Source organism: Chanos chanos, chromosome 8 (genome assembly GCF_902362185.1).
Source record: "Chanos chanos chromosome 8, fChaCha1.1, whole genome shotgun sequence".
In the NCBI taxonomy this organism is placed as follows: domain Eukaryota; kingdom Metazoa; phylum Chordata; class Actinopteri; order Gonorynchiformes; family Chanidae; genus Chanos; species Chanos chanos.
In genome coordinates this window covers 31670386-31729515 of record NC_044502.1, presented here as the reverse complement: position 1 = coordinate 31729515, position 59130 = coordinate 31670386, and the positions used below count along the sequence as shown (strand labels likewise).

At 40.1% G+C, this 59130-nt stretch overlaps 4 protein-coding genes across 13 annotated transcripts in view; 3 read left to right on the top strand and 1 right to left on the bottom strand.

Moving 5' to 3' along the window:
* Nucleotides 1–1455: 1455 nt before the first annotated feature.
* slc35f2 (solute carrier family 35 member F2) lies at nt 1456–7763 on the bottom strand. The gene is made up of 9 exons (XM_030783096.1): nt 7730–7763; nt 6433–6553; nt 4043–4215; nt 3303–3430; nt 3034–3193; nt 2446–2602; nt 2254–2306; nt 1827–1981; nt 1456–1647 (listed from the first exon to the last, which is right to left on the bottom strand). Exons 1-9 carry the CDS (start codon nt 7761–7763, stop codon nt 1456–1458), a joined length of 1173 nt encoding a protein of 390 aa, XP_030638956.1.
* A 3069-nt stretch (nt 7764–10832) lies between these two features.
* Nucleotides 10833–37590, top strand: dixdc1b (DIX domain containing 1b). The gene is made up of 20 exons (XM_030782507.1): nt 10833–10892; nt 14757–14886; nt 15317–15442; nt 15595–15847; nt 18199–18315; nt 28297–28403; nt 28528–28646; nt 30076–30165; nt 30645–30698; nt 32271–32321; nt 32467–32571; nt 32679–32732; nt 33154–33247; nt 33751–33821; nt 33997–34059; nt 34249–34410; nt 34811–34877; nt 35199–35307; nt 37165–37273; nt 37507–37590. The coding sequence occupies exons 1-20, from the start codon at nt 10833–10835 to the stop codon at nt 37588–37590; spliced, it is 2025 nt and encodes a 674-aa protein (XP_030638367.1).
* Nucleotides 37591–41169: 3579 nt separating this feature from the next.
* dlat (dihydrolipoamide S-acetyltransferase (E2 component of pyruvate dehydrogenase complex)) lies at nt 41170–51108 on the top strand. Of its 10 annotated transcripts, none has more exons than XM_030781185.1 (14): nt 41170–41558; nt 42302–42370; nt 42595–42719; nt 43884–44037; nt 44598–44724; nt 45174–45349; nt 47115–47271; nt 47616–47677; nt 48094–48204; nt 48296–48403; nt 48645–48763; nt 49391–49553; nt 49936–50072; nt 50315–51108. In XM_030781185.1, the coding sequence occupies exons 1-14, from the start codon at nt 41289–41291 to the stop codon at nt 50442–50444; spliced, it is 1908 nt and encodes a 635-aa protein (XP_030637045.1). In that variant the 5' UTR covers nt 41170–41288; the 3' UTR covers nt 50445–51108. The 10 variants fall into 10 exon arrangements, with proteins under 10 accessions (XP_030637045.1, XP_030637043.1, XP_030637044.1 ...); XM_030781183.1 differs by having other exon boundaries at nt 42269–42370; nt 47616–47674; XM_030781184.1 differs by having other exon boundaries at nt 42269–42370; nt 49412–49553.
* A 3427-nt stretch (nt 51109–54535) lies between these two features.
* Nucleotides 54536–59130, top strand: part of ddx10 (DEAD (Asp-Glu-Ala-Asp) box polypeptide 10) — a 13109-nt gene continuing 8514 nt past the window's right edge. The window contains exons 1-10 of the mRNA XM_030781915.1: nt 54536–54733; nt 55093–55153; nt 55327–55457; nt 55779–55937; nt 56047–56167; nt 56449–56638; nt 56751–56877; nt 57031–57193; nt 57498–57582; nt 58883–58984. Of these exons, the coding sequence (XP_030637775.1) occupies nt 54536–54733; nt 55093–55153; nt 55327–55457; nt 55779–55937; nt 56047–56167; nt 56449–56638; nt 56751–56877; nt 57031–57193; nt 57498–57582; nt 58883–58984 (1337 nt within the window). The remainder of the gene's footprint in view (nt 54734–55092; nt 55154–55326; nt 55458–55778; nt 55938–56046; nt 56168–56448; nt 56639–56750; nt 56878–57030; nt 57194–57497; nt 57583–58882; nt 58985–59130) is intronic.

Genomic DNA, 59130 nt, shown 5'->3' with positions numbered 1-59130 from the left:
CTCCTAGAGGCCATTTTAAACTGAGATCCTTTAGCGGCAGTTTGTAACCCTGTTACCCTGGGGTTTTTTTTATTACTCGCACATCTCAATTCCCTTATTGTTCTCCCTGGTGTCTGTCTTCACTTCAATGAAGTGTAAAAAGTTGTTATTTCTGTGTGACCTGAAGCTTGGTAGTGTATTCATATAAAGGTCACGCATAAGGGATGAGCAGATCACATTTTTTATTAAAATTCTTCTGAATTTGACAAGAATAAAAATAGCAGGCATGAGGAATACAAAAAGACCCTTTCAAAAAGTTTACAGTGTAATTGTCAAGTTTTGGAAGCTACATGGTTTACATGAGATCTAAACTGTGTGAACTTGCCGGTTTTCAGACTAAGGTGTATTTTTATGCCCAAGTGCTAACTGACCAAAAAATATCAATATAAAAAATATGAAAAATGTACAAAGTTATTTTACATAAAAAACAAACAACATTAATAACATTGCATGGCTTCTTTGAATAAGGACTAATGTAGTCTTTTCAAGCTTTTCTGTAATAGGTTCAAATTTCTATGAAGTAACAATAATCTGTAGTATAGTGCCTTCCAAAATTATTTAAATATTTGATGAAAAAAAAGCATAAAGGCATTATAAAATGTACAACATTGTTGTACAGTACAGGAACACGACAACACAAATGGTGCAGGACAAACACTTGTAACAAGTCTCCCGTTTTTTTTCCTTCCACCAATAAGAACTGATTTCCCACAATCAATGCAAGAACATTTTTTTCTGGCTTAAGTCAAAAGAGACAGGGTCTCACATCCTCAGAGGTGTTTCACATTAGACTAGCTTTGAAAGCGTTGTGATACCTGTTGCTCTATATTAATTTGATGTCAGCATCTTCCAACATCAGCATAACATTCTCTCACACAGAGAGAGAAATACACCTATGCCGATAACATTCTCAGCAGCTGGCTGTGTTTCTGACCCTGTTTGTCTTTGTAACGTAACATTTATACACAGCACAGTGTCAAGGCACTTTAAAAGTGTTGTTTTAACAGAAGTTTAACAAAAACCCTGTAAATTTAAATCTCTGTGATTGCACACACACTGCGAACAGTGAGCAGTGAATTTGTCTCTGCATTTAACCCATCCAACACACCAGTAGTGAACACACAACAGACGCAGGAGCAGTGGGCAGCATTCCTCTGCACCCAGGGAGCATTAAGGGCACACAGCTGTGGATGTTGGGCCTGGGAATCAAACCAGCAACCCTCCAGTCACAAGCCCAGTTCTCTAAACCTTCAGACCACGGCTGCCCTTTGGTATAACTACAAAAACTTTAATACATACAAACAAAAAAGTGTTTGGCTTTGTAAAATTCAAGACAAAGCCTATGCGTTCTACCGAGAGGTAACTCTTAGCCCCCATTTGTCTATGTATGTCATTTTGCACCAACTTTCTCTCCAGTTACACTTCATCCTGCTCCTGCTCTCTCTGCAAGTCCGTCGCCAGCTGTCCATCATGATCGTCCTCCGTGGGGACCTGATATTTTCTTTCATTGTTTGAGTTTGCTGGTTCAATAGTGGGCATCGACACGACATTAAACAGGATAAAGCCAATGGTGATCGTGATGAAAGACACAACGTACAATCCCGAGAACTGTAAAAAGAAAAGCAGAAAACCGTCTAAAGTTTTATCGGGAAATCAGACAGTACGGTGCCAGAAACGTATTTAAATTTGGAAAGTGCAACCATGCCGATACTGGCCGAAGATATGTTGAAACTAGCTCAAGTATGCTATCTTTTTTCTATTCATTTACAATCTCACTCTGAACCCACCTTGTAGTGAAAGAGGAAGATCCCACAGAAGAGACTGAAAAGGTCAGCTGTCAGCATAGACAGGTTGACTGCTGCAGCACTGGTCATTTTCACCACGACTGACATGAAAGTGTAAAGGCCATACATGCAAAGAGCGTATGCCCCAAAGAGCATGCCTAAAAAGAAAAAAAATGAAAATTATATACTAAAGCTAAACAAATGTTACACTGGTCATGTAGTAGCATGTTAGCATTTTGGATATACAAAAGTATCAGGACATGAACTTATGTCACACTATTCATGATTAATACATGCAGTACATTTCTATATCATATATATGGAGTGTATAGGGACAGCAGGAATGACTGCAGAGCAAAATGAATGCAGACATCAGTGGTGTCGTCAAAAGTTTCTCATTATGAAGGACAGGAATGTTCATTTCACTTACAAATTTTCCAGTTCCATTCAATGTCTGCCACAGCTTTAATTTCAAGCACAGCCCTTCAGAAAAAAAAAAAAATTCTTCAGAAATCATTTTACATCAATACAAGCTCTGGTTTCACCTCACTGCAATACCAGTTCTGACTCTACCTCAGTAGAATGTACAGTCAGAGGAGAAAAGTGGATGAAAGCGTCTTACATCTGAATGACGCTGATGAGTGTCCCAAAGAGTCCCATCATGCCCAGAAACTCCATCCTGCTGAGGTTCTTGACGGTGTACTCCTGGCAGACGTTCGACACGGCATACAGGGCAGCACTGATGAGCACCAACCCGTCCCCCAGCAACACGTCACTGTCTGCAAACGCAAACAGAGACTCAGCTAAAATGCACTTATTATCTCACTGGATGTATTGTCTACTGCAACGATTTATTTTATTGTATTACTGATACATTGATTAGCTGTATAATTTCGGAGACAGCAAGAAGTCACTTCAACGGAAATGTTCACAGAATTATCATCCTTGTGTTTTTACTTTAAACTAACACAGATGAGGATTGGATGCATTTTCTAGGTGATGGATGAGTTTAAAGATACAAACATTAGTAATCAAGTTACTGACCTTTGTATTCACATGCAATTATCCCAGGTAAGATATATATTATCGATAAACTTTCCTACACTAACACACATGATATATTACTGAAAGATCTCACAACCCAACATTATCTGTGCCTTGAATTGTCTACAGATGTTCTGACTGGCTACACTTAACACAGATTACTTACTGGAGCCTTGGTCTCTTCCAGCCTGTAGGTCAGCACCAACCATGGCCCCAACCCCCAGTAAGCAGATGACAACAGCCACAAAATGAACTAATCTGTACCGGGTCTTCAGGAACCACCAGGATAGCAGCATAAGAACTGGAATCACGAAACAATCCAGGAGCTAGAACACAAAAAGATGCAAAATGGGATATTTTTGCATTTAAATTCTATATTTTCTGATGCAAGTAACACAATAAAAATGGGACACTGAAAAAAAAAAAAAACTTTACCTGAATGCTTGTCAGCGTTGTAAACTGGTATGCTTTCACAACAGTGTAGTTTGCTTCAACATCAGTGAAAGCCATGAGCAAATACTTCCACCATTTCGATTTTAAAATCTTCCAGATATTTGCATCACCTATGATAGGAGAGTAAAACAATTAGTTAATTCCAGTTAATTAATTCAGTGTAGACTCCTGAAAAGTCACCTAGAGGCCAAATTCTACTTAAGTTTAAGAGACAATCTGCCTCTACACCGCAGTTACAACCTGGTTCAACCTGAGGAACCGGTCTCTTCTCTCTTTCCATGGTGTTTGATTTGTGACTACTGAACAAAACTGTCACAATCCAAACATGCCACGACTAAAAAATGGGTATAGATACATATGTAGTGCAAACAATATTGAGCAATGTTATGGAAATTACTATCACCTTGAAAATGAATCATCTAATCAATACACGAATTAACCATAGCCATCTCTACCGAACAGTTTAAATGAAAAGGGACCTAGTACAAGAGGCATAAACAATGTGAACATCTATTAAATAGGAAATCATATTTTCAATGAAGTAAACTGTACCCCAACAAGATGGATTGAACAAGTAGGAAATGGTGAGGCGAACAGATTTATTTTTCACATAAAATTGTAATTTGGTCTAAATGGTTCATTTATTTCTTATATATATATATATATATATATATATATACACACACACACACACACACACACATTAGGTGCTGCAGTCAAACCTTTTCTGAACATGAGGGCTGAGGTATAGGTGAGCAGCAGCAGAGTGTAGCTTAGGCAGCTCTGGAGCATGGGCGTCTCCACTCTAGCCTCAGCCAGATACTGACAGGTGATGGCTGTCCCACAGATCAGCAGGGACAGCCCCTGACCCATGGCCACTGTCTTGAAAAGACGCCTGTAACATAAAGAGCAAGGTCTACTAAGATCAAACTAAGGCGAGACTAGATATATACATGAAGAGTATTCTGGAATGGACTCCATTCTTATTTCAGTGTTTTTTCCCCCACAGCTGTTGCCTGTAGCGTGACTGGTCCGTGATGCAGTGAATGCTGGAAAATTCACATGCAAACTTTGTTATATTAGAAAAATTACAGTGTTTATTTTGGCGGATACTATATCTTGTTGTTCAACAAGCAGAACTATTTGTTTCCTTCATTTTATTCAGTGATTCAGTAGTTTCCAACTGGATTATTATTTATTTGATTAACTAATGGGTCACATGGTGGTTTTACTCTTCAGAGGTGTATTGCTGTGTCTTCAATGCTGATGAAGGCTTCAAAGCGGAAACGTTTGACTGTCTCTTTCAGGGCAAGCATAACTGCTTTCATCCACAGGTGCTAGCTACAATTTCTCATCACAGTGCAAAATTCCTCAGGTTTACAGGGTTTCTGACAGTATCTCACAGGGAGCATTACATTCAGAATTCATACCTCACAGTCTATAGACTAATTCAGAACTTCTCATTTATATCATGGGCTGCTTTGAACATATCTATCCAGTTAGACAACAGACAAACAGATACCTCAACGTAACTGAAATTAAAAAGTCTTATCTAATACCCTACAATTTACAGTCTGCTGTTGACTTAAAAAAAAACAAAAAACAGAAAGGGCAGGAATGTGGGTATATAATATGTTGTAGGAGAGGGCAAAATAAAGATTAATTGTGTTTTCTTACTGCAACAGGATTTATAATACATACAGTACCACAAACCACCAACACATTCTCTCTGCACTGGAAGTTAAGCTTCACACAGCTTATTCTTGTTCTTGGAAAACTGCAAATACACCTCTGTTACGCACGCTGTAACAGGACTGAGACCAAAGAGGGTCCTGTGACCACAACTCTGCTCCATTCCCACCATGATCACGTGCAAAACACACACAGCAAACGATCCGTAAAAGATCTCATAAAATGTCTGCCTACCAAGTCAAATGGCTTAGTGTGAGATCATCGAAAGGACACAAATACCATGCTCCCATGCCTATCTCAGCCGTAACAAAGTTTGGCACGGAGCAACAGAACACCTACTAGGGGGTCCACAGTGTGTGGTGAAGTAACATTTTGTTCCCAAAGCTTCACGCAAACTTTGTTCAGTACATTAAATTAACATAATTCTTTTATTTATCCATGAGACGATGTAAAAAGACATGCTTAACACAAGTGTCCCTATAATAAATATAACCAACATATTATAATCAAATCAATAAACATTCATGACATTTTCAAAAGTACGCTGAAACATATGAAAGAAACTTCTGAAACTTTTACGGAAGGCCAGTCTCAATCGGATCTCTCATTAATCCTGCACGAGGTCAGGTCTACGATAATCTGCTTCTAATATTACGAAAACATTCACTGCAACTGGACTCTGCTTTAACCTGCAACATGGAATCTTCCATTTCTGAAATGTTCAATCCAACAGGATTTCGTCTTCAGTTCAAGGTTAAACAGGCGAACAAGCGTCAGCAGGAGATGACCTCACAAAGATGATGTTTGTTGCAACTGATCCTTCTAAATATACAGAGCAAGTCTACATCTCTCTGGCTGATTTTTCCAAATAGCAAAAGGAATAATTCAAGTTCCTATAATGTCAAATGCAAGATAGAGGCCTGTGTTACCATGGCGATGATTCAGACGCCTCAATACAGTTAATGCATATCTGATCCTCTCTCCCTGACAAATACAAGGATACATGTTTCCTTGGCCAATCTTGTTACAACCACAATGCTGGTCGCAAGATGACAAACGTTCTCTAGTCACAGAAAGGCCAGACAACTGGGAAAGCTGATACAGAACTATGCGGTTGAGAGATACCCATTATCATTTGTTTGGGTGAGGTTTGAGGGAATCAGGATTTGTGTTTATTAAAAACTGTTCTACAATATAAAACTAATCACTACAGAGCACCAGTATTCAGGCTGACTCTGCTGAATCCAGAAGTGTTTTGAGAGCAAGAGCATATTTTCAACACTGTGGGTACTGTTGATAAGTTCATTTTCAAGGGCAGGCTGTGCTGTCCTGATTCCTTATACAAGCTTGAATAACAACAATCATAATCACCAAGGATGAAAGTATGATACGTTTTCTTGTCGGGGACAATTTTGCTCACCATGTTAGGACATCTTTTAGTCTGAAGTTATGTGGTTCACAAACAAAAGTCCTCCACTTCTGACACCCACAACCAGATGGTTCCTCAGCAGGCTCCCGTGCCACTTCTCTCTGACACAGCTCTACACATTTCAGAGAGAGCAAAAAAAACAGAAAACTTTTAATAAAAATCATTCTGGTGAATTATAAATGTTTATTTCAAAGACTATCCAGAGCTGAGAGAATTCCTGGGGATGCATGCACACACTGATCAAATGGAACAGATATAGACATGACACATTTTCCATCAGGTTAAAGAGCACAGGAAACATAGTCTGAAGTTTAGTCCATTTGTGAGGGAGACTCACTCTATTTTTGACCCTAACCCAAACCCCCATCGGTCCTTTGGTGAAACTGGAACCTTCATGCATACATAATAGTCCAGATATTGCTGACATTCTGGAAATGTCCCAGATAATCTGTAAAATGTATACGTAGGAACTGAGCTGATATTCACTGAATATCAGGAAAAAGCTGCCTACAAAGCATCCCTGAAGGACCGTATTTTCAGGTGTAATGTTAAAGGCATTATCTGTTGTGTTTATGTTACTGAAATGTTGTTCATATAAACTGAAAATGCATAATTGCTGCTACAGTTTCAACTGCACTGACACGGAATCATGTAACCTCATATTCCCCCCACCCCCACCCCCCAACTTTTAGAGCAGGTTCACCGCGGTTGTACCGGTGGTGAAAAAACTAAGGATGCAATACAACACCTGCATTAAGAAAAGCCTTTATAGCCATTACCTGAGAACTAAAATAGTAAAATGTGTGTCCGCTGTACCTAATAATCTGGACCCTGAGTTCATTTATTTATCTTTTTCTTTACTGCGCAACACAAACTGTGGAGGAAGACTTATGACAAATGTTTGATATTACCTTTTGTCACTCGCAGGTACAGAAACTATCCAGCCCTTGAAGAAGCTTTTTTTCCACATTCCTTTAATAAAGGTCATTATACTCAGAAACATTCTCGGGTTTTGAGGCCTTTTTCCCTTCTTTTTAGCTGGATACTTGACGAAACCTAAACGCAGGCTACATTTCGTGCAATCTTCACCCACAATTTGAAATACTCCTAATCTGTGTAGAATAAGTGGCATTTGATTTTCCTGATAACGGGGCATCATTTAATCGTACATTAAACACGACAGATTTTACAACCCTACATTCAAAATCAGAATACTATCGACAAATCCACAGCAAAAAAATGGAGAAATTATGTTGACTTACGCATCATGTCAGATCCGTCCACTTACTCTTGAAGTCTGCTTTCAAAGGACACGTGGTCATGTACACTCGGTTATGTCTGGCAGGTTCCGTTGACGTTATATGTAGTGATTAATTCAATTAGTGTGAGAGATAAATCCACTAACAATTAAGTAACCTTAGCTTTATAAACACTGTATTCTTTTAAATCCTTCCTGTGTCATGCTAAACCTTAGGTTTATAGTCCTCGGTGTAACACTGTCACATTAAATTAGTTATCTAAATTAGATGAACGAATTTACCTCAGTTTCGTGTAAACATATCCATACTTTAGGCTCAAAGTCTTGGGTTTAATTACTAAAAGTCACTCTACATTTACCACACTCATTATCTCAAGTTCGCTAACTGAGCCGGACGAACATGCTTTAACCGCATCCTGAATGCCCACCCCTGCTATTCAGCCAATTGGTTCAGAGAACAGGAACAGACGCAAGGGTGTTATCAACCAAACTATACAGTCCCCCATGCGGTGATCGCCGGTATGGCTGCAGCTGAGGCAGTTAGGTGTAGATCTCTGTTCTGCTTGTTGTACACTATGTTAATTAACAAAAAGACAAACGGAAATTCGAAACGCCTACATGCTGCCGATGATAAAAACAACATAGTGGTGACTGCATCACTCACTTCTCAAAAGCCGAGTACAGTTAAAATGACAGCAACAGAAAGAAAACTGACTATTAACCTTAGGTAGATATCAGATTTTTTGAATTACCGGCGATTCAGTCAAACAAGGACAGTTGCACGGTTCGTAATCTACTGTCTTTCTTGAGGGTTACGCATACTTTATGGGCTTTATGCCTACATGTATGCTTATGTACTTTTCAGGGTTGTTAGCTCCCACACTGAAAATCCTCCAGTGATGGAATACATCAAACGTACAAAAAGTCTGCTGTTTTACCTGTCACAGTTCTGAAAGAGTCAACAAACTGCACCTCTATAGTCTTTAATCTTAGAATCCATCCTTTTCATCGGAGGGATCCATATCAAAGGAGGATCGGATGTTGCTCAAACAGAGTTTTGCACAAATGTCGCTTTGGTAAAACTTTGGCACACTGAAGAAATGGCACACTGAAGTTGAATTGGATATTTGGGGGGGGGGGGGGGGGGGGGGGCTGTTTGTATTTGACAGAAGGGATGTATATGAAATATAAGTCCCAGATGCCAAATTTCATCAGTTTACATCAGTCGCTAATAGTAAAATGCATAGTCACATTTTACTTATCGCACTTTTTTGTGTTTTAAAGTATAAATTGACTGATGTAATATACATAATAGATAATCTGATTTTCTACAAAAACAAACAAGAACAGCCAAAAAAAAAAAAATCTCATAGTTCAGGCGCCAGTGATAGGTACCAACAACATTATTTACCTCATGTTGGTGTAAAAGGAATGTATTTCTTAATATAGGATATAAATACATTAATTCCCAATACTGATATATTCAATGTCAAAGAGCATAGGATTACAACACCATCACTGCTCCTCTGTGATGTATATATTTAAAATGGCAGTATTTTTGAATGAGGCATCGGTATTCGATACATAAAGGTTCATATACAAGCCTTTTTCTAAAAAAGGAAAAAAAAAAACATTTATTCTTATCTTCTGGTCCATTATTTAAAAAACACAAAATTAAAAAAGAGCAAGAGAGTGATTAAAAAGAAAATGGATGAAGCATCATACAGATGACCAGGGTCATGTTATAAAGGTCATAACTGTTATAATGGTGAAAAGGAATCAGCGTTTGAGAGCAGTGGATTACTGTGATATGTAACTATGGAATAAGCGGATTCACAGTGTGAATGTGTTTACCCTTTTTCTCTGTGCAATATAAATACTTTTCATTTCAGTGCTGGACTAACTCATTTTATGTTCATACAGACTAAACCAAAAACACAGTTTGACAGCAGAGGGTGCTGGTGCACTCTATAATGATACCCACAGTGACTGCTGCTTGAAACTACTCTTGCCTGAAACTATGAGTACATGTGTATGTTTTGGTACAAGTATGCTTACCCACAGAAATTTGATAATTGCCCAGTTATAACATTACAGTGTATAGCAATGTGATAAACTGATAAGTCTCCTCTCTGCTATCTCCTTATCAGCAGAAATGTTCATGTTCATTTGTCATGTACAAAATATGCCTATAAACTACTAGTTATTGCTCATCTTGGCCACACCATCTCTTCTCTTGCTGAAGACAAGAAAGCCTGATAACAACAAGGGCACAAACCATTCATTTGTCTGGGAGCATTAGTGATTTCCAATCACTACTATTGTACAGAAACAGCATGTTTGTAGTATATCAGGCTTACAGGAAGTCCTTAGCATAGAGGAAGGATGTGGTATGAAACCTTCTTTAGTTTACTCCAACTAACTGAAATGTCAGCTGTGCATAAATTAAAAATAAATAAATAAATAAAAAGTCAGACTCCGGTCTGGGTTCGGTAAGACTTTGGTTTTAGTAAAACCAAAAAACTTGGTAAAACCACTGTACTACTGAAAAACAGGTGCTCAGTAGACTAATCCAGTAGCCAGTTTGTTAGGATAATGCAATAAAGAGGCGGCAAGACATCGTTTTTCATCGTTTTCATTTTCTTTTTGAATTATCCTGAGATCTGCTTTGTTATTGAACTGTCCGAAAATGTCTGTCAATGTTAAAATCAGAAAGCTTTTTTTCTCTCGTCTATGAGTTGTTCAAAGCTGTCATGTCCACTCGACAGATATTTCATCAGATATTTGTATCACATGACTACAATATAGCAGAAAGACTTGACTATATGACAAAGAAACATAGGCTTCGGTGTTCTAATTAACCCTGCTCCGGTCATTTGTCTCCATAACGACGCTATAGTAACCATGGACAGCGCATGCGCATTGCATCTTCTCTAACCCAGTCCAGCTCGTATCCTGTTTCAAGTCTTTCATGCAAACGGGGCTTGCGTGTACGGCCATCACACTTATTGAAGTGTCCGTAACATTCTTTGTTTGGTATTTGCATATATGGTCGAGCCCGTTATTTTGATTTACGTTCTTTCACCGTCTCTGATCGCTTCCGCAGGACCGATCTGTATGAGAGGGCAGAAAAATGATCGCATCCTTGTCGAAAGGAAATCTACTTGACGTGCTACAAGAGAGCTTCAATGAGGTAACTAACACATGGGTTTATAATCTAAACTTCTACTTCCATTCCATTCGTCTTTTCTTTATCTCTACTTCTTCACATACACGTAGTTACCGTTATGCTTATGAGCCAACATAAACTACAACCGTGGTGTTAGAATACTTTAATAGGATGAACAGTTACGACGCCAAGAATAGACTACTCTTAAATCATATTATGCGCATCTTTACTGAAATGATTTTGTCACTTGTGTCCGTTCCTTAATTGTCAAAATTTTCGAGGAGCATAAGTTTAGCACAGATGTTTGTGTTCAGTCAGCACAAAGTATCATCAACTTTGTGACAGCAATGTTTAAATGTGAAGCAACATGCATGGGAAAGATAAAAGTCCTTAGTGTAAAAAATGCCTTGTCAAATATTATTGCAAAACTAACCGAAACCAACAGCGATGCAAACCCTGAACGGTGTAACGTACCTCCTCCAGACAGTAACAATCTCCGAGTTACTATATTTGTTCGGGATTGGTCTGTGCGCATAACAACAATGACCCCAGCTGAGAAATCAGCACAATCTGACAGCACAGTCTGAGACCCCTTCTTGAACCATCACGTTTTCCGGTGACTAAGAAGTCGAAGCGCTTAATATTGAACCCCACATAAGAACAGGCGAAGTTTGTTAGTGAAACTACATGTAGGTATGACAAGAAATACACTATGAAATGCCACACACACACATTTATATATATTCCAAGTGTTTCAGAGGCATTTACTTCCTGATGTAAATGTCATTATGTGCATTGTTTATAAACTATACTCTAAGCGCTGTGACCGAAGTAGTTTTGCTGTGATAAATGGAGCGTGTTGTTATATTTTCAACTAACATTTTTTAAATTCTGTTTGTATTCACATGGATAATTATGAAAGGCTTATTTAGATCAAATGAACTTATTTTGAAAGCCTGCATTCAAAAGGTTCCCTCATTTGTGTGTGCTTCCTTGAGAATTTTATATCATTTTCCTCAGAAGACTTGAGAAGGAAAGAACTGGCTGATTTAAGTATGGGTGTGAAATCCTGAGAAAAGACAAAAATGTTTCCTAAAAATTTCACAGTGTTCCAAACATTAAGGTTTTACAATTTCATTTAACACTTTAACACAGACTGTGCATCTGTACACAGCCTACAGAGGTCATACTTGGACAAATTCTCAAAAAAAATGAACTGAGTCAACCAGCTGAGTTAGTGATACTCCATCCCCTTCATTTAGATACCTGCACCCCACCCTCCCCACACGGTTTTCCACAGCCTGATCATTGCTTGTGATCCTCGGTGCTGTGGCCATATACACTTTGGAGGCATCTCAGATTCTCTGATAGCCTAGATGAAATAACCTGGAAAGTGATGCAGTTTGACACCGTTCAAACAATGATGAGCATGTTCAGACTGGTTGATATGGGAATAAACAGATTGCCTGTTTCAAACAGTGGGCTTCACAGGAGTAGCACCAGATACCTTGGTCTCATTCCACCACTGGCCATCAATGAAAGGTCCCTGTGTTAGGCTGCCTTCACATGGAAATACTGGGTCTTTTGGAGTTTGGATTGAGAAGATATTTCTCACGCACAGTAGTCTCCGGTTCTTCCTAAAATTGACAAACACGCTCTGCTTTATGAACACATTGTAAACCTCTACATGGGGATAATCGGAAGGCTAATTCAGTTACCTGATTGAGATTACTGAGTTTATAAATTAAAAGCTGCATTATGTGGGCAGACACTACTGTTGCATATGTATCCCTGTGAAACCTCTTTGCCCATGTCTGACACTGACTCAGTGTGGGAGCAGTATCTTTGTGCCTTTGTCAAACACACTGGCCTCGCTTAGTCATTCGTCTCTAAATATCTTTGTGTCTCACAGCAACTGTATTGGCAGTGTCATCTTAGTTCATTTGTTGTGAGGAGAGCGTCACCTTTTAAGTGCACTAGAGGCAGACCAGAACAAAGGCATGGAGAAAAAGCATCCGTCCATGCCACTTCAGATTTATGTATTTCATTTAGCTACATCTTTGTTCAAAGTCAAAGTGCTTAACCCAGGGGCGTAACTCAGTGGCAGGCTTCAGGTTGGAAGCACATTGGGACTGTACATCTCTAGGTACAGTCTGTCACTCCTAAATGCTTTACAAAAAAATGGAAGTCGGAACTGGGCTGGTTAAGCCCCCTGTTGTGACGAGCCAGTGAAAGTGCTAGTCAGTCTAATTTGCACGACTGAATCAGCTTGGTTTAGATCAGCCAAGAAGAATAGCGAGGGATTTGTCTTGTCACAGAGGATAAGTCTTGAGCTCTGAGCAGTAAAGTCCCTTTGGCAGTTTCAATTCCAACAGGCATGGGGTATCAAAGAACCGTTTTACACCTGATTTGCCAACATAATGCCAGCCAAAAAGGCTGGACTGGGCACTTTTATGTGACATATCCTTTGTAGCATTTAGTATGAAATTCTGCAAGTCTGTATCTGAAGTATCAGTGTACACTTGTTTAAGTTCAAAATCATGACAAACACTAGTTTTATGTACGTACTCCATATAAGAGCATGCACTGCATTATATCCCATCTGAGAGTTAAACTGTACTCTGAAATATAACACTACCCATTGAACTCTCTCTGAAGAGCAAATAATCACCATTTAAAAAACTGTTGCATCAGTTGTTCAGAAATGTCTTGAATTTGAAGAGACTGATGTTGCACAAGGTAAAATTTCAGAAAACGGTTCTCAGATTGTGTTGGTCTTCTTTTTTCCCTAGAATGACATTTGTGATGCGATTATTACAATTTCATTAACAGAAAGACAGATGGAAACAGACTTGCCTAAACACTCATTTGATGAGTAATCGGGCCCTTGGTGAATTAACATATAGATGGTCAGAACAACTTGAAGCAGGTGAAAAGTTCTGCAGCAGGTGTGTAGGAGACCATATAAAATAGTCATGTTGCTCTAGGTAAAACATCTGAATTTGACTTTGTCAAAGCCGCCACCCTCCAGCCATTCCGTCAAAGTATCCTAATACGAGGCTGTCCGATCTATCCTGAATTAAGACCAGATATGAAAAATTTGGATTCCAAATGCAGGCAGTCCATGAACTTTGAACTATCTTGTCAAAAGCCCAGGCTAATTCAAATAACAGCCAGATGCTAGCAGCGATATTCCTAAAGGCTGATTAGCTTTACATGGTATAATTAATACAATGTCAATAGTTTTATACACCGCAGCATTGAAACCACAAGGCATATTTTAATATTAGAACTTAAGTTATGGAACAAAATGTCAAGAGTGTGATTAAAGACACCGGTGATTCTTAGGTATCTGAGTTGAAGGTAATGACAGATATTAATGAGTTTAATGCTAACAAGGAATAAAACTTTATATGTTCCTCATTACAGGTAGATGGACATAATGTCAGCATCCTCACTGTTCTGAAAAGAAATTTTGAGTTATTGTAAGATCCACACACAGCAGTAGCCTTTATGACCAAAGTCAATTTTTTGCATCTCAGTAACAGGAATATGATTTATGGCCTTTTTAACCGGGAAAAAATAGCATCATGATACCTCACACTGGTTATAAATTGCCACACACATTCAACAATTTCTTTGATTTCATGTTTGAGTCCGGCACGTGATGTACTTCTGAAAACCTGTTGAGAGCCATTTGATCCCCATGGCATTTAATTAACTCACTGGTCCTAGCCTGACACCCCTGACTTAATTAGTAAAGATTAAGATAATTAACCTGCCAAGTGTTCTTCCTTGTTTCTCCTCCTTTCTGTGGATTCGGTGTCTAAAAGTTGGTTTCTGCTGTAGCTGCGTGGTCGGCTCATTCGAATTTTCCTCTTTTTACAGCAACAGCTGGCGGCATACGTGTCCTGGGTAAACACTCAGCTAAAGAAGAAGCCCAACATAAAACCTGTTAGTGACTTGCGGCAGGACCTGAGAGATGGCGTGGTCTTAGCACACCTTGTCGAAATCGTAGGTAAGACACTAATGGACCAGTGATGGGATGTGCAACTTTTTTGTTTTTATAGTCTGGAACTTTTTTAACTACTCTTGGTTACGCAATGTGTATCTGCCACAGGTTTGACCTTCTAGCAGGTACTTTCAGGAGAACTTCATGAGAATGTTTTTGTTTTTGTTTTTTTCATGCTATCCCTGCCATACCCTAGTAACCCTATCCGCCAAAGAGACTTAAATGCACTTTTTGCCATAATATGGGATCAAGTCAACAGGGAATTAGTCTCTTCAATTTCAAACAAATTAAACAATATAGTCTCCGTAGTTTATAAAGTACAGAGAAAAAGGTTTAGAATAGGCCTTTTAAATCTCCACTTAATCCTAGTTTGGTGTTTGTTTGCCTGGTCCAAGCTGAAATAGATCCCTCTAATTGACTTTAACTGTGTTGTTAGCTGGTGAGCTGCTAGAAGGTATTCATTATGCTCCACGGGACAGTCAGGAGAGGAGGGCGAACGTGGAGAAAGTTCTGCAGTTTGTCATGTCCAAACGCATACGTATGCCTCAAACATCTGCCAGGGGTAAGTGTCTCTGTGGTTATTCTCTAGTGCTACTCTGTCCGAACAGATAGAAACCTTTCCGCCTTACCCTTATTTATGCATTCTGTCTCTCTCTCTCTCTGTCTCTCCCCACCCCCCCCCCCCCCCCCCCCCCACCCCCCGCTCTCCTCTAGATATTGTGGATGGTAATCTCAAATCTGCTATGAGGCTCATTCTAGCTCTGGCAGCGCATTTTAAGCCATCTACCTCAGGTAATCACAGAGCAGTGGATGGTGTAGGGAGGAGCTGTGCAGGAGCAACAGCCAGTCACAGGCCTAACTCCACCATGGCCATGGCCCAGAATGCAGCAGCCGCACTGGCAGCTGCCCGACAAGACGCCTTTCACTCAGGCCGCACTGTTCACCAGCTCAGACAGGAGTGGAACAGGTAAGTCTCTCTCTCTCTTTCTCTCTCTCTCCCTCTCTCTTTCTCTGTCTCTGTCTCTGTTTCTCTCACACTCACACACACACACACACACACACACACAAACCATATTTCATACGCGACTAATCAGTTATGGATCATTTGTTTTTATTGCACAGTGCATTTCACATATGTAAAAAGTTTGTCAGGGTTCAGTCTCTCCGGATTATTAAATATGTTAGATAGTCTGGTAATGCGGCTCTTGGGTTTGGAGATTTTTTTTTTTTTTTGGTCGTAGATGAATTTACCAGAGCCTATTATATGGTGAAGATAGGTGAGGCTGAGTGGAGTTGCCAAGTCTGTGTTCAGAGGGCCACCAGACAGGCTTACCTTACTTCTCGACCAAAATGGGTTTTTCAGCGCACAGGTAGATTTGTTTTCCTGTGGAGAACACATCAAAGCCGGCTTTGAATTATTCAGTCAGTTTCCCTAGAAATTCAGCATGATTCTAATGGTCTCCTTCTCCTTTAGTTTATTCTAAAAATGCTAGGAATGGAGCATTCTTTCTTTTAAGTCTTTTCAGCCTCCTCTAGAGAATGCACAGTGCTGACATTAAGGTCAGACAATGTTGTTTCCACCCTCTTAAATCAACTGGAGAGGGAACAGATTCTGTTTTCTCATCATTTTTTTCATCTCTTCAAGCAAAAAACAAAGAAAACTAAGTAAAAGAGAGAAACAGAAAGAGCACAGGAGACAGAATGAGCAGAAAAGATAAAAACTGTTTTTTGACCTGGGGTTAAATTCTCTTTTTTTGATCATTCTTTTTTGATTCAGCTCTGAATCTACATTATGATCGCATCAAGTCTAAACTATTTACAGGCACACCAGCTGTGCTGTCACTCCAACATATCCTGCCTGATAGTTCTGTCAAGGGGCTTGGTTAGTAGATAATTACATGTGTCAGGTGTGGTGGAGTTATACACAAAATGTCAAGAGCAACTTAATTCTGTTAAAAAGTGGCACTTAATTCTACAGAAATCTGAACTTAACCATGTTTTGCCTGGTTGGGCCTTGATCCTGTAGCACATGTACATGTAAACAATGCTGAGCACACCGGCTTTAAAATGCAACAGATAGCTATTTAACTGGATAAAGAAGCTTAAGGGACACACTCTCTCATGCAGCTTAAAGAGGATTTGGCAGCAATAGGGCTTAGTTAAAAGGGTGCCCCCATGTGGCACAGATGATGTACTGCATATAATATTAAAAGAGATATGTGAAACTAGGCTGCAAAGCCAGTTTAAAAGTGTACAACTATGACTGAGGTTTTTTTCTCTCCTTTCTTCTCCCTGAACATAAATTAAGATGCACCAGTGTAACACTCAGATGTCAACATCTAACTTGCCCCCTCTGTGGTACTGTTCGAAATCCATAACAGATAGTGTCATAAATACCATATACCGTAATATGCCTGGAAACTTATGGCAACACCAGACTGATCAGTCAGCACTGAAGCTAAATTTTGTGTCCATCCATGGAAGCACATTTTCAGCACCTCCAAGGCACCAGTGCTGGGATAAGTCACATCAAAGGCATGGGCGACAGGGGGAGGGGCTACTTCCTCTCTTTCATCATTATATCATTACTGGGCTGCTTCATAGTTCACTGGGTTCACAGGGATTAGAGGAATTGTAGATTTTGTATAATTTTAAATTCATTCATTCTGCATATGGAGTTTGTGTATATGTATATTGTAATCAGTCATGTTTTATGTCTTTGATTTTTTTATAGTTTTGAATTACATAATATTTCCTTTGTGTATGCATGTTTATCTTTTTTCAAAGTTAAGTGACTTTAATGATTTCACACCCTTCGTCAGATTTTTACTACTGCTAAATTTAACTTGCATCTCTTTTGACATAATTTGTCCATTTTGACTGCTGTCACCAAATTGTTGGCAGTAATGTTATAATTACTATAATTATTATTATAATTGCTATAATTATTACAGATTAAAGTAATCACAAATTAATAAATGAACAATGTAGTAATTAGCTGATATCCCCTACACTATCTGGGTTTAAATAAGACCAGTTACCTGAGATCATTTTGAGTATCTTTCCTTCAGGGTGATGTAATGCAGTTCAGTGGTGTGGTTGTCTTTGCATAGGGCTGCACTCTGTTACATCATACAAGCACGAGAGGGTCAAATGAATATACCAACTGAAACAGAAGAATTGTGCAGATTGACATAAAAGAGTAACACATTTCCATAACTAACAAATTAACATTTGGAAAATCACTCTGTGTTGTTTAGCAGCTAATACCATACCAGACTTCCCAGCTGATCCGTTGTTGTTGTGTTCTCCGTGCAGCCTGGGCCCGGGCACAGACGTGGATGCTGGGAACCAGGGCTGGAGCGTGCGAGCGCTGGTCCAGCAGTATGAGGGGCAGCGGGTGACTGAGGAGGACTCTGAGACCAGGACCTCCAGGTACCACAAAGAAGGAGAAGTCAGTGCTGTTGTGTTTCACCAGCGAGAGAGAAAGAGAGAGCACGAAAGAGTGAGAGAGAGTAAAGAGTAGAGAAAGAGTGAGAGAGATGAGTGATTCAAATGAAGATGGCAATTACTCCATGGCTTTTCAGTTCTTTCAGTAATTACTGAACTATATCCTGCCAAGATAATGATTTTACACTAATATAAGCAAATATCGTCCCACTTCGTGGTCACAGAATGGTGGAGGAAATTGGAGAGCTTAAATAGTTTTCATTCATTTGATTTCTCAGTCTGAATGGCAAATCAGAAATCCATAAACGGGCAGAGGTAACAGGAAGAAGAACCATGTGCAGATTTGTAACATGATAAATAATCATACAAATGCAAAAATACAACTAGTGGAAGATTATTTTTTCCAGCAGGTTATAGTATATGCGTTAGCAAAAGGATGAGATCCAGTCAGTTCGTTCTTTATTTAAAAGAACTTTGTGTTCTTTGTGTTGTTAAGGCCCACCTGGCTGGAGACACCAGGCTCGCTCATATCAACAGTGACAGCCACGCCTCCATATCTAAATATCAGTTTGACAAGTTTAACAGTATCTGCTTTGAGGGCTTTTTGTTCATCTCAAAGAGACCCCCTGTGTGCTTTCTGTTCTATGCTTCCTTATAGTCGCTAACTGTGTTGAATTAGCTCACCATCATACTAATCGAAAATCATCGTAGCAACAAGTGATCATGGGCACAAAGTCCGAAAAGAAGAATTTTGTATGCTATTGTATGCTGTTTTATGCGACTGCAATATTTTGTGTTTAGGGTCTGAAGGTCTAGAGTAGCAGTCCAGCCCATAAGTGAAGATATAAAAGGATTCAAAAAGATAGATCCTAGTTAAAGAGTGGGGGTTTTTCCTATACCCCTACATTTTCCATTCTACCAATCAATGCATACTGTTTTGTTTGTTTTCCTTGATTACGGCTTGCAGCTATTCATAAATTATTTATTGCATAAAAAAGAGGGAAAAAAAGGATGTACAAAGATGAAAGGCAAGAGACTGATCTCATGTTGTTATTTATTTGTAAATAAGCTGTGATGTTGCTTGGATACACTGTCCGGTGGATCTCTCTGAGGCTTGATCATGCTTGATCACGCTTTGAGATAATGATTTGCCATTGGCTATGAGAGAATGCATGACTGCTCTCTCTCATCCTTCTCTCTCTCTCTCTCTCTCTCCCTGGTTGCCTGCTGACTTGTTTTTGTAACATGGGAAGGAAAGAATTATGTGAAATATGCTTTTTTTTTTCTCTGACAGGCTCTGATTAAGGATACAGTCCTGTTTTTAGATCTGTGCAATTAGACGAATAAATCCATTTCTGTTTTGCATGGTTTGCATTTTTGTTTGGTTTCTATCGAGGTAACTGAGATAGCTGATTTAAAAAAAGCATTACACAGACGTTCTAAGCTCTCTCTGGATGGCCAGGACAGTTAAAAACATTCCCTAATCCCTTTGTACATTCTTATTTCCATCTGCTCAGTAGTAATATCCAATACATAGCTCATGGTTGATCTGTTTTACCTCCACCAAAGCCCAAGGAACAGTTAAGTGTAATGTTGTTTTTCTGATCATAAAGAGCACAAACATACATTAAGAAATCTCTCCAATACGTAAAATTAGATGAAGTAGATACTTTACAGTGTACAAAAAGGCACGTTACATAAAAAAAAAAAATGAAGGTGGTCTTATTTACAATTTACAATTTTACAATTTAGTTATTTGGCAGACGCTTTTTTCCAAAGCGACTTACAATTGGTGCATCAGTCGGATTTCTAATACCTTCAACAGAGATCATAATAAGACTGAGCGTCAAATTGCCCTGGTCTTATTATTCAAGCTATTCTGTTACACTTCGAAACAGCACAGTGGAAGAAGCAATGGTGATGAACTTGATCAATTTGTTTTTCAATCTAAAATACTGTAATGTGTTAGAGTAGCATTGTGGGTATTTGGGAGCAGTTTTGTAATATGATTTGATATGTTTTTGTAACAGCAGAATGTAATAAGGTTGCCAGTTGTACAGATGTGTTGCAGTGGAAGGCTTTATTTGAAACAGGGACTCTATTTAAAACATTTTTTTTTTTTACCCTCTCCACCCAAAGTGCTCCAGCAGTTCATTTGAGTTTTATTTATTTTTTCTTTTTCATCCTTCATAGAACATGCTGTTCTGCATATTTTCAGCTGAGGATTGTAAGGCTCTGTGTTTGAGAGTGAGAAGTGTCCCTGAGTTTCACAGATCTGCTCAGAGAAGCAGTATGAAATGGACAGTGGAAATGATAATCCTTTGATATTGTTTTCTTTGTGCTCACGTCTGGATTTTGCATACGCTTTGTATTCGCACCTCTTAAAAAGGCATTGAATATTCATTAAAATGCAGACTTGCTCTGTTCCATCAGCAATGTTGTGGGAACTGTTCTTAGAAATCTCAGATAACTCAGGGTTTCTTATCCTCATTTAAGTTGGTCAAAATAAATGTACTGCTAGATCTTTCCTGGTGAAAATAACTGTTCACCACAGAATGTCATTCGTTAATCCATAAATTAAAGGCAGTCAGTATATATTACTCACGCCTCTACAGAAGGGCTTTTTATTTTGATCGTGTTAACTACACCTCGAAAAATGATTTGGGCTCAGTTATTTTGCAGTACTTGCAAAGTAAGGCTCAACTAAATACATTTGTTGTGTTCGTAACAGAGGTAGTAGATTTTTTTTTTTTTTTTTATTTAGCCTTGAGCAGAGTTTGTTCTACAACCCTGACTTCAACAGACCGTTCTGTGTAGTGTTGTCCAACCCCTCTAGTGACTCCTCTTTGAGCTTGACAATTTACCAGAGCTCTGTATAACTAACAACCCTCCCATCCATCCAGCCAGCCGGCCCCCTTCTCCTGCAGACAGACAGAGAGGAGGAGGGGATGGGAAGGGTGAGAGGAAAAAGGGGAGGGTAAGAGGGGAGGGCTGAACCATGCCTGACATCTCAGCAGTGAAAAATAAGAGAGAGAGAGAGCAAGAGAACAAGTGAGAGAGAAAGAGGGAGAGATGAGGGAAACTATCAGCGTTTTCGTTTAAATGCAGGAAGCTTCTTGATGAAGTGTTCCCCATGAATGGTAAATCATTAGAGATAAGGAAAGAGTGAGAGAGACAGAAAGACAGACAAAGAGAGAGACAGAGAGAGAGAGAGACAGAGAGAGAGACGGAGAGAGAGAGAGAGAGAGAGAGAGAGAGAGAGGTTGAAGGGGCTAGGGAGAGGGGAGCAGGATGTGTTTGCTGTGGTAACTGAATGGTGCTGCTGCTCTCTGTTCTTGGTGAAGTGGAAGAGAAAACAGGATTTCCATATGTGTCACCTGGGGAACAAACTCTTCTGGAAACAAGGAACATCGACACTGATGTTCTCCTCTCCTGTAAAACCTAGCGTCTAACTGAACCTGCTCAGGGGATCTTCTTAGTGTTCTGTCTTGAATCTTCACATCATGCTCCTTGAAGTGGCTTGATAACCCTGTGGTCGTTCTTCATCCGCTCTTCACTCTGAGCTGTTCTGTTCTTTTTGACCGCTCTTTCGCTGGACCCCTGCATTGATTCTCCTCTGGTTCTGTAATCGGTGGTTTGCTGGCTGAGCGTCGAACATAGGTGTGTTTTAGTGAGACGATGCCGTCAGAACTCTCAGGTGCTATAGTGAAGTTTAGCGGCAGCGGTGTGGTGGTGGTGGTAGCATCTTGATTGCCAACATGGGAGCCAAACAAGTGAAGTGGTAAGAGCCCAGTTTCTTGCATGCTCTTTTTTTTTTCCCCCAAGCTTCTGTTCTTGTTGTGAGTGTTGTTGTTGCTGTTGTCAGTGAGCTCATACCCAAAGGCATTTTTGTTTATGTTTATTTAACATTGAGGAGCAATTATTCCACTTCCAGAAATCCAGTGTTTTACTTACATTATTAATTAACGACCAAGGTTGCATCATATGGAATTCATGAAGGTCTGGTCAGTTTGTTTTAACATTGACTTCATGAAAAATAACTCCAGCGTTTTTCATAGTGACAGTGACGGAGTGGGTGTAGCAGTCGAAGAGATCTCTTTCCCAGCCAGTTCCCTTTTTTCAATGAGTTGAAACCTAATTCATGTCTTTCCCTCTGCGTTTCTGTAAATTTTACTGGGTCGAAGTTTGTCACTAAGAAGGTTCTTTGCATTCAGGTGTCAAACTTAAGCAGATTTTCTCTTTTATTACTGACTGTAACTCACTATATATGACTCTGTATAATGGCTCATGTGAGAAAGCAACACTACTTATCTACTGGCTTTTGGTGTAGTTATGAAATGCAGTTCAGCTGATGATCTGAATATGATTGTACGCAAGCGATGTTAATTTGTGGATGTAGTTTTTCAAGGTATGTGTGTGATGGGGCTTCTTGTGCTTGTGCTTGTCTTTTTTGTACTGTAACATATTTTACACTGAATTTTGGAATTAGATTTTTTTTTTTTAACTAATAGCTGTTCTAATGTCTGTCCTGTCAGCATAGACTGGAATTTTATCGTACAAGTCCCTTTCCTGGCCCCTTTCGCCAAACACTGATGACAGATAAATGCTGTTCTTCCTCTTCCTTGACCTCATTAAGAAGTACAATTTTGTTTAGTTCGCTCCTTTTGGCACGTTGGCATGTTTTCAACGGCACTGTACAATCCTGCTTTTCTGGAAGCAGTGTTAAAGTAAAAATAACTTTGAAATCTTCTTCCTTCTCACACAAATGGGTCTATATGCGTGTCGTCTGATGGACCCTATGTTTGTGTGTCTGTGCGTGTGTGTGTGTGTGTGTGTATGTGTATATGTATTTTGAGAGGACTTGAGGGCTTCCCAGTGGGAGCTATAAACACTTTAATGGGAAAGGAAAATCCTCATTTACATACCTACCACTAAAGATGGTCTTATCTCTGGTCAAAGCGCAGTTTTATGATAACAGGCCAGTGCTAAATTGGCCTGACCCTGGGTTAGAAGAAAGCTTTGTGCCATTAAAATTCACATTTAAATTCTTGTACTTGAGTCATCATTTAGTTAACAGCCAGTCTTCAGTACCATAATGGCTTCTCCAAATTATCTCAGTTTTCACCAGGACAAAATACACTTTGTATATTGAGTTTTCACTCATCAAAGGTGATGATGTATCGATTCAAAAACATATGTTTATGGATTAAATTAATACATCATCAGATTCTAGCAGAAGAATTCTTACTCCTAGATGATGATGTAAGACTTTTTCCTTCCTATTAGGGCCACTGCATTTTATATCATAGCCGACATACACGCTTAGATGGATACTCACAGTGCTAGCCAGTAAATGTCACTGCTGATTGCCTGAGTCCTCACTGTGGTCCTATGCATTGTAACATATCATACCCCCGCCTCTGGAGAGCTCACATAGGATGGCATTTATACAGTATATAACTGAGCAGCACTGTATCGTGTATACATATTGAGAACTGGTTGGATCTTGTGGAGAATTTCCAGTGATAGATATTCTAGTGCTGTAGATGGCTTAGATCCTTGGAGACTAAGACAGCAGGGAGGCAGCTGGTGTGCCAGGCCGTGGGCGGTCAGGAGGTATCGGGACTGACAGTACTGGGCATGGGGATCGGTGACGGATATGCCAAGGAAAGAGCTGGATCGTAATATGTGACCCTCTGGGCAGTCCGACCCCAACAAGTGTTAAAAAGAATGGACAGAGGAAAGCGTCAGTGTTAACATTGTCAGCTGTTTTTTTTATCAGGCAGAGCTATGATTGTGTCAGGCAGAGCTATGATTGATTGTATTGATTTTGTTTCAGGCATGTCTTCTCATTTGTCAAGTATCTTTCTTGAGGAAAGAGTTGTAAGTGTAAGAGTTATCCAGTAATATATTTGTTTTGGCTCCACCCATGATGAGATGTGTACAGTGGATTGATCTACACACAATGTAGCCATTTCATCGATGAACACTTGGAAATAACTTGGAACAGTCAGGCCACTTAAGTACTTTGCCATTCACAATGTTGTTAGTATTCAGAGAATGGCTGTGGAATGTTTCTGGGTTATGGTATGTACCTCTTTGAATGAAAAAAGGGTAAAAATTGGATAGCTCTCCTTATCCTCCAGGATGTGAGAAAAATATGAGAAAAATTAAACAAAAGAGAACCACCAAGAGTGAACGAAGCAGTCTCTTTCATTATCCCAAGCGCTGTGCCCCACAGCCCTGATTTGGACAATAGGGACAAACATACACGCCCACACAAAGGAACAGCAATTAACAACTGTCTCTCTGTTCCGCTGCACAACTAGCATTGTTGCTTTGCTTAAAATAAAGACTTCAATTATTTCTTTCTGTAGCTTTGCTTGCTTCTAACTGCCCCCCACCCCCACCCACCCCCACACACACTCTCCACTTTTTGGGGTCAGATGGTTTGTGGTTCCCCTGTTATAATGTGTACACGTTTTTTTGCAGGCAGTAATCCCTAGGATTGCTGATCCCCCCTGAAAATTTAATGCTGCATTCACTCCAGTAACCTATACCTCACATTAAAATAAAGTAAAATAAAGTTCTTCAAAAAGCACTTACGAAATATTCTAAAAATGGAAATGGTTTATATTTACTGATGCAGATGAACAAGTCTAGGGGTTAAATTGCCAGCACAAAAACCTAAATAATCAAAAACATTAGCTTGTTTTTGCACAACACCACTTCTTATTGCTTTCAGACAAATTCCAAATGAAGATCAGCCTTTCTCAAAACAGAACACAGTTTTCTATTTATTGAACTAAAATCATATCTGCTTGTCATGTCAAATAACACAAAATCCAACAGTAACATGAGATAACAACTGCTCTCAAAATTCCGTATCTTTTACACTTAGCCTATGTCTAAGCTGTCCTTATGTGTGGCATTAAGCCTGTTGGTCGATATCACACCCTTGAGTCAAGTTTTTGTAGAGAATTAGTTCCTATTTACCACTTGTTGTCATTTTCTTTACTAGATGGTGCTTTGTTAAAGTCTGCCAGTGTTTCATTGACTTACTCTTCAGGAAGTCTCATTATTTATTCAGGTAGAATTTGTACATACAGTACAGTATTTAAGACTGTATTCATGGCCTATTGAGCCCTCATTTATTGAAAAATTAGACTCACTGCTCATAAGATGGAAAGGTCTGCTGCCTTGATGTTTCGGAACATACATTTTTCATGTTCAGATATTGCTACAGTGTTTTACACTAAGAAAGCACATAAGGGGAGCACTTTTATAAACACAGTTAACTAATATCTTGACATGTGTTCGAGGTTCTGAGATTGATAGTGCGTTTTTGAAAAGAATTGCTACTTTACATATATTTTACATATCCTGCCATAAGAAATCCATACAGGTTAATCAATAAAAATGGGAGATCCAGCTCAGTCAATTACATGGTTAAATTACAGCACGGTTAGAGCGCAGATCAAATCCACTCTCTCTGTATCTCCTTCCGCATGTGTGCACTGAGCAGTGCTGTGGGCAAAGATGTCAGATCTGCTTACTGCAGAAATAGAATCGGACCCGCGAGTGTTTGCTAATCCCTCAGGGACAAACAGCCGCTACTGCATGATGTCATTATTGATCCACAGTGGGCTGTACTCTTTAAAATAGCTTATTCTCTTACTGTGGTATTTCAGTGTTAGGTCTATGACCTAAATCATGGTCAGCATGAGGTGAGTTCTGTGTGTGTGTTTGTGTGTGTGAGAGATTGAGACAGTGAGAGAGTGAGAGAGAGAGAGAGAGAGAGAGAGAGAGAGAGAGAGAGAGAGTGAGAGAGAGAGAGAGAGAGAGAGAGAGAGATTATGTTGGAGTGGTTCAAAGATAAAATACTGAACTGTAGTCTTTCTCCATGTAGTCAAAAGATGACTATACAAATAAGTGCTCTGACACTTATTTCTACATATGGAATAGACTACATGGAATGTTATTCTTCTTTTGTTGTTTTCAGTACAATCACCCCTCTATGATCTGATAAAACACTGTTATGTTGAGTGAGTCCATCTTGATAGGATTATGTCATAGATTTAAGACCATTGGCCTGCTGTCCAAGCCCTGGGCTGCTGTCTCTAAATTCATCTTGACAGCTTCACTGCTCCACAGCCGGTTGTCTGCTCAGCAATCACAAAACAGACCATTTTTCTGAACTTCAGATGCATTGAGGGCTCTTTTTCACACTATGAGTGTTTGTTTGTTTTCCATACCTTGAGCCCTTGATCATATCCATATGGACACATAAAGTTTTATAATAAAGACTGAGCTATAAAGACACACACCTGCTCTGCCATCCACCCACGTACAGTGCCTTTTGTAGTGAGACTTGGCCTAAATAATTAATGTATCAAAGAAGACACTGACTGATAGGCCAGGTGCTTTGAAGTGGCTCTTTTGTTCATTATTGATAGGGCCTGGGTGTAAACATCACAGCAAAGTTCTGCTCGAAATTCACACTTGTGACATGTCATCGTTGTAGCACATTTATGACCACAGGACAACACAGCAGCCACCAGAGAACACTGAGACTCTGTTTCTGAATAACAGTGAGTCAGGGTTTTCTGAGGTAACACTCATTTTAATGCCTGAAACAGTGATAGATGCAGTTTGCGATAGATCCTTATTGTCGAACAGAATATCTTTTTGCAGGGTCAGTGTCTGAAACAAGGTCTGGTTTGTTTGTTTTGCGTTGTTCAGGTTAATGTACACCAAGAGCTGGATTTGCAAGGATTACCAGTAATGGTACCTAATTTGCTTTTCATTTGCTAGTTCACATGTGTTTCTATGGAAACTTCAGGCAAAATTTGTGACTCAGACCACACATGCAAGTACTTTCTCAGAAATGGGCTGCATCAAAAACAACAACCACAGAAGACTCACTGATGGAAATGGCAGTCCTGTAATGAGATGCATGTGTACGTGTCTGACCTGAAAGTTCAGGTGAAAATCAGCGAGACACATATCACAATGACACTTTTAATAATTTAAAAATGGAAAAGCATTAAATAAAAATGTTTTTCCTCAAGAACTTCTAATACTAATGAAGGAGGGACCAACCCGTTTCTCATTCACTCTGGCAGATTATGTGTTAAGTCACACTAAGAAATTTTTATTCAGGGTCACAATAGATAAAATATATTTAATTGTGTGCCCTTTAGAACGAGCAGAAATCTTGTTTAGTTCACACACAGTCTTTTATTGTGTTTCCTGAGTGTGCATTAGTTAAGGTGTTTTGGCCGCTGCAGGGGTTTTTTTTTGTTTTGCACAGATAAAAAGTCAGAGAGGACATTTTTTCTTTTCTTTTTTTTTTTTTTGTCATGAGCAGAGAATGAGCTCCTCATAATGCCACCATTCAGGAATCTGAGTCAGTGCAGCATTATCCGTGTTGTAATTTATGTCACACAATGTTTATAAGTTTATGTTGTTTCGCACTGTATAAGTCCATTGTTTCCCATATGATCATTAAATTACACTATTGTGAATAGGGAGAAGAAGAATTCAGCCATGAAGTAATCCACAACCATGATTTGACTCTTGCTACAGTAGTGTCCTACCTCTTTTTTGCCATGCATGTACCAGAAAACACTTTCGCACATTGACTTTTACTACTTAATGGGAGTGCAGACCTTGGGTCGAGTCTTAGGCTTTAGGCTGACATTTAGCACATCACTCTGGTTTTATGGTCCTTGTTTGTCCCATATCACTTAGTGTGTTTACTGTGAACATACATGGATCAGAAACTCTAGAAAAAGTGATCAATTAATTGCTGAGAGGCCTTTTGACATAAAAATGTTGTTTGGTAACTACCAAATGAGAAAAAAATGTTTTTGTTTTGTTTTTTTTTATGTTTGAAATGTTAGTCTTGCAGGACCTTGATTTATCTTCCGATCTCATGTCTTTGTTTCTCTCCTCACCCTCCAGTCTGAGCTCATCAAGCCACACCCACTCTCCAAAAGACTCCATCAGTCTCAACGATGACAAGGACGGGCTCGTCGACGGCCAAGTAGCGGAGACCTCGATAAAATCAGGTCTGAAACATGAGAACAATTTTTTTATGATCTGAACAGTTAATGAATGTCTTGTTTTGTGTGGCTCACTGGCCCCTTTTTCTTTGGTGCCCCACAGAAGATGTGACAACATGTGGTCCGGGAGCCTCCCTGGGTCACGATGAGCCGTCGAGTTGTTACTCCTGGGAAGACCAGCTGTGCGAGCAGCAGGAGCAGCTGGAAAGAGAGATGCAAGAGGCCAAGAGGATGGTGTCCAGTCTGCAGGTAATCCTCACCCCCAGCAGACACACACACACACACACACATACAAACACTCACAAAAATACACACATTCATGGATGGCCATACCATACTTCACTTGCACTGACATGCCCTCAGTATGTATAATGTATATGTTCTCATTTTTACTCTTGTATAAATGCACTTGTATAGCATATGTAAATTTCCCAGCACTTTAATGCAGAAGGAAATGCATAAAATTGCCATGGTGTGAAAAGACCAGAAATAGGATTTGTTTCTATGCACCCACTGTAGCTTAGCTTCAGGGGTCTGCTCCAGAACATAGCTTGTTAGCGAGCTGGCAGATTGAAAGTGCCTTGGTCAGACTGATACATTTCAATGCCTTGCATTCCAGCAGGAGTCATTCTGGTATGCACATTATCTGACTTTCTGCGTGTTCACCACTTTTTCACAATCAAAAATCCTCACAGTTATTTTGGAGAGGGCGGTAGGTGACGCATCACACCCACTGCATTAGCATCTCAGCAGAACTCCACAACTTATTCATCCTCATAAATGCGTATTAAGTTGCTGTTCTGCTCGGTGAGCATAGGCTTCAGCTTTCATCCTACCAAACAATATCCTGGACCCAAACAATAACAGGCTCTGAATTTCGTTCGTGGATGGAAAGGCAAAGATAGTGCTCTGTATATATACAGTATATGTATGTCGGTCTCTTACAGGTCTGGTGTTACTTACTCACCTGTTTTTCTGAGAATTCAGAATCTCTTTTGCACACATTTACCGTGAAATCTGTAAAGAAAAAAAAAACTTCATGCATTGTCTGCCACAATGGGACATGTGTCAGTTTCTCATGGAGTGGATACATTTACCAGGGTGTAAGAAATTATACATGTTTTGGGAAATACATAAATTTTCTGTTTTTACGCATTTACCAAGAGCATGCATGCCAACAAGTGCTTTCGTAAACACACACATATCCCTGACAACAAACACTGAATAAGTCTAGCTGGTTTTCACATTTGCTTTATTGTCAAGAAAACTCTGATATTATATAACATCAAGACTGCTTATTCAATAGTTAAATTAAAATATACATGAATTAGGGTATCAGTTGGCATAACCTTGTTGTGCAATCATGCTTACCTGTTTCTACTGGCCCTCAGTAAGTGTTTATGAAGTGAACTGTTAACACTAAATGAGCTTACATTTGAGGTTTCACTAAATGAGAATTGTTCTACAATGGGAAGCACAGCTTTTTCTCCTAAAATGGCATTAGTCTGAGCATAATTCACATGACAGTCAGCACTCCAACAAGTGTGTTTATGTGTGTGCGTGTGCTTAAGCCTGTGTGTCATCAAACCTGAGGGAAAACTCTGCAGATCTTCAGTCTAAAAGTTGTGTGTGTGTGTGTGTGTGTGTGTGTGTGTGTGTGTGTCTCTGTGTGTCTTAGGCCCTGCTCCTTCACGGCTCACTACCAGAAGACGAGCAAGAAGCCTCCCTGAGTCTGGGAGAAGACATGGAGAATGCAGAACAACAGCTGGTCTGTACCCCTCTTTCTGTCATCCTCTCTTTTTTTCCTCCTTTTCTGTTATTCTTTTTCCCTCTCCTTTGCTCTCCTCTTTCTGTCTCTCTCTCTCTGTTTCTCTCTCCCACATGCTTTCTTTCCCTGTTAGACAACATTTTTCCCCCTCATTTGCTATATGATGGTTAAAGTTCTCCCTCCCCCCTTTTGCTCTCCTTTTCTTTCTCTGTTATATCAGACAAGATCAGGTGTCTCTCTGGAGAGAGAGGGAAACAGATATGTGCCTGTGCCTCACACAGAGAGACAAAGCAGAGTTCACCTGTTCCACTTCACTTCCTCTGTTCACTCACTCTTCTTTTTTTTTTTTTCCCTCTGCCTTTTCGTTTAAAAACGACCGAAAACAACGCAATCCTGAACACATATTTTCTATTTGCGTTTCCTCTTTTCTGGTGAGATTACTTGAAGCTTAAAGAAGTTTTTGTCACTACTTTGTGCAGATCGTAATTCGCAGTCGCCTAGACCAGAGCATGGAGGAGAGCCAGGATCTGAAGGTAAAGTTACCTGTTTAACCGTAGGATAACATCGTTGTTACTTTTTTGCAACCGGCATCCGTACTTTGTTTTCACACAGCTGGCTTGGTAATGTTCCAGTTCTGTTTTAATTCAGTGCATAATTTGGAGCATGTAGTATTTTCTGACTTACGCATTTGAGTTGTGTTTTTCACAAGCAAGGAACAACTTTGTCTTCTACTTTAGTGGTCCAAACAGACGACGGCACCAACACACTTACTGTAATTGTCCTGGAACTGTAATGTAATGTATCACAGACGGTCAAATCAGTGCCTTATAAATACTTGTCTCATTTACAGTGGGTGGATATAACAATGGAAATATGAAACAGTTTATGAATGTCATATAACTAATTACTAATAGAACTGTACCACACTTTGCTCTCAGGAAAAACTTCAGACTTTCTTTGAATGCTGTCATACTAGTTCTAATTTGTGTCTAAAGGGATATCTCTTTTCCTTCAAGGGATGAAGGAGTGGAAATGTAATCCGCTCCTCAAAAACTTCCCATAATGGTCCAATGATATGTAGATATGGTGGTTGGGGAGGCCATGGAGGGCATTTGACTTCATCATATGAAACCACTCTTGAATTTGTGTGGCGACGGATATGGGAGCATTATCATTCTAACAATATGGAAACATTTTAGGGAAAGAGTGGTTTCGCCATTGGGTGCACATGGTTGCGTAAACTGGCTTCGTATTTTTTGGCCATTACTCTGCCATCCAGAGTAATCACCAGACCCAGTGACTCCCACGAGATGGCAGCCCATAGATTCACCATCAAGTTTAATAGCTGGTTAAAGGCAATGTGGGTTGAAGACATCCTTTGACTTTCTCCAAACATAAATGTGTTCTAATGTAGGAAAAAAAGACTAAAAGATGACTTTGTTGTTGTTCTTCAGCCAATGTTTACAAGTGGTTTTTCAATTGAGTGCTCTATCTTGAATACCAGCTTTGTGAAGCTCACAGTGTATACTATTCGTTGTGACTGGGTCATGGGAATGTAGATTCAAGTCTGTGTTGATTTTTGGTGCTATTGTTTTGCGTTTTGTAGCAAGTGTCTTATTATGTGTCCATTTGTCTTGTTGGTGAGCTTAGATTTGTGACCACAGTCATTTTTTTTTCTTTTTATGTAGCTATTCGCTGTGGGACAAAAGATGTCCCAATTTTGACAGTCTTCCCCTTCGCACATTAAATATTGTATCTTTTTTTTTCTGGCCTCTTTTCAACTCTATCAGATATCATGTTGGTTTAATAACTTAAACTTTAATATTTAAATGCTAATTGTTAGACATCATTTATAGGAAAAGCATATTGGTACATATGTTTCAGCTGAAACAGCATTGAACTTAAAAAACTCACCTGTCTAGCTGCTTTTTCAACAGTAACTTAGTCGCTTTGAATTCTATGCTGCGTTTTGATGTAGTGTTTTTATTATGCTGCCTGCCTGCTGTACGTGGAGGTACTATCTCTTAGTGAGTTTTATAAATCACAGACCCTGGTATATCTTCACCTTCTGTTTGACTTTTTCCTCATTTTTCATTCTTTTGTAGAAGGAACTGTTAAAGTTTAAGCAGGACGCAAGGAACTTGCAGGCAGTCAAAGTAAGTCACATTTCAACACATACAAATACAAAAAACACATTGTTCCCTGTCTTCATCTGAACTATATTCCTTCATGCTTGTTGTCTGCAGCGTTAACGTGTTTCTATATAATAGATAAGGCTAAAGCTCTGGTCTTTGTCTATAGGACGCTCTACAGCAGCGCATGGCTGTACAGGAGGCGTCAGTCCTGCAGCTAAAACAGGAGCTACTACGGGATAGTATGGCCAGAGATGAACTAGCTGGACAAAATGTGAGCTGAAAACACAGAACATGGTCATTTATGGGTGTGTGTGTATGTGTGTGTGTGGTCTTAAGAAATCTTTTTGTTTTTACACTGAACAATGTGTATTTTCACAGGCGGAGCTACAGAGGAAGTTGGAGGATCGAAACAGACTTCTCAGTGAATATAAGGCAAGCACAGTTTTATCATATTAACCTGGATCTCATCTGGGTTAATACGGTGACCATGCAGGGCAGCTTTGTTTTGTATTGGACTACACACACAGTGAAGATGCAGTGAATCCATCACAAACCTGTATCCCCTGTAATGAACAAAATTAATTTTAAACCAAATTTGAATAGTGGTTTTCGAAGATATATTTTTTCCAGAATTATTTGTGAACTGTTGTTCATTTGGGTCTCATTTTTAAAAACAAGCTTGCCAAAGTCCAGTCCGTAGTTAATTATTCTGCCAAAACTGGACTGTCGTAAATGGTTGTCCCTTAACAAATCCATATCCCATTGACACTAAAAGTGACAGATTATGCAAATGATGGCAGTACAGAAAGTATCTGAAGAACTTGTCTTTGGATGTACGTTTTTTGTTCTGCAGAAAGAGTTGGGCCAGAAGGATCGGCTACTCCAGCAACAGCAGCTTAAATTGGACGAAGCCTTACGCAAGCTAGCGGAGTCCAACAACCAACTGGTAGGCTAGCTTTTCTAGCAGTGAGATACTAAACACCAACAGGTTGGCTAGCTTTTCAAACACTGAGATACTAACCACCAACAGGTCGGCTAGCTTTTCAAACACTGAGATACTAACCACCAACATGGCAGACAGCTTTTCTAGCGCTGAGATACCAAGCACCAACAGGTCAGCTAGCTTTTCAAACACTGAGATACTAACCACTAACAGGTCGGCAAGCTTAAGTCTAAAGCATTTATATGGTTAGCTTTAGCTGCGGCCATTCAATATATACAAGTTCAGATCTAAATCCACGCAGTCCATTACTGGACCTCCTTTTCAGTCAAGAGCTGTCGTTAACTCTTGGTCCCATTATACAATGGTAAAATGATCCTACCACCTTTTTTTGGAATAACAAAACACCAGAACATCTCATTGTTTGATTAAATTAGGAATTCAAAATTAGGATTTGTTACCAGTTACCATGCCAATTTGAACTAAATAGTTAAACCTGTTGTTTTTTATCTGGTCTGAAGAGGGAGCTGGAGCACAAAGAGAGCCTTGTTCAAGACCTAATGCACCCTGAACTAGAAGAGGTAAAGCGACAACCATTGCTCATTATTGGGTATTTTTTTTTAGCAGGTATTCGTATTTAAAAGTTGGAGTGAATACATGTGATTCCAGTAGTTATACTCTAGAAACATACTTAACTGTAAATCTACTCTGGAAATATATTGAATGACAAACCCGTGAATATTTCCCATATTTTAGTTCCATGGCTCTCAAAACAATGGCTACGCCCACCCTGGCCGTAATTCTCACACACGTAAAGGGGTGAGTCAACCAACTGCAGTATCCCCTTTCATGCACCTTAATGCAAGACCTTTAGCCAGACTAACCTGTCTTAAAGATCTGTATAAGATTAGCTTACCAGATGAATGATTTGTAGTATCAGAAGGCTAAACTTGAGGCCAGTGCATCAATAAAAACGGAGGATCTTGCTTGTGGTGGGGCTTTTGACAGGGGGAGGAGCTGCAGATTGTGAGGGACGCCCTGCGTAGTTTGAGAAATAGTTTTGGGGGACATGATCCTCAGCACCACACACTGGACACACTGGAGCAGGGCGTGGCAAGCCTCGTGGACCACCTCCATGCCTTGGAGAGGAGCCACCGACATGAGAGGAAGGTAGGCATGTGTGAGCACCAGTACAAACGCATATTATACGTTCTTACGTACAGTCACACTCACAGAAACCTACTCACATACACACCCTCATCCAGACCGTTGTCAATGGTGAGGTTTAACTGCTCATACGAGAGGGACAAGCCCATGTATACACGTACACTTGCACCTACACACGTTCATACACACACACACACGCACGCTCACTTTCTCACACAAGTGGACTTTCTCGTACAAACAATAAACATTATGGCTCCATGCCATCTCAATCACACTGCAGCTCTACATTATTGTGTCTGAGCTAAGAGCAGAATCAGATATCTGGATTACTGGACTAACCTTTAGATGTAGTGCTCCAGAGTTTCCTGCTCTCATGTTCTTATGTTTGTATATATGAGTGTAGGTGAGGGCGAAACCTCCGGGACATAAAGGCACACATCCAGACTGGGATTCCTGGCCTCCCAGCACCAGTAAGATTTCCTAATCCTGCTGCTCTTCTCTACATTCACAATATCAGAGGCATCCAGCTTTCATTATCAGTTATTATTATACTGCAATGGAGTTTATCATCAATTTACACAAATTAGATCCATTTTCATATGGCCCCATCGTTAATACAGTTTACTAAATAGCCTTATTCTGCATTTTGGAAAGATATTGTATGCTTTATGTATGATGTAATGATGTTACATTTTTTTGTGTGTGTGTTGCTGTGTAATGATTATGTCTCTGTAAGGTCGTATGGTTGCTGTTCCCATCTCATTGTGTTTGTCTCCATGGCAATACTGCAGAAATGGTTCACTCTCACAGCAGTCCTGCGCTCAACTCCTCTGCATCCACTAAGGTTCTTTACTTCACCGATCGCTCGCTAACTCCCTTCATGATCAACATCCCCAAGAGGTCTGTTTTGAGTTTGTGAGTGTGTGTGTGTGTGTGTGTGTGTGTGAGGGAGAGAGAGAGAGAGAATGTTGACTTGTTTTCATTCAATTATGCATGTCACTTACTTGTCACACAATGGAATGGAACAGAATGAATTTTATAGTCCAAAGTGTGGAATTTGTTTGAACCTCACAGGATTGTAGTGGTAGAACTAGAACATATGACATTAAGTTTGGCACCTTACTTCACCTTACTCTGAAGGAAGGCAAATTGAACACGAAGGGTTTGTGATTATTACTCTGTACAAACAGTGCATTAAATTATAAAAACCCAAATGACTTCATGAATTCACAATGTTAATTGTCCTTGGAACAAAAGACTTCTTCAGGACATTCCTGGGCATTATGAACGACCTTCTTGACAGTTTGTCAAAATGGGAAAAGAATGGGTTATTACAACATCAAGAGCTTTTCTATGAGTTTTTAACTTATATAATATGTTCCAAATGTTTAAAGCAAAAAAATATTGAGCATTTTTGAAACCTTGCATTTATTTACATGGTCAGTCAACAGTTTCCCACAAATTGTCTGAGAATGTTCCGGCGTCCTGCTGATTCAGGGCGTCGCAGAAATGCAGTGAGTGGGAGAGTTCCCGGTCTGGCCGACCTTCCCAGTGTTGAGCCAACTGGGCTTTTTACAGCAGTAGACCCCCAGCTCACAGGAACAGAGATTCAAACTCACAAGTTCAGCAATGGGGCACAGTGTAATTTACCACTGGGCACTACTTTATAATCCAGTTTAATGAGTTGCTCACTCACCCCAAAGTGTTGCTCAGAGAGTACAAAGTGCCGCAAAGATTTTTTTTTTTTTTTTTTTTTGAAGACACAATCTGTGTTATTCAGAAAGCTTAGTCTATTGTCAGGATACATACTTTAGATATTGGAAACTGTCAGCCATTTCTACAAACTGGGAATTCATGGTTAACAGTTTCATTAATTAAGAAGGTATGTTTAAGACTTGTTATGTTGTTTTATTATGCTGTTTTCTGGACCGCATACTTTACACCAGTTCTGGAAGGCCGTGAAATGTTCAAAGCCCCTCCCCCCCTTAAATTAAGAGACAAAACATGGTCATTCAATCAGTCACCTAAATCGACAGTTCATTAGAGTACGTATAGAAAAAAGCGGCGGTAATGAAATACGGCCAGGAGGTGCCTCTGTGTTTAAAACCAGCTGCTCGTGTGCTGTAATACATATGAGGAATTAACATCAGCTGCTCTGACAATGTGCTATTCATTTTGGCCTGACTGAAAGAAAGTCTTTACTCCATTCTCATCCATATCAATAAGCCTTTCAAAGAGAATCTTAGTATTAAAACCAGAATTTGAATGTAAGCCTAAAATTCTGCTGAGAGCCTTATGCAGTTGGGAGTTACTGTTTTATTTAGCCGTACCTCCTGTAAGAGGATCTACGTGGCTATTGACTTATAATGTCAGTTGTAACGACATTAAATTGGTACTTATTGTTGAACTGATATGTACTCACCGATAGATATTTACAGACATAGACTGTGTCTTGTATTTTGGTTTACATGTGATTTTTTTTTTTTACAGTTGATCTTAAAAACCGCCACCCATCAGTAAAATTGGACATGATTGAAAAATTCATCTAATTTGCCACCTCCCAACCCCATCTCCACCTCTCATCCATAAATAAGTTTGACAAAGATTCCACAAAACCATTTTTGAAATGGATTACATTAAGGATATCATCAGTATAAAACAGCATGAAAAAAAAACCCATTTCATCTCTGGTGTTGTGCTGTGTATATATTGTACAGTATTGTCACACATTGTGTCTGTTGTGCCTGTTATGTCTAGGTTAGGGGAGGTCACACTCAGAGACTTCAAGGCGGCCATGGACCGAGAGGGAAACTTCAGGTACCATTTTAAAGCCCTGGACCCAGAGTTTGGCACTGTGAAGGAGGAGGTAAAATATTCTGAACTCTTTAACCTAATAACAAAAAAAAGTCTATTAAGCCAAAACTGAAATGTAATCAACGAAGCTGAAGAACATATACCAACAGACAGATTAAAGACTGTAACAATCACATAGATGGTTTTGAAAGGAATTGAGCTAAAGTTGCCCAAAGCAGATAATGGTTAAAAACCTTTTCAAAAATGTGCATTGCATTGACCAATGGGAGTATGTCCACCCTGCAGGTGCTCCAGGACGATGCAGTGGTACCTGGCTGGGAGGGGAAGATAGTGGCCTGGGTTGAAGAGGATCATGGGGAGGGAAGGTAGACCATGCAAACAGCACAGACACAGCAGAACTACTTTTGCATTTGTTCTGTCTTACGCAGAACTATTTACTTAAAGTACACGCATTTAGTAGTTCAGTTAATACAACTGACACAACTAATTGATACCAACTTGGAAATACACAGTGCTGATTTTGTTGTGGAGACTAAAATAACTCGAATTCTGGAAGACATGGATCACTTCATGCTTGAGGATATTTATCACTGCTCTGTCACTAATGTTTAAAGTACTCTCTCTCTCTCTTTCACAGGACCTAACAGTTCCCAGTGAAAGCTCACACAATGTAGTGAAGAGCATGAAGGAATAGTGGAAAATCTGTGTGCCAAAATACTGAAAAGCACTGTGTCAAGGCAGATTTTTTTGGGGGGGCAAGAACTCCTGTTCTTATTTCAAGAACCCTCCTGTTGTATGTGTCTTTTATCCTCCACATATAAACTTCATCGCAGAGTCCTAGTTTCCTCTCTCATAGCGGAAAGAAGAGAACTACTGATAAAGGGACACAAACAGTTTTCATAGGTGGATATGTGGAGCGCCTGAAAACATCTTTGCTTCACTTCTTCTGTCAGCTTTAGTGTTACATCTGTCACCAAGGCAAGAGTATTTGGTAGTGTCAAAAGCAGTGAAGTTTTCTTTTTTTCAACCTCTTTAATTGTGCCAAATCACAGGTATCCAGCAAACTTTTCACTGTGACTAGAATAAGCTTTTTATGCTTCCAGAACTGCTTGTCGTGAAACAGTGTTTCTCGCCACCGATGGAAAATAGCAGAATGTTTGCTAGACACTTTTAAAATGTACAATTTTGAATGAGACAAGCATTTTCAAAAAGCATTAGCACAAAGGACTGAATGTTAAAACAAAAGGAGTGGAGAGTACCAAGTCGTATGAGAGTTTTGTAGGCAAAGTTTAAAAGGCAAATTTTGATTTTTCTTTTACTTTTTTTTTGATCAAGTTGCCTGTGTATGAGATTTTTTTTTGTTTTTTACTGGTAATCAGAAGATCTCTTATTTTGGTATGTTAGTACTAACGTGTGTAGTGTGGATGCTCAAGAGATTACAGTACAAAATGTCTGTAATATTGTTTTGTCACGAAACATGACAAGTTGTTACATCAGTTCTGCACATCATACCTTAGCTGTGCTGAAGGAGAGTACTGTAACTATTGATGTAGCTTTCTGAGTTTCCGGTGAAACCCAAGGGTGTTTGTGATATTAGCCTCAACAAAAGACTTTTTCCCTCATCCAAGTTTTAGTGATGCAGCCCTGTCTCTTCAGTGCCCACTTTGAATGTTTTACAAAAAAAAAAAAAAAAAAAGCATTGTGATTTCCCTTCTTTGTGGAACACTGTACGAGGAGCGAACCACTTTAATACCGTTCTGTGTGTCCATCAACCCCCAGGATGACAGCAGCAGGTGGGGAAATGGTCCTTTCTGACCATTTAAGTATTTTGCTTGAATGACTTTTAGGGTTTAGAGAGGTAGGGACCAGTGGACTGTCATTTATTTATGTTTCATATCTGTTTACCGTTAACCTTGACTGTTTACCATTGACCTTCACTGATATATACACTCCCATCGTCACTTGGCTTCTCAACACAAAATCATAAAGGTTCAGATTTTAAATTGTGGACATAGACTCACAATGACATGAACGATATTTTATAATATGAAAGAGAAAGAAGAGCCACTGTGTACTATAACAGCAGAATCCGATGGGCAAGAAGATTGTTCATGTAGCACCTTGTATTTAAGCTGATAGGTTGTAAATAACAAGAGCTGAGGAGAAATTTGTATCATTTTAATTTAATTTTTGTGGTAATATAAGTACATTACCATTGCATTCACTGATCTATCCCTGGAGTTTACAGAAAATGTTATGTGTGCCTGAACTCCCCAGACTTGAACAGAAGAAGAGTTTCCTTATTCAGATTTGTTTTTATCATTTATTTGATATGATCTGATTGTAAATATGCTTAAAGAGAGGCATGATGCTATAATCATTAAAGTTTTAAGTTCTATAACTGAAAGCAAAGTGTTGTGTGAGTGAATAAGTTTGGAGGTGTGTAGCACAGTACTGCACTAAAATGACTGAACTCATTGCTGAAGCCAGTTTCCTGTTGCTTTTTGTATGTTTCAAATTAGAGTAGCTGTGCAGAAAACAGCATTCCCACTGGCAGTACATATTTTGCTCACACCTGACTGAATGGTTATGACTGACCACTTCCCTGATTGGATACAGAGGTGAACCTAATTCTGACTGGTCCTTCCGATATTGACGGAAAAGCTTTACCAAAATGACTGAGTCTATCTGGTACAAGTTTGGATCCACAGTTGGAGGACAACGAATGAAGACTGAAGTCTTACAACGCTGGTTTTGTATGTGTATAAGAGTTTGTTGTATTAGGTGTCATCAGATGTTCCCCAATTTTTTTGACTCTGAAATCAGATGTAAATAGCAAACCTTAGTACTCTTTTCATAATCCAAGTATCCCGATGTGCTCTACATCAAACGCAACCAGCCCTTCACAAATATTTTGGCCAAGCATAATTGATATCCCATATGAAACTGTAAAGACACGGTGAGTGTCATCCAAGGCATTTTTTTTTTAATTTAGTGAATAGTCGTTTTGTTAAAAGCGTACAACCCTCACAGCTACTTAAAACTGAGATTTTCCACTTCTAACATCACCTGTGCGAGAGATGCCAAGTTATATTTTCGAATCCATGTCCTCTGTGTGATGGACCAACACCTCAGGCAAGCTATCGCTTCATTAGACAAAGTACTTTCTCAACTGTACTGAAACTACAGCATGAGAGTGCAGTAATATCGCTGCTAAATCCGTTTACCTGAACAATTTAGCCTTTCCTAACCATCATTACCCGTCAACGACCAAAGTAAAAAGTACTTGAAAGCGTATATGGAAAGTAATGACAAGTTTAAGCATGGTTCGTTAACCTAAAATTCTACCCCGTAAAAACTCTGTTTTCTCACTTTGAGTTTAATACGAGACGGAACTGTAAAAGGAGCAGAAGGCTTCCCGAGCACATTATGCAGCTGTACGTTGCTCTGATGATAGTCTAGTTTTTACGACGTTCTACGACACTTTATGTAGCTTGTTGTAAGGTTGCCATATTGTCTCTTGAAGATAAACTTTAATAAAAATTTAAATGAAAATGGGGCGGATTTTGGCCTTATGTCTATATTAAAGTTTTTGGCGTTTTGTTTATATCATATGACGATTTTAAAATTCATGTGCGAAGATCCTGAAAATATTAGCCGAAGTGTTCAAAATATTTTTTTATAATAACTATGCACGATAAATAGAATACATTTAAATAATACAACAAATCGGTTTTGCTAAGCTAACTGTAAATTTTACCTCTTTGTGGATCTTAAAATTTAAAGTTTGTGCCCAAATTTTGTATCAATTTCAGGATGGAAGATGCAGTTAACAGTCAAGGAAAAGGAATTGTCATAGGTAATGGCAACCCGTAGTATTGAACAGAGGACGATTGGAAGGAGAGCCGTAAACTGTGATGTTTTGGACCGGGGAGGTCATTGAAAAGTGAGGTTGGGCGGTCCAAATTTCTGGACAAGAAACAAAATTACTACGGTTAGTGTCAGAAACTCTGACACCATAGTAACCTCTCTTGTACCCAAATTTATCTGGAAATTCTTACAGCAAAATGTTGCGTTTAGTACTGCGAGTGCGGCCATCTGTCTCTCTAGCTCGACCCAGTGTCTTATCGGGCCCTACTGCTAGTTCTAGATCTGGACCAGCGAGAAGTCATCTCAAGAGAAACCATTATTCTGGTCCTGCTCGAATAAGGACCGCAAGCAATGGAAGATATTTTTACAACAGCATCCTCAGCAACAGAACATGTGTCCTGCAGCAAAACCAAACTGCAAGTATTAGTTCAAGCAAACGACTTTACAGTTTACCACCTCATCAGAAGGTAATCACTAGCCAGATGGCTACTCTTGTTCGTTCTATGTTACAATCATTTATGTTTGTGTACAAATGTCATTAAGATGCTATCTCAAAGATTTTGTATCGTTTATCCAAATATTATTCTTTAAATGTCATATTTTGACTGTCTGTCCCTGCTTGTCATTTAGCCTTTAGCCCTACCGAAGTGCCATTTGTCGTATTGCGTATGAATACAGCATGTTATGAAAGTTTTTTTTTCTTACATTAAAATATGTGCAGAAGGGTCTCTGCAGATCATTATGTGACGTACACGTTGCTTAGCGAATAATATCGTCCTCACTGTTTTTTTAAATGTCACCTTCAGGACAAAGCACTGTGAAATGGGGTTTTGCCATCAAGTACTTCTGCCTGAAGCGCTGTAGTAGCATTTACAAAGCAAATGTAACAAAGCAACTGTCGTTTAAAACAGTTAGATTAAAGATACAGGGCCAACTTACGATGATGCCCAACTTTAACTCCTTGGCCAGGTCCGATGCCATTTGTCTTGCCCGTGGTCGCGACAGTGTATGGCACTTCACAGCAGATTGTGTTCTGTTCTTCAGTGGTAGATAAATAGTTTGTATGTACCATAGTTAAAATACAAAACAAATGACGATCATCCATGACACAGTGGGTGAGACCATACAAAAGTGATGTCTGATGTATGTGTAAAACTCTGACTTTTCATGGACACAGGTTGAGCTTCCTGCTCTGTCACCCACAATGCAGTTGGGAACCATAGCCCGTTGGGAGAAGAAAGAGGGTGATAAGATCAACGAGGGTGACTTGATCGCTGAGGTGAGGGGTTTTCACACTCTGACACATGGATAAAAAGGACGGTGCATTTTGGCACTGCCCCCTCACTGAAAGACGTTGCAAGAATTTGACTTGATGTTCTTCAGACCTCATATTCTCCAGTAATACTGAACTGTGGTCTCTGGTTTAGCCTCTCTCAACCTGTAGACTCCATTCATTATGACTCTGATGCCTAATGCTCTCCAAACTCATTGTCCGTGGCACAGGTGGAAACAGACAAGGCCACAGTGGGATTTGAGATGCTGGAAGAGTGTTACCTGGCTAAGATTCTGGTGCCAGAGGGGACAAGAGATGTGCCCATAGGAGCAGTTATCTGTATCACTGTGGACAGGTAAGACTATCCAGTGATTGGCCTCCTCTTGTTTTGGTTTTACTCAGTTAAAAAAAGAAAAGAAAAGAAAAGAAGTTTTTATTTAAAGCTATTGTGGTTGTTGCCCTGAAATGTCTGATGTCATGAAACAAATAAACAGTATTTTTGAAAGGATTGTTTTCAGAAATGACAACTAAGGAATGTCATCTTGTAACTTTTATTGCAAATTATGCAATAGTCATTCTTCAGTTGGTCAAAAGGCACTTTCAGTAAAAAGACACACAAAAAAAAAATAACCCAGGGTATTTAATGTTGTCATCAGAAATGCACCTAAGGTTGCTTTGTGAGTTGTAATATTTCTAAAGATTAAGTGTCAGATAAAAGCAGTTAGGCATCTAAGAAAAAAAAAATGACTGTTTCTATTTCTGGTCAGTGACTCTGAGGAAAAACGACAGTGAGTGTGGGAGGTGCAGCATTTGGTATTGTCCTGCTCCTTAAACTGTAACTGACACAAACTGTGGTGTGAGTTTAGTTTAGGACTTTTCTCCACCTGATAAAATGAAAATGGTATTTACTTAGTGATAGTATATGCCTCTCTGGTACTGCATGCCTTGGCACCCCAGTACTGAGGTGTGTACTCCCGTTACTTACTGCATGTGTGGAGATTCATTCCCACTGCCAGCTGGTTCCTCATTTACTAGTTTTCAGATGTACTTTCTTAGAGGAGTGCCTTTTATTGATTTTTCTTTGCTGTAATTTACAAAAGTGGAAAGGAGAAATGAACCAGTAAAAGAATCAGTAAATAAAAGCATAAGTAAAATGATACATGAAAGAACAGTTAAATGAATTAATATTGAATTAAGCAAATATAAACGCATCCTAAAAAAGTGGTAGATTTTGTCTCAGTCCCTATCCTAAATGCATTTTTTTTTTACGTTAATTTAAGATTGTGGATGTGTCCTTCCACATGTACTGAAGTTCATTTTGACATCAGTTACTTCATATCAGGGAATGTTTCCTCAAAAGCTAACTGTGAACACTCGTCCAAGTTAGCAACAGTAACCAAAGATGGGCAGGGCTTAGTGGAGCATAAATTGACCAATAAATGACCGTCATCAATTTGCACTCTTCATTCTCCATCTGATGATCCATCAGATCTGACCCTGTAACTTTTTTCCCTGTCAGCGCTGACCTCATCCCTGCGTTTAAGGACGTCACCTTAGACTCATTGGCTGCTGCTGCTCCATCTGCTGCTGCTGCAGCACCTCCTCCTCCATCTCCACCACCTGCTGCTGCTCCCACCCAGGCTCCTGGCAGCTCCTACCCACCTCACATGAAGGTCGGCCACACTGGGGGGAAAAAAAAAAAAAGAGTGTCACTTAGTCACATGACCTATAAACCAAATCCCAAATGACTCTGTAAATGGGTTCAAAGTCTTTAGAAAGAAATCAGCCAAACTCCAGCCTCAGTCCAGAACCTAGAATAGATAGCGGCCATTTATTAGGATCTCTTTTTTAGGATTTGTTTGACCTCTGGTGGGCCTAATGCTGAGTTACCGAAGTCCTTGCATTTACCTTAACAATTATTCATTTATCAGATGCTTTTATCCAAAGCAACTTCCAAGACGGACAGGATACAAACCAAGCATAAAGCCGTTAAGGAGCTGTCTGTTACATAAGTGTCACTGCTAAGGTCACTCTTAGACCAGACCTTGAAGCCAGTGCATATTGCTAAACTGTTTCCAGTCTGATAAAAGGGTCCCAGTGGCGAGAACAGGCCTCAGGAGCACGGATATGGCCATTTGTTTTGGATCTGGCACTTGTCTTGCGGTGCTTTATGATGGAAGCGATTCAGAAAAGGGCAAATATACGTGCTGATACTCCTCTCTGTTTGCTGTAGGTGCTGCTCCCAGCTCTCTCTCCCACCATGACTATGGGCACAGTCCAGCGCTGGGAGAAGAAGGTGGGAGAGAAGTTGAGTGAGGGGGACCTGTTGGCTGAGATTGAGACAGACAAAGCTACCATCGGTGAGTTTTTAACTCTCTGACTTTAATGAGTCCCTTTCCACACACCTTCCTTGTTTTAAAAAGAACGCTGCATTTAACTTCTGTAATTTCACACACACTGTGTTGCATCTGCAGCAGATAGGAACTGAACAGAACACAACACCATTCTGAAACTGTTATCAGAATCTGTTATCATTCCTGATAACTCACTAGACAGCTCTTATTTCTCTATCAAACTGTTATTAATTTCAGTAGTTAAACTTTGGTCCCGGTGTACTCTTAAAGAGAAAATCATGTCTGCTCAATGTGCATACTTGTGTGGCGTTGAGTGTGAGGCACTAAGCCTAAGATTTTCTGTGGAAGGTGTTGAAAGTGTAAAACTACAGAGTTTTGAGTGGACAGAGGATAAATGAAATGTAGGTTAATGCAGGAAAATTTGAAGAGTGATCCTTGTGCTATGTATGATTCAGGGTTTGAGGTACAAGAGGAGGGTTACCTGGCAAAGATCATGATTGCTGAGGGAACGAGGGATGTGCCCCTGGGTACTCCTCTCTGCATCATCGTGGAGAAAGAGGAGGACATCAAAGCCTTCGCCGATTATGTGGAAACAGGAGTAGTGTCCACTCCTCCCCCAGCACCCACACCGGTAATCAACAAATGAATCATACTGCCTCTTTAAGTGTTATAACTGTCTATGACACTGCTGTGTGCTGTTATATGTTCTCATTTTGAGTGGGTTCTGTTGTCGGTATAGGAAGTTTAGGAGCCTGGGCATTTGTCAGCTTTGACATTATTGACATTGTAAACAGTGACGTTTGACTGGTCAATAATGACTAGGTTAGAAGTGTGCTGTAGACACGGTTCTGTGCAAAGTCTTGCAGATTAATGGGTGAAGTCATGGCTCCAATGTGTCATTGTGTCACAGATGATTTCTCAGGGTGTGCTTTGGTAACCAAGATCACAGCGTTTTTAGCATCAGCTGTGTCCTCAAAAGCAAGAGAACTGTTGACTTTGGTTTAAGACAGAGAGATATTCATACTCAAAAGTACAATCACTGGGCAGACTTTTCCCTCCCTTTTTAATAATTCCGTTTCTTTTTGAAGAACGCTCAAAGATTTCAGCTCTCAAGATTTTCTCCGTTTTACCCCCTTGTACTGTAACAGAGTCTCTCTTAATAAACGAGGCCCCAGGTTTGCTGTTGTCGGTTAGTCAAGTGTTGCTCAGCAGTCATGCGCACAGGGATGATAATGGTATTGCTGGAGCCTGTGTGGCACAGAACTAAATTAGTTCTCCCGTCCTCACTGGGGTCGGGAGTTCAGATCTCAGAGATACCTCAGGCCTGGCCAAGCAGCGTAGAGAACATGAGTTGTCCGTGTTCTGAGAGCACCAGCCCCACAGGGTTTGATCCCTGTCTTCACAGTCCAGCCACTCGCGGGTGTCAGTCTGATCCATACACTGTTACTGGACATAAAACAGAGAGAAAACAGCATGGGCCTACATGCACTCCATTCTCGTGTAGATGTTTGTAAACTATACAGATGAAAGAGAAGCGGTGGTTTGTGTTGCGTGATTCAGAACATGGTAGTTTTTCAGTCTCTCATTTTGCCACCGTGGCTGCCCCTTGGCTGGGTCTTATGATACTGTGTAATTGGCTGTTGCAGGTTGGGAGAAAAACAGACAGAAAAAATACAACATACTTACAAAATGATAATCTTATCACCGAAGATATTTACTGTGCGTCAGCGGCTTAAAAATAAGGAATAATGAAAAATGAAATTTTGAAAAGGTGCCAGAGGCTGAATTTTGCATTTGGACTTTCCTTTTTTTTTGGTCATGAATATTTCATCCCACTAGTTTCATGCACCAATGAACTCTCTGTGCTCAAAAACAGTGTGAGCGTGGCAGTTTGTTCTTTTGATTTAGCATCATTGTCCTCAACTTTTAGCATTGTTGTGACAGTTTGGAAAAACTTGTCTCTCTAGTAATATGGGCGTGTCATATTGTAGGAATGGGGAAAATAGGTGGACTAGGAGGGTCACATGTGAATAATCCTTAATTCAGTCAGATTTGTTGTCCTTTCCAGTAAATCTCCACCAGTTTTTGTGACAGTGCAGAAACATGCTCTAGCAGACCAGTTCAGCTATACAGTACCTACAAGTGACTCCAAACCAGGCACACTTATCATATGACTGTGCAGCTATTGTTTAAACTAAAATGTATTGTAGTTTGATGCATTGCTGTTTAAATGTCATTATTCTTTGAATAGATTGAAAGCAGATCATTTTCCTAACTCTGAAGACATAAGACATAGTTGTACATTAAGTATGAATGTGTAGTGTCATACACAGACAGTAAATAAAGTGTTCATCTAACTTGACAGTTAATCACCTTTGTGACCTCCTCTCCTCTAGGTGGCGCCACCTCCACCTGCGGCAGCGCCTGCTGCTCCCACCCCAGCTCCAGCTGCACCTGCTGCTCCTGCTGCACCCAGGAAGGGGAGAGTGTTTGCCAGCCCTCTGGCTAAGAAACTAGCAGCAGAGAAGGGCATTGATCTTGGCCAGGTCACCGGTGGGTATAGACACCTCCGCGCCTTTATTTTTACACATACCAGTTTATGCCCAGACGTGCATACATAACTGATCCTTTCTCTACCATAACTTTAACTGGAATAGTAATAATTCTCAGTTATCTTTCAGTCGTTGGGGTAACACTAAAAGTCAGCTCAAATGGAATCTGACTTATGGAATAAACTTTACCCTAGAATATGAAGTCTGGCATTAGCTGCCCCTTTTGTTGGCAGTATGTGAAACTGCATGGCTCTTTTCTCAGGCACATGTCTTTATCTCTCGTGGACTGCTCTTCTCCTCTCATAGACTGACTCGTTTTTCCTGTTCTCCGCTGTGTTCTCACAGGCACTGGACCAGACGGCAGGGTCACAAGGAAAGACATTGAGTCGTTTGTCCCCCCCAAGGCTGCACTGGTGAGACCCCCAAACCTCAACATCAAAGATACAGACACTTAGTCCAGCCCAAGAGTGGTTCTTTGTCCTGTGCATGTCTTATGGAATGCTTAGGAATTTAGCCAATTCAGCCACTATCATAATGTCTAAGTCTTTTCCAGTTTCCCCACATATTTTATCATTTTTACACATATTTTTGTTAATGCACTGGATAATGAACTGAGAAAAACACATTTTAAGTATTTGACACACTTCAAACTTTTAACACAGATTTATCTTTTAAACACAGATTAGCATTTCTACTTTTCTCCTATTTGATCTTGAATGCGTGTATTCCATCAAATGTAATAGGCCATAAATGAAGTTAGAATGATTGTCAAGTCTCATTGTCATAGCCACTTGTTCTGGGTTCCCTGTCCTACTCTCTCAAGGCTCCGCCTGCTGCTGCACCTACACCCAGCGCTCCACCTGCAGCCGCTCCAGCCGTCGGCGCCGTGCCAACGGGCACCTTCACGGACATCCCCATCAGCAACATCCGCAGAGTAAGATTCACCATCTCTCTCTCTCTCTCTCTCTCTCTCTCTCTTTTCTTTCATCTTCCGTCCTTTAACCTTGTCCTCTCTCACTGTTCAGGTTATTGCTCAGAGGCTGATGCAGTCGAAGCAGACGATCCCACATTACTATTTGTCTGTTGATGTGAAAATGGACCAAGTTCTGGAGCTCAGGAGAGAACTCAATGAGGTGAGTTGTCTGAAAGGATCAATCCAAATACACTGCTGGGGAGATGGTGCTCTTTACGAAGGCTTGTATTCGGTGTAGTCTTTGCATTTAGTTGCACAGCACAAAGTATTAAATCGTATTTTGCGGTAGGCTACAAGCTTATAAATCAATATTTTTGATTTGTAACTTATATGAACTGCTATTGGACCTCATTCCTTTTTTTTTCCTGACGCTGTCTGTCAACATCCTTTCTTTCATTCAGGAATTAAAATCCAAAAATATCAAACTGTCAGTCAATGATTTCATCATTAAGGCTTCGGCGTTGGCATGTCTGGAGGTGCCTGAGGCAAACTCTTCGTGGATGGACACAGTGATCCGACAGTGAGTAACAGCTCTCTCTCTCTCTCTCTCTCTCTCTCTCTCTCTCTCTCTCTCTCTCTCTCTCTCTCTCTCTCTCTCTCTCTCTCTCTCCATATCACTGCCTCCCCACAAGAATGCAGCTTCGTTCCTTAAGTACACACCACTCGTCTGAACAGTTCAGTTGTATTGTTAGCTCAGACCCTAAAACAAGTGGGAAGTTCATCTACTTTAGAATGGCAGGCCACACAAAGTGCTTGTGTTAATGGTGTCCAAACGCTGCACAGACAAGCAGACTTTCACGAACCTATAAGGATAAAGACCTTCTTATAATGTCAGTCAGATATATAAAGAAATATAAGGCTTTTCAAATACATTGGAGGTGCCTTAAATTCTATTCATTCTCTAATTCAAGTTTTTTTATATAATTTGGTTTTTGTAGTTGATATTAAATACACTATTGACATTTGAATCTTTTGCATTGTGAACCGCATCATTTTTTTTGTTGTTTTTTAACCCTACGTGTGTGTCACTGGAGCACCGGAGCCTTTTGATTTGAGGCGTGTTGTGTTGTTTATCCGTGTGAGAAGACCAGAGTCTCTGTGAAGCTGATACAGTCCCTCATGCGTTCCGTTCACTCTTCTCCTACAGAAACCACGTGGTGGACGTCAGCGTCGCCGTTAGCACGGCCAACGGCCTCATCACTCCTATAGTTTTCAATGCCCACATTAAGGGCCTGGCAGCCATCAGCACAGACGTGGCCACCCTGGCTGCCAAAGCACGCGAGGGCAAACTGCAGCCGCACGAATTCCAGGTGAGTGTCTCATAAGGCCTGTAACACCGTGAGGTAAGATGTTAGGTAACGTGTTAAACTGGGACAGAATTCATGTCAGGACTAGATTTTGTTGTATGTACCATAGATATCTGGATTTCTTTTTAAGAACTCCAGGGCTCTCAGTGATGGCGTGATAACCTAACGTGCATGCGGTTACTTGAATGAAATTGCCAGGCACTTAGCAGTATATAGTTTAGAATATGGCATGCCTTTAGAATAGGTCTAATCTGTCAACATTTACTGTGCATGACTGTAAGAGAGCCAAACAAGGTTCACGTGTCTGAATAACTTGTAGCTGGAAAACATACACTGAAGGCATATTTTTTTATGTGTGGTTTTTTTTTTTTTTTTTTGCTTTCAGGGTGGTACGTTCACAATCTCCAATTTGGGCATGTTCGGCATCAAGAATTTCTCAGCCATTATCAACCCCCCTCAGGCCTGCATTCTGGCCGTGGGAGGCTCAGAGAAGAGGCTGCTGCCTGCAGACAATGAGAAAGGGTGAGTGAACAAGACGGTGTAAAACAAGGAGAAAGTGAGAGAGTGTAAGTGTGAAATTGCGGTCAGATGCTTTGGAGTTTGTTTGATGGCTCTCACATACGTGTGCGTCTGCGTAAGAAAGAGAGAGGTGTGGAGCGCGTGGTTAATTAAGAGAGACAGAGAGAGAAAGAAAATTTGAATTTTGAAAATCTGTGGTTGGTCGCTTGTACATGCCTTTTTTTGTCCTCCCCTGTGTGTTTCAGGTTTGACGTGGCCAACATGATGTCAGTGACTCTGAGCTGCGACCACAGGGTTGTGGACGGAGCGGTGGGCGCCCAGTGGCTGGCCCAGTTCCGCAGGCTCCTAGAGAAACCTGTCACCATGCTCCTCTAGCCCAATCAGGTCCGCACCCATTAACCCACATTAACACGGAGGACTTCCAGACCGCACTCCAAGGTCTCACTCTCCTCCTTTAGAATTATGCTAGACTCTATCTCTTCCTCTTTTCCCTCCCGGTTCTTTCTCTAAATTGCATTCGCCCATACTGTATCTACAGAGATGTGATGTACCAAGGCCCAGATAACCCTCTCAGTCAGAAAGATGTTGTTTTAGGTCAATTAGTAGTGTTTGACATCTGATGGTGTTGATTGACGTGGCATTCTTTTTCTGTCAGGACATTGTTACATGCAGCGCTAAATGTTCGTTAGCGATGAGAATAGGGGATAAAGAGACTGTCGGAAGTCTCCTTACATCATCCACCATGTCCTGGATCCTCTTTCTGCTCTCTCACTGTATGTGTAAAGCAGTTAGCGACTTAAGAGAGATTTTGGCGAAGACCACGGTATTATTTGAACGTTTCCAAAGAGAGATAGTATCGTACAAGACTTGATGTTGGGCTTGTATGTGTAAACTCATCCAGTGACATGTTTCTTCTTGAATAATTTTAAGGGATAAAATATCTTTATGTAGAGGGATGGAGTATGTTATGAGAGTTATATTTTTTTCTGATGGTCCTCTGTACGCACAGCACTTGCTCCATAGAGCGTTATCAAAGTGAAAATCTTCTGACTACACTCCCCTCCACCCCCCCCCCCTCCAGGCTGTACATACAACGCAGAGTCATTTCCACTCAGATTCCCCTGGTGGTTCTATAAAAATGCTGGGTATCAGTTTATTTATTATAACTATCACTCCGGACAAAGCATGGTAGTGCCTTGTTCTGTGTCCACTTTCCTCTTTTAAAAATGGGGCAGTCTTGTTTTTGTCGTTGTTGGGGTTTTTTTTTTTGTTTGTTTGTTTTTTTTTTTTGGATAGTTATTTTATTCTGTATTTTACAACACACAGACGTGCTGAGGTGGGTGAATTGCTTTCATAAATAATCAAAAACAAAAGCTCCAAACAGAGGATTTAAACTTAACCTAAAAGAGTTGCCACAGACTGCCAAGATGGTTACTGTTTCTATCTGTGTGCAAGCCAAGAGTTATAAGAAAAAATAAATCAACTCTGAGTCCAGCTTCTTGTCACAAGGGAAAAAAAAACATAAAATGTTAAACATGTTCGAGTTGCAATAAACTGATAGAAATGAACTTACGTTTGCCTCTTATTTTCTCCAGTAACTGTTAGCTCAAATGTATGTGGTGGCTGATGTTATTTTTTTTTTCTTGACTGGTCAAAAACGACGTATAAAATGTAATGTCTTGTATGTAATGTAATGTCTTAGAGGTACTCGTTTAAATACATATGTTATTTCAGCTATTGTGCTATGTATACGTGTTTCAAGGTACAGGTTGTCTCAAAGTTTCACTGTCACATACCTTATCCCTTAAGTAAATCATTTCTGTTGAATATTTCTGATAAAAAAGTGAAACCCAATTCTAAATCAGTTTCTAATTTCATATGATCACAAATCTATTCCAGTCACCCAAAGACACCCAACTGGTGTCAGTCCTAATGGGCCAGAGGAGCTGGCTCTTACCACCTGGCATCTCAGTGACTCAGTTGTTCATGTCATACTGTAACGACAGTAGCAGTCAAGTTATGAAATGTTATGGGGGAAGTCTGCACAGGAGATTACGACATCCTCCACCCTCAGTCAGCACCCATGAAACTGCACTTTGGCTACTCATGAAAGGCTTGATCAGTTTAAAGCAGGTCAAGTTTTGAGAAAGATTGACACAAACGCCTTCATCTGCTGCAGCACTGCAGTCAAATGTTATTAATGAAAAATGAATGGCATCGAATGAGCATTCCCTTTTCTTACCATAAGCTCTAACCTGGTTTGTACTCTTTTTGTTATTATGGTTTAAGATCGTTTGAACTGATACATTTGTTGTGTGTTGAAGTTCTGGGGATACAGCTTAAGTATTCAGCACACACCCTCATCCCTCTTTCAGTGAGCAAAATAACAGGCAGCTATTTTCCCATGCTCTCAGATTTTCTATTCTATTTCTATATTCATTTATCAGTATTGATCTGAAATACAGCTTCCATCCAAGGAAAAATGCAGCGCTAAAACTGTTCTTATGTGGAACCAAGAAATGGCAAAACAGGAAAAATCAAGGAATATCTGGCTTCAAAGATGCTCACTTGTGTGACAGCACATCTTCTGCAAATGATACTGTCCTGAAATTGGCTCTTAATCAAATATATTGGTTTTAAGCATTTAATAAACTGGAACCACATTCTCTGTCAGTTTCATTGAAGATGCAGTAGCCCTGTGTCTATGTGGAAAGCTTGACTAACTGAATGAAAGGCATTTAGAATGACAGACATTCCCCCCCTCCCATCCTCTCTCTAAAGACAGATATTAAACCCCTAGTCCAGATGCTCCTTATTTGCATTCCAAAGCAAACACTTCACACACACACGGGAGAGAAAATTAAATGAACCTATGCAGAAGAACAAATAAGGACCTTATTTAACAGCAATTTTATGGTTTGAGAAGAAAGAATCTGATTTCTCTGGTATCATGTACTCATCCATAGTTTGCAATATCCAATTTGTACCAAGTTCCACTTTCTTGAGAAAGATTAGGACGTTGGGGAATCCAGATACATGATCCAACTCTACCTCTACTCACGGCCTTTAGTCTACCGCAGTAAACAGCATGTGTCATCATTTACCTGCCTCAAAGTATTAGTCTCTTAGCCTCTCATGTATTCCCACGGCAGGTGCTGTTAGCCCTTTTCTCCTTATCTCTGGCACAGATAGGTGTGTCATTAAAGTGTTTTTGTCTATGTCATACCCCTTACTATGGTACCAGTCATAGGAAGATGCACCCCCCCACACACACACACACACACCCTTTAGAGTGCACGTGCAGATTGAGGTTTTTTCATTTTACAGCCACACACTATACAAATAATCCGGTCATCAGGAGAGCCCACAGCATCGTCAGGTACAGTACACACCCCCAACGCTGCCTCTTTACTCTTCCACCGTCAGGCAAATGCTACAGAAGTGTGAGGTCAAGGACATCAAGACTGATGAACAGTTTCTATCCACAGGCAATCAGGCTTGTGAACAACTCTCTCACACACTGCTCCCTCCCACCACTTTGAACTTGTTGATCTCTGGCTGACACACACACACATTACTTATGGTACTCTACTCAGCTCCACACACACACACACACACACATTTACTGCTGCTGTCTTCCTACTGTGAGTTGCAACAATGCACAGGGCACTTTATGACCGCTGCTCTCTGCCTTTGCACATGTACTGCACATGTAGCTTTAATTACTAAGTTTTACCTCTCACTGAGTCTTACCTCTCAGATTTCTTATAAAAGATAATTTTTTATATTAATCTTTCTTTTTTGGTAAATGGAGGATTAGCAAAGTAAGAATTTCATTGTACAGTGTAACTGCCTGTTTTGCGGTGCATATGACAACAAAACTCTTGAATCTTGAAATAAAATTGAATTGAGCTGAACAGGTTGCTTTTTCACTACTTACGTTTTCTTCTGGGTGTCCCCAATATAGCAATTCGCTAAACAGATATTTTGTTTTAGATAAGTCAGCAGGTTTTCATTTGCATTGATTTGTTTCCAAGGCCTGAGTTTACTCACAGGAAATGACAAATGCAATAATAATTTACAATAATTGAACATCATTTTTTAAACTATTTTAATTACACTCCATTTACATGAGGAGAGTATTTAATGAGAAAAAAAACAAATACACCGTACTCATACTAGTGATCAGATTTCAAAGTTTGTCTTCCACACGTTAGTGTTTTTAATAATTTAAGCGACTCATCCGTCTCTTTCACTGAACATCCTCTGCTTTCCCACGGTTCTAACCTGAACAGACCCCGTACCATTAGGTGGCGGTAATGGGCCAATATGGGTTGTATAGGAAATACGGAACTTCTATGGTATTCATCCACGCTGTTTCGGAAGTGTAGTAAGCATGTGTTTTAGTCGTCACCGTTAGCCGGACAGTTTCATGTGAATTGATTTTCTTTGCTACATCGCTGAAAATGCGGAAAAAAGAGAAAGGCAAATCAAAAGTTCAGAAAAACGACGAAGAAGATCCTGTGAAGAATTTTGAGAGATGGAAGAAGAAATATGACAAAACAAAGCAAAAAGTCAAACGAGCCAAACGACAGAATCCGAAGAAACGTGATTGGGAGGTGGAAAGGGAGTACATCCAGAAACTGGTCAACAAGTATGGAGAGGTGTGTAATTAAAGTTAATTATGATGGCACTAACGAACCTCAGCATGTAAAAGACTGTTAACCTAATATTTGGGTTCTGCTGCTTTCTATAACAAGTTAATTAATCTACTATCATACCAGCAGCTAGCGCAGCACTGGTATCCTACTAGTCGCTGTCCAGTGAAATGCGTCAGTTCACCAATCGAACCAAAGTGTTTGACATGTAGCACTCAGGGCATGACTCGCAGGCGTGAATTATAGCCAGCTTGTACCTCAGTTTAGCCGTTCCTGTTGCATGTATTAAATGACCACATACGCTTGCACCAATTAGTCGGAGTCCATTTCTAAGTAGTTAACGATCATGTGCTGTTGTCATACAGATTAATCCGAAGGAAGCTATCAAATTTTCTGATTTTCCGATCTCGAAGAAGACTCTCAGAGGTGAGCTTGATCCGCTTTCATTCGTACGTTTGTGTTTACTTTTTAAATAACATAACACTTTTTGCTTGGGAGAGCCAAACAGAAATCTGTAGCTATTTGTGACCATTCAGGTCCATTGACTGAAGTGACACATGATGTATTTTGGTTTTAAATTGTTTGCATGATTACTTCAGGGTTGTTGGAGTCTCAATATCGGCAGCCCACCGAGATCCAGAGACAGACCATTGGGTTTGCTTTACAAGGGAAGGATGTTCTGGGAGCTGCAAAGACAGGATCAGGAAAGACACTGGCCTTTCTCATTCCTGTACGTCGTCACAGAAGTAGTCTACTTTTATTCCACCTTAGATAAATTAGGGAATTAGAGTTAAAGCAACTTCTTTAATCTGTTTACTGGAAAATAAATTGCTGTGTTTTACGTCAAAACAAGCTGTGAGTCAATGAGCATTTTTCATATCATACAGGCAAATAAACACCCTCATGGTCTAATGATAGTAAGTCAGTCCTAAATGTCCCAGTGGGCCTGAAGTTTATTTACAGTTTTTCACAATGCAAGGTCCTGATGCCTGTACGGTGTTCTAGTCCAGTAGTGACTGTTTTAGTCTGATTTGTGTCTGTTTTCTCCCAGGTTTTGGAGTGTTTATATCGGCAGCAGTGGACAGCCATGGACGGCCTTGGTGCTCTCATCATCTCCCCAACACGAGAGCTCGCCTATCAGACCTTTGAGGTGCTGAGGAAAATCGGCAAGAACCACGAGTTTTCAGCCGGTCTGATCATCGGTGGAAAGGTGATCTAATATTGACAAGATGTCTTGTTATTTTTTTTGTAAATTATGCAGTTAGGTTTTTTGAGATTTTTCTAGTTTGTGTGAGGCTGATCTCTTTGGTTGGCCGCAGGATCTGAAAGATGAATCGGAGAAGATCCACCGTACCAACATCATCGTCTGCACCCCAGGGCGTCTCCTACAGCACATGGATGAGACCTCTACATTCCATGCTTCAGACTTGCACATACTGGGTAAGGAACCAAATCCTTAGATTTTTACCCACAATCTCAACATCACATTTTATTTGAAACTGGATTTAATAAAGTGTTGGATGTGGTTGATGTTGGGTTTGTGGTCGTAGTTCAGTATCAGTAATGTTTTGACTCTTTCGTGAATTGATCACATATGTTGAACTGTATTGTTTTTGGTGATTTCTTATTCTCTTGGCACTTGAGTTTTGTTTGTTATTCCAGGGGTCACCATAGATTAAAATTATGTTAAATAATGTTTTGTTTTCGCATGTCCCATTTAGTGCTAGATGAAGCAGACAGGATCCTGGACATGGGTTTTGCTGACACCATCAATGCCATAGTGGAGAATCTCCCTAGAACAAGACAGACACTACTGTTCTCCGCCACTCAGACCAAGTCAGTCAAAGACCTGGCCCGTCTGAGTCTGAAGGATCCAGAATATGTTTGGGTTCATGAGCAGGCCAAGTTCAGGTAAACGTGCTTGAGACCACATTCGTTAACATTATCATTTTTAATACCGAGATTGCTTTGCCTTTGACCTTTTGGCATTTTTGTAACATGTCTGTGTGTGTGGTCTCCCCAGTACTCCTGCCACGTTGGAACAAAATTACGTTGTTTGTGAGTTGCACCAGAAGGTCAACATGCTCTTCTCTTTTTTACGGAGTCACCTGCAGAAGAAAGTCATTGTCTTTTTCACCTGTTGCAAAGAGGTAATAAGCTGCTAATGAACACACCGCTGCAAATGAGCCACGTTTAAGTCCTATCTCAGTCCTGATTGGTCATTTTAGCCAGTTTGCATCGTAGAGCTAAAGTTGTCATATCCTCCTCTGACGCTCATCGTTCTGTCTGCATTATGTGTTCAGGTGCAGTATCTGTTCCGTATCTTCTGTCGTCTTCGTCCTGGCATCTCGGTGTTGGCTCTGCATGGCAGACAGCATCAGATGAAAAGAGTGGAGGTCTACAATGACTTTGTTCGCAAAAAGTCCGCTGTGCTCTTCGCCACCGATATAGCTGCCAGAGGACTGGGTAATAGGACACTGTTTGAACTATTTTACCAGTCTTCCGTCACTTCATTTTGCACTGCATGTGGCTAAAATACTTCTTTAGGAAATGGCACAACTGAATGAGTAAAACAGTTTTAAGTCAAATTTTGTCTTATGGCCTTGAGAGCAGACTAACATTCATGGGAGTATTATATTAGTTGTAGCCTTTAAAATGACCCATATACTACATTCTTTGGGTTACTCAAGCTACCATGATTTGCAGTATGTATCTATTCTGTACGGAGGTAGGATATTCCAAATTAATATTGCAATATTCCACTTGATAGATTTCCCTGCGGTGAATTGGGTGCTGCAGTTTGACTGTCCAGAAGATGCCAACACCTACATCCACAGAGTGGGCAGGACTGCCAGGTATTGACCATGTGGGCACTCTGTTCCACTGCTGAACTCAATGCTCATCTGAAATTCAGAGGAATAGCTCGTTATTTTGCAAGGCTTTTTTTAGCTGGAAAACTGGGCATTTTGGTGCTTGTGTTCATTCTTGCTTTATTTGACATTGTCTATTAATTCATTCTTTAAAATGAGTGTGTCAGGTTTGATTAGAATAGAAATTCCAAACAAACAGTGAACTGACAGTAAGAATAGATTTGTTAAGCACCATCACTAGGTGGTAGTAATACTCCCGCACCCTCATCTCCGTGGTCACTCCTCCATCTTCGTCCTTTTTGTTTTCAGTTTTGCTCTCATATGTCTCTCTCTCTTATCTGTTCATCATTTTCTGTGTGCTCAGTACTATGTAGATTTTACCAAGGCAGCTGTTCCACAAAGCCCTTCTTCTAGTTTTGAATTTTTTTTTTTTCTTCTTTTTGACTCTTGTCCTATCCAAAGCAAATCATCTGTATACCAGGTGGAAAATGTTAATCGCTCTAATTACTTTTTATGCAGTACCTCCACTTGGACCTCTGTAGCCTTCACATTTCATTCAGATACAATATGCATTGTCCTCATGTGCCGTATCAAAAGCCAGAGCTGTAATAATCCTGTGGAGTGACAGAAACTCCCCTGGCATTGTGTGTGTGTGTGTGTGTGTATGTAATGGTGCTCCCAGCTGCTCCAGCTGAGGTGGAGCTGTGTGTGAAGCTTGACTGAGCTTGTTGGAGGGCCCTCTGGCTGCAGCTCTGAATGTTCCACTCTTATCTCACTGCGAGGCAGCAACACACCTGCCCTCCTTTCCTGCTGTCTGTCTCTCTGCCCGTCGCTCTCTCTACCTGTCTGTCTCTCTGTCGTTGGGTTCCACTGACATGCAAAGCTCTTCAGCTCCGCTTTCTAATCGCATTTCTAAAGATCTATATGTAGGTTGATTCTTTGTGTTAAGGGCTGTCTCCAGGCCTCCAGTTTTAACTCATTTCCAAAGAGCCCACCAGTTGGAGAAGGTGTCCACTGACCTTGTACAGAATATTAAGTAAAGATTTGGCTGCTCTGTCAGCACAGTCCCAACATTTTGATGAGCTTATCATTAGCTTTTTGGTCACTCTGTGAATTTCAGACTGGAATTGAACCAGTGTTGTCAGACAGTTATGTGCAGACTCTCTACTGCAATGACCAACTTCTAATAATCTCTGTACTCTCTCTCTCTCTCTCTCTCTCTCTCTCTCTCTCTCTCTCTCTCTCTCTCTCTCTCTCTCTCTCTGTCCCTCTCTCTCATGGTCAGGTATAAAGAAGGTGGGGAAGCACTGCTCTTTCTGTTACCGTCTGAAGAGAAAGGGATGATTGCACAACTTCAGGAGAAAAAGGTTCCCATCAATAAAATCCAGTGAGTGCTGCCCAACAAAGCATCTACACACACACACACACACACACACACAGTGGGTGATTTTATATTATTACGTTTCTTAATCTCTATTGGACTAGCCTAATGACAATGAGATTTCCCACTGTTTTTAAGTCAGCCTCACATGT

Bases quoted from the DNA above. Each gene is read 5' to 3' on its own strand.
- slc35f2 (XM_030783096.1), bottom strand. From the start codon at position 7,763: ATGACCACGTGTCCTTTGAAAGCAGACTTCAAGA. The intron at 3,194-3,302 runs GTAAAGTTTTTT...TTTGTGTTCTAG, and splicing joins CAACGCTGACAAGCATTCAG to CTCCTGGATTGTTTCGTGAT. The intron at 1,982-2,253 runs GTAAGTGAAATG...TTTTCTTTTTAG, and splicing joins TGAATGGAACTGGAAAATTT to GCATGCTCTTTGGGGCATAC.
- dixdc1b (XM_030782507.1), top strand. From the start codon at position 10,833: ATGATCGCATCCTTGTCGAAAGGAAATCTACTTGACGTGCTACAAGAG. The intron at 15,848-18,198 runs GTAAGTCTCTCT...TTCTCCGTGCAG, and splicing joins CTCAGACAGGAGTGGAACAG to CCTGGGCCCGGGCACAGACG. The intron at 30,166-30,644 runs GTCTGTACCCCT...TACTTTGTGCAG, and splicing joins AGAATGCAGAACAACAGCTG to ATCGTAATTCGCAGTCGCCT.
- dlat (XM_030781180.1), top strand. From the start codon at position 41,289: ATGTTGCGTTTAGTACTGCGAGTGCGGCCATCTGTCTCTCTAGCTCGA. The intron at 44,038-44,597 runs GTCGGCCACACT...TGTTTGCTGTAG, and splicing joins CCTACCCACCTCACATGAAG to GTGCTGCTCCCAGCTCTCTC. The intron at 49,554-49,935 runs GTGAGTGTCTCA...TTTTGCTTTCAG, and splicing joins TGCAGCCGCACGAATTCCAG to GGTGGTACGTTCACAATCTC.